At 40.5% G+C, this 60,948-nt stretch overlaps 1 protein-coding gene across 1 annotated transcript; it reads right to left on the bottom strand.

The window, feature by feature from the left end:
* Positions 1-867: 867 nt before the first annotated feature.
* Positions 868-46,712, bottom strand: ptchd4 (patched domain containing 4). Its single transcript, XM_058614395.1, has 3 exons — positions 45,596-46,712; positions 27,779-28,274; positions 868-6,140 (listed from the first exon to the last, which is right to left on the bottom strand). The coding sequence occupies exons 1-3, from the start codon at positions 46,193-46,195 to the stop codon at positions 4,459-4,461; spliced, it is 2,778 nt and encodes a 925-aa protein (XP_058470378.1). The 5' UTR covers positions 46,196-46,712; the 3' UTR covers positions 868-4,458.
* Between the last annotated feature and the right edge of the window lie 14,236 nt (positions 46,713-60,948).

The raw sequence follows: 60,948 nt of genomic DNA, 5'->3' as shown, positions 1-60,948 counted from the left end.
GTCCCCACGACGACAGCTTTGAAAGGATGAGTCAGTCCTGACAAGGTCAAAGATCTGCCCGTCAGAGGTCACTTTCAAATTTGTATTTGTTGGTCTGACTGACGTTGAATCTTTGTTATTTGACTGCGAATAACACTATTTACCAAATAGAGAAGCAACTTTTCGATGATGGACCATTAAACATTGGGTTTTTCAAACGAAGGAATGTAAATGGAGGTAAGTGAGAAAAAAAAAAAGGTTAACTGGAATTCTTATTTTTTAAATTCTGATATTGTGTGCCTCTGTGTGTGTGTGTGTGTGTGTGTGTGTGTGTGTTAAAACACTCAACAAGCACTGGAACACCTGTACACACATCTGTTATCTTTAGATCGTCTGGCATGTTTACACTGAAAATACACTAGGGCTGTCACCTTCTTCCTAAATATCAAGTTTGAATGACTATTACACAACTCTGGTGTTTGGATGTTTCTCTTGCCATTATACACACAAATGTGACATAATTATTGTTTTAGTTTTCTGCATCTCAATCTCATTTGAGATAGAATATGAGGCTGGTTAGGGTGTAGTCACCTCCCAATTCCAACAGACGTGATCAACGGACATAGATCAAAATGCCTTTGTGCACAAAAGATCTACAACCAATCAGACCCAACAGATGTGCTTGTTGTTGTTTTCTAGGAGTGATGGCGTGATACTAGTCACTAAAAAACAGGTCAGCCAAATCTGATGACAGCCACGTTGGGCGTGTACAAAAGCTGCTAGATGTCGCTTCTCTGTCGTCATTACTTTAAGCCCATCTCTAGTGCGCCAGAGTGCCAAACAACCCATTTGTGATTGGTTTGAATTGTTTAGGAGATTGTGTAGTTGACCAAAACGTCATGTTTGCAGAGGGCAATTGAATCGCTGGCATACTCGGCCGGGTTCACCAATGCCAACTCTTAATTTACTATTAATTTACGTGAGATTCAACACTTGTGTTTCTCGTCTATGATGCCTCCTTTGTCGCTTCACTCTGGTGGAGCTAACAGCTAAGCTAACAGGTGAGTCTACAGATTTGTTCGGTCCTTTGCCAACCCAAAACTTTTAGCTTTCACCAAGTTTGAAAGGATATCTGAATTTCGGATAAAAAGTGACAGCCCTAACACACTCATCAATCACTTTCATCCTTATTCTTGCAAATAGTCAATGATACGTCAGGAGCGTCAGATAATGTCAAACATCTTAATGGAGAAGTTCTTTATATTTTTTGATGGACTGGCTGGAGCTGACAGAATCTCTATGGTAACTCAGATAATGGACTCATTAGAAGTGTGGGGTGGAGATAGGTGGGCTTTAACAGCAACAAACGTCAACTCAAGTGTGATTCCTGTCAGCCAAGAACGACAATGTGAGGCAGACTCTTCAACACTGGACAACTGACGACTGAAAATCACAGCCTGTTCTGGTGAATCTGGATTTCTGCTGAGGGGACAGATGGTAGAGTCACAGTCTAGACTTAACCACACAAATCCATGTTTATCCCTCTTGTGGCCACAGTTTATTATCATCTAATGGAGACTTGAAACGCAATAATGCTCCATGTCTCAAAATAAAAATGGTCTAAATCGGGTTTTACAAGCATGGCAGCGAGGAAGCAAATACAAAATAAAAGGGATGGAGAAGTTAGGGTCAATAGAGTTGGGTACATGGGATGAAAGCGCTAGGGTTGAGGGATGGAGAAGTTAGAGATGAAAGATATAGACGTTAGGGTCAAAGGATGAAAGAGTTACAGTAGATGAAGGATTTAGGGTTGATGGATGAAGGATCCTGGAGTTAGGGTAGAGGGGTGAAGGTGCTCAGTGGTAAAGCGAGTCATCCCCCAACTGAAAGGCAGAGAGTTCGACTTCCTGCTCTGCCAGTTCACACCTAAATGTGCTGTATGATTGTGAGAGTGAATGAGTGATATGGACTAACTGGTACAAAGCACTTTGAGTGGTCATCAAGTATAAAAAGCAAGGGATGAAGGAGTTAGGTTTGAGGGATGAAGGGTAGAGGGCTAAGGTGGGTGAGACTGAGAAGGTTGACCAGGAATAAAAAGGCTTTGCTGGTGATTAGCGGTGTGACTGAGGCGTGGCCCTGCTCCTAAAGTGTAGTTAATCAATTCACTTAGGTTCAAATGAGGTTTTCTGTGAACCCTTCATGATTGTAACAAAATTAAATGATTCATTTGACAGCATTAACATAAAGTAATTCTTACACAGCAAGTACTCCATCCCTTAATAAGAGAAGAGCAGATGTTCAATAAAGCAGCATTGCTATTTCTAATCTTTTTGGCTATGCGTTGGCAGCAGAACTAAACAAAACAGTTTATTTGTGTGTTAGTGTAAAACACACACAACCTTCTTATGTCCACATTCAGCAGATACAGGGCTACGTTAGCATTCCTTCAAGTACAATACTCATTTTACTTAAAGCTCTGATTTGGTCTCCATAAAGGGAAAATGTCAAGCTCTTTTCACTTCTCTGCTTGTGGTTTCATTTGATTGCTTTAAGTGCAGGGTGGGTAAGATAGGAGTGCATTGATAAAGTGTTTTACTTCAACAAAAGCTGCTGCAAATGCTGTTGATGACAGTTGTTAGAATGAATTGAACCATTTAAAGCTGCTGTCAGTGTTGTACTTTGATTAAATGAATGTTAAAAAGGGCCTTTATTCTGACAGCTATCCCTGATTGAGTGTTTCCACTGTACTGTGGGTCTCTCAGTCTCTCTGCTACAAACAGGATGTTAGTCAAAGGTTATCTAAAGGTTGACATGACTGACAGCAGCTTTACATTGTGGGTGGAACAACAAAAAAAATGAGCTGAAAAGGCTAGAAAATTCTGCGCAGCCGGAAGAAACAGCATGAAATGTGGATGTTTCTCTTTGACCATGCATGATCAACCCCAATTTTACAATTGTTCCACTTGAAATATCCACATCAGTGTAGAGGCTGATAAAAGAAAACTATGTATATAAAAACAAAAAAAAAACAAAATATGCACTGCTTATTATAACACACAGTTTTAAACTGCCCTTACTTTAACGCAGGGCTGAACTTTAGGTAATTTGTTTAAATGTCAGTATAATCGGAAATGTAATTTGAATATATCTGGAGCGAAATCAACTTCAACTCGATCCAACTTTCTCTTTAGCTCTTTCAATTTCAGTTTGATCTCAAAACCTTTTACACAAGTGCCTCACTGCTTCATTTAAAATCTCTTACATAATTTGCTTCAAAAACCTGAACAACACTGAACAGCAATCACGGAAATGAGCTGGGACAAAGTTCAAATGTACTGGGATAGATTTTTTTTGTTTGTTTGTTTTTTTTTATACAAATCTGACGGACAAAAGGTTGTGTACACCATTTGGCACCATTTCTAGTATTGAATCACATTCAGACCCTCTCCAATTACCAGTGCCATGCCAGCGAGCTTTCGTGAGCCGATCACAGAGATATTTGTTCTCTCACAGAAATGTTCCAGTCTGCTAGACAGTCTGACATACTCACTCTTCACTTTCGGGTTTACTGGTCTGCAAGAACAATTTGGGATTAACTCTTATATGAGTACTCGTATGTACTCGGGTTTACTGCCTTTTAAATATGGCTGTACAACAGTTACTTATTACTCACTCCCCAAATGTTAGTTCATTTTGCCATTGTCTAAGACTGTACATGACTTCTGGAATGAAGAAGAAATATTTGCCTCCTGCTTACATGAACCTTGACATAAAGCAATGTGCAAGATAATTCTTCATAATAGACACAGTGTATGCCATCTGCCCAGTTCAGCTGTTCAGCTATTTTTCCTGTTGAGATTTAAGCATGCAGTGTGCTTCCAGGTCCGCAGTTTCGCTCTCTTTCCACAGAATTTGTTTTTTTGTTTACTTTTGCTGTTATCAGTGTGTGAGGAGGGAGGTGCGGTCACAGTTGTCATCTGCACAACCTTAATCTGTGCACTTTTGTGTTATAACTCTATCCACTTTTACCAACGTGTACACGCACACTTTGTTTAACAGACTGCTCTGATCCTCGCTTACTGTCTTTTGTGATAAGGGCTGCATGAGATGAACATAGAATCGCTAATATTGAAATGGACTAGCATACTGTACTTTTAGAATATACCTACAGATTTAGCAAGCATAGGTTCTGCCAACGTACTTGTTTTTTTTTAAAATTCCAAATAGTTGGGAAAGAGCTTTAGAACCGAGAGCATGTTACAGTTTGTGCAAATGAGATACACTGTCCAGACTGAAGGACTGACCAGTGGCGCTGCACTCTACTCTGGCCAGCTTAGCTGCTGTTGGTTGGGAGTGACAGGTGTCCACTCCACAGGGGATGCATCGACTTCCCCCTGCATTTCCAGAGGTTTCTCACAAGTGGAGAACACCTCACATTAACCAGTAACTGACCCACTGATATGCACGGTTAACATCTCTTCAAACATTTGTCACATGATCTGGATTCTCTCTGACCTCAATGCATTCTATCTCCTCCCTTTCTCTTTCCCTCTCCCTTTCCCGTTCCCGCTCTCTCTCACGCTCTTTCCGCTTGGCCCGTTTCTTTTTCTTGTGTCTCTTTTTGGATGGCGGGAAAAAGGTCAGGAAGACCGGCAGGATGACGAAGCAGTGCAGCACAGTACAACCTGCGGTGAGAAGGGAGCACTTGAACAGTGTGTAGGTCAGATTGGAAGGCACAAACACCAGGGGCATTATCCCAATCACAAAGCAGGATGTGTTCTGCAGGATGGCAGCCCCGTGCTCCTCCAGTGCCAACTTAATGCACTGCGTCCTAGTGTGCTCAGTGGCCAGCACAAAAGTGTACAAGTGTGGTGCACAGTGATCCATTGCAAAGTTGAGGGTATAAATAAGGCACAGGATTGAGATGCTGTCCATGCCAACGTTCCAAAGGGTCATCAAACCCAAGACACCCAGTTCCACAGATGTAACTGTGAGGATGAGCCAGAAGTTCCCTAAGGGATTGATGACCAGGAAGAAAGTGAGGATGAGGATGGTGAGTACACTGAAGCCTGAGGTCAGGATGGGGGAGATGACGGAGGAGCTGTAGCGGTCCATGAAAACAAACGTGGGATTGAAGGCAATGAACTTGATGCTGTTGATGAGCATCAATGGACGGAGCTTTTCCAGAAGCTCCACCACCTCCTCGCGCTTCTTCTCAGTTGTCCGTGCCACCAGGTACATCCGTGACGCGATTATGTCAAACTCATCGGTGTCGCGGTTTTTCGAAAAGATGATGTCCTCAGTGAAGTGCTGGTACTCTGGGCTACGCAGGAAGGAGCCTTTAAGGATGTTGATGAAGTCGCCCTTTGTTGACGCACTAACATTCACCACCCGCAGGTAGTGAAAGAAGTTGTCCATCCACGAAATCTTGTTGAAACCATGACTTAGAGTCTTCAGGTGCTCCTGCACCGTGGAGTTCCAGTACTCGATGGGCTCATAAATGTAAAATCCGATCACAGGACTGTAGTTGCTGAAGTATTTCTGCTGAGTCAGCGCATAAGAAACACTCGGAGAGTTACTAGCCAACAGGTTCACTATATTCGATCCATCACTGATTTGTAAACATCCCATAAACGAAAAAGAGGCATAGATGAGATAGAGAATTACCACAAAGGGCTTGACATAAGTGTTTGTTATCCACTCTGTGTAGTGTTCTCGCAGGAAGTGCTGGATGAAGTGATTCTGGTACGGAACACTGTCATGGTGCGTGGACAGGTCATGTCCATCGCTCATCATAGTTTTAAACCACGTGGGCTGGCGGTCCAGATACTCCACTGAGGGGATTTTACAACAGAAAACGCTGTGGTAGCGGTTCTGCTCCAGCTGTCCGGCAAACACCAGGCACGAGCCATAGAAAGAGAACACGTAAAAGTAGTTGACCAGTATAGCAACGCACATGCTCTGGCAGAAGATTTTCACCGACTCGATGTTCGTGAAAGGGCTAGCTCCCATACCGAAGGTGATGATGTAGAGTGAGCTGGTCATGGTGTAGCAGACCATCACGTCAGCAAAAGCATCTGCCACGCGCTCTTTGAAGGGTAGGTTTTCCCTCGTTCTCCTCCAGCCTGCGAGCAGCTCGAACACTCCTTTGGTTCCATGGCCTGGATGAAGTGAGTGAGTGAGAGAGAGAGAGAGAGAGAGAGAGAGGTGTTAACAATGTAATCTGTACATTACAAATGACACAGACTGTTAGGTGCTTGTTGAAGAAGTGACATGGTCCATGTCTCAGACAGATTTTTGATATATTTGTCATCCGTGGCCTAAAATGGAAGAATGAGTTTGTTACCATTTAATGAAGAATTATTTAAAACAACCATGTTTCTGACCATCCTCTATAATCAATCTCAAATGACCTGGGGGCCAAAGAGTGTCTAATCTGGTCAAGAGGGAGCCAGTCTAGAGAACAATAAGTGGGAAAAAAACAACTGTTCAGTAGCGCAAGCTTAAATTTAAAACACAATATTGCATCATGATATCCCAATTAAGATACTCATGATGATATTTCCCAGAATTTAAAAAGTAAAAGTGCTTGTTTTGATATGGAATGACATATACATATACAAGGACATATACTTCAAAATAAAAACATATTTCTGATGCAAATTGAATCTATTAATATCAAAAACAGAGACATGGAATTGAAATTACGTAAATAATAATGTGGTTCACTATAATTAAAAACCCTTACAGGCTTATTTATATACGTAGTTGAATGTGTGTGATAATTCTGACTGAATGTCTTATTATTACTGTTATAAAAACATATATTATATTTTGTCTATTTTCTATCACCTAACTGGCAGCTGTGCCTCAGCGACACACTATGTTTAAAAGAAGGTGAGGTCGTGGGCCATGTTTTCATTATAACATGATATCAAGTAGTGGGCCGCATGTAATCGATTGGAGGGCTGCATGCGGCCCGCGGGCCACTAGTTTGACACATCTGCTCTATATTATCTGTAGAATAATTCATCCTTTTACTTTTATGCCCAATTTCCACCAAGTGCTACAGTTCAGGTCAGTTTGGTGTAATATTCATATGTCCCACCTTTCCGTTGGGGATACGCAGCAGAGGGGTCTGGCACCTAAAGGGTGGAGCTAGACACACTGTTGATTGGTCACAAGGAAATCATCACTTACCTTTGTTAATATACCATGTGTTATGACAGACAAAGGATTCAATGTTGTTTTTTTTGCAGCTCTTTTAGGGACACAGCTCTTTTAACGATATATCTGCTGTATTTCTACCAATATCTGTTGTCGTATGTCACCTGTCAGGTTTGAAGACTGTCAAGCAAACCTTTCGACAGACATGTGATTAACAGCCCAATATCCGTTGGCACTGTGATAAGCACATAGCATTTACTTCAATTATTATCTTTCTGAATTAATGAGATACTCGATTTGAACCATTCCAGAACTACCACTTTGCAGAGACACCATTTTTTTGTGCATTTCAAAGTCTTTCAAAGACATTTCAAATGTGCATGAAATTATACCGGCTGAATTCAAAATATAATAATCATTTTTTTTCGTGTGGCACCTTAAAAAACACAAGTTTACAACGTGCTTTGACAAACAAAGCAAAAACAGAATTAATAATCAGGGAAAGGAACAAGATAAACACAAAGGCAAAGCCACAAAATTTCCGAACACCATATGTCAACATAAATAATAGCAAAAGACAAATAAAACCAAGATGTATAAACTGATATGGGAATATACATACAAAAAAGGGATTAATAATAAGATTTGAGGTAGAAGTAAATACTCATGGTATATAAGACATAGTTACCAATCAACTACTTGCTCACTCACTGACCCAGTCACCAATCAACCAACGCAACCCAATGTAGCAGTGATTTACTGTGGCATCATTATAGTGCAGCCCACATCGCTGGTTCATGTGATCACAGCAGAGCATGCAGTGTGTGATGTTGCATGAAGCTCAAGAAACTGGTAACTTTCAACTCTAAAAATACCTGCTGCTGTTTTTTTTTCTCTCCCTATCATTGAATATTACTTGCATAAATGATGGAGTTCTGCAACTATATAAATATATTTTTCTGTTACCTCACTTTGAAAATTTGTAAAATGATAAAAAAATAAAATAAAAAATAAAGACACAATGGAGGATGTCAGCCGTCAAACAATTTCACCAAGATTATTTTGATGGTACATGCACTTACAGCAGGGTGAATGGCACCTCTGTCAAAGCCTGGGCAGGTCTACATTGCCTGCGTTGGCACTATCCACTGCTGCAGCTTTTATTTATGCCTCTCACAGACTTAATCTGCAGCTACAGCAGCCAGGGCTCAGGATTTTAGCATGAAGAAGTAAATCACCATTTCACTGCCAGGGAGGGCCAACATCATGCAACTTCCAATTTACATAACATATTTTACATATGATTTTGTGGTCTGCTTGGTACATTTTGGTACTGGCAAAGTGACAATTGTAGTGACAAGACTGATCCACGTACATTTATAAAAGGAGGTTGGCGGTGCTGGTCAGGGAGATTGTCTTATAAATTTATGGACATGACAATTAATTTAATGTTGCTTCACTATGTAAATATTTCACTGACAGTGACAAATGGGTTTGGCCCCTGTGTGTATTTCTTTGCTACCATCAGCTTTAAATATTCCTTTCAGATACAGTACTGTAGGTGGAGAGGAGCGTAAGAAAGGTTTGCTTCTCTTGACAATATGATAAATTTTCCTTTGTTTGACACAGAAGGGAAAAAGTTAATTAACTATAAAGGATTAGGCCAATGTAATGAGTGGGCTAGATGACACTTCCTGCTTTTAGTTTTATTAAGATGTCCTGCAAGTCAATTAGTTAGTGTCAGTTGGTTTGGAGAGTGTGGATAGATGGTGGTGCGGGGTATTCACATTCCCGCAGTACTCCAGGGGCATCTGCATGCGTTTCCCTTCACTGGTTACCAGATAAGATGTTAAGTAGCATGTCATTTTCTAAACATGATTGGAAAAGCTTGGGGATTCATTACAGTGATTAATTGCTGGTGAAGGTGGATAAAAACAATGAGCAATCAGGGTGTGTTTGTGCGTGTGTTCCACCAGCCCTTTAATTTTGCCTGAGTGGTGCAGCAGCAAGTTGTCTTTCAACTCGGGGTTCAATTCGGGGCTACACTCGTCTACTTGCCGGTGTGTCCCCGGGCAATGCACTGTATGAATGTGTGGGGGAATGGGTGAATGGTGAAACTGCAGCTATGAACAGGCTTCAAGAATAGAAAAGCACTCTATATACACCGACCATTTACCATAACAAGCAAATTGTCATTTATTTATTAAATCTAATTGCCTTAATGCCAGTGGAGCTCCCGATTTGTCAAGTATGTTTCTTTTTATTTTTCATGAATAATTAGTTGTAGTATGAACAGGCAGAAAATGAGACTTTGCTATTCCTCCATATTCACTTCTTTCTGTTTTAGTAAGTATGAAGCCAAATAATCAAATAATGAAAATAATCAATAAATCAAAATAAACCTACAAAATGAACACCAATTCCTGCTTAATTTAGTGACTCAAACCATTTTTTTTTAACAGCTGATATAACCCAATGCTTCTATCAATATATTATATGAAGCTTATGTGCAGTTAGGTTAGGTTATTTTATTTGGGGTTAGATAAATATCTAAAAATGACAGAAATCCATAACTCTATTCAAAGTAATGGTCTCCTTTTAATGATGTAGTCCACTTTGTCCTCTACTATAACTTCCCAAGCAAACCCTCTACAAAGTGTGTCAGAGCGAGGAAGAACATATTTGGCACGACTAGTTAGCCAGTGTGTTGTTTTTCATTTCTTTCATTCTGGATCACGACTACTTCTCCATAAAAAAACACAGGATAATCGAACGTGACGACAATTCCCATGATCCCCCACTCTGTTTCCTGACTTCATTAAACAAGGTTTTTTGTTATTGTTTTGATTGAGAGATCCTCGCCCAGCAAACAAATTACATATTGTGCACTTAAAAAACATTTCACCCAAGAGACAAATGAAGCAAAAGTAGCACAGTTGGTGCAGAGAGTGCAGGAGCATTAATGAGTGAAAAAGTGAAAAGGCAGGAGGCAGAGAAGCACATGGCTGGGAGCATGACTGAAAAGCTCAATGCTAATCATCTTTGGAACAAATCCAAAGTCTGCTCAGTGAACGCTGATTAATGCAGAACTGAACATCTGGAAGGGTCACACGGTTGCGCAGTGGCGAGTGTTGATGTCTCACGGCAACAGCGGTTTGATCAAGGGCCTTGTGGAGTTTGCATGCTCTCCCCCATGTGTGGGGGTTCACTCCGGGTACTCAAGATACCTCCAAAAGTCCAAAAACATGCAGATTAGGTTAATTAGACACTAAATTGACCATAGGTGTGAATATGAGTGGATGGTTGTTCGTCCTGTAGGCCCTGCAGTGGACTGCCAACCTGTCCAGGGTGCACCCCGCCTTTCGCCCTATGTCAGCTTGGATTGGCTCCGGCCACCCCGTGACCCTCATGTGGAGGATAAAACAGCAGAAAATTAACGAATAAACATCCGGAAATTTACAATAGCCTTCCTACCACCATGGCTGAGGCTGACCAAGAGACTGCTGCATTCCCAACAGCCACTGTTATTGCCGTGGTAAAACTGAACCACTGAGCCAGTGATGTCCTCTGAACAGCGTAGCACACACACACTCATGCATGTGCACACCCACGCGCAGTATATGACTTCCATTTCGGAACATTATAGCTTCTACTATGAGCCTTCAGGGAAGACCAGACTCATTTACTGTCTCGCCCACACACTAACACACTCTGGAGGAAACTTTTGCATAGACTTTGCCTCCTTTTTCCTCCCTCCTCTCCTCTGAGACTGCAAGTTTTGACAGCTGCAGTGAACAACTTCAGCACTTCAGCCGTGTGCATATGTCTGGAAATAACAGCTTGTTACTAGTGATGTCAACCTGGAAAAGAAAAACATCATTAATATGCACTTTTAAAGCCCTCCAGTTTGGCCGCGTCTTGTTATTAACAACAATGAGTCTGCACTTTGGTATGTTCTTTTGTCCTTTTATCACACATTTATGTTGCAAAACCAAAACATAACCCCACCAATCAGTTGTTTTTGTGATTTCAGATTTCTCCCACAAAATCAGTTTTAATTGAAGCCTTGTCTAATGCAGCTCTTTCCTGTGGGGTCCCTCTGGGATCAGTCCTCGGGTCCCCAGTTATTCTCTACTTACTTACATGCTGTTGCTCTTCAAACTTGTCTATTCATAAACAATATACAGGATAAGTGAAAGTCAGAAAATGTTCCAATCACACTGATCATATCAATTTTTACATGCATTGCATGAATTTTGTTTGAAAAATACAATGTGATTATATCTAGAACATAAAAATAAACACTTACTCTTTCAATAAAATGTATTTCTACTATAAAGTAATATCACCATGTTAACATCTGTAAGCCAACTGTTTCATAATGTATGATAATAATTAGGCTAGAATGATTTTCTTTGGGCTGGTAGATATGGCCAAAAAGTAATCATGGTATTAGAAAAGTCTAAATTAGTCTATATTAAAAATGATCACAATAAAATTAGAAAAAATAATTATGGATAGATTTTGCTGCTGAGTGAAAGTTGATGAATTAGTTGTTAAATAGATAATCATTTCCAAAGCATGGGGCAAAATCATACATTGCGGACCTTTATTACATTGATGTTGAATCTAATTGTATTATTATTATTGATCTAATTCATTATTGTATGGCAAAGGCAGCTGCATAGCAATCCTTGCCAATCAAGAACTATATCTTAAAGGGTCAATCAGCCATTATTACAACTGTAAACATCACTTCTGCTGGAATGGAAAAGCTTGAGAGGCAAAGGAACAATAACTGAGAGGAACGAGGGATGAATGACATGAAACCAATGATCCTTATAATCAGTCCTTCCCCTCATACCAACATGTTTAATAGCTAATAGTCACATGGTTGCTTTATCTAAATGTGAATTATGTAATGTTGGTGTTGCTTTTAATTGTATTTGTTTAACTCTGAGTTGTAGTGTCATTGAAGTACTACAGTCTTGTTTAATTCAAATCTCAGAAATCAGGTTATGATCCTCCTAGTTTTCAAACCAACAAAACAACATCTATGCCTTTATTTCCACAAGGCTCTGTGTGCTGTACTTAAGTCTCAGCACGCAATTAGAGTAATGACCTCTGCCATTCCTTACCTCCTTACATGCACCAAGACAGCAGCTGCAAAGCACAACTCACATCCCCCTGCAACCTTTTACTGAATTACCTATTCCATTCCTTTTTGCTGGGATATAGCCTGTGTTGTGTGCCAGCCACTGCAGTAGTGTGTCAGAAAACAGGGATGGATGCGGAGAGGAAGAAAGACGTGAAGCTGTAGCTCAGACTGGAGGGACAGAGAGGCAAGAGGCTTTGTATCTGAGCACCTGCAAGATGCGCATACAAGCCTGAATGGATTTTAAGAGGGCAGTTTGTCACTGGCTGTCCTGTAGACTATTTTCTGCCTAAAAGAGAAGATGGGGTTGGGGTTGGGGTGGGGGGGGGGGGGGGGGCAGCCTTATCGTGTCACAGCCTGACCACAGTGATGCTATAATGGAGGCTCTGGCTGAACAAACCTTCCCCTTTTCCCCTGACCTGCATGAAAAGTCACTGAGTGATTAAACTACTGTTTGAAATTACATTTAGACCACAGAAATCCATCCATCGTTTGTCTGGATGACATGTCAGATGCTCCCGCCCGGAGCGGATTGTTCCAATCAGGATATTTGTCAAAGCATTCCAGCTAAGGCTGGGCAGGATACTGATTTTTCAAAATTATATCAATCTACTGCTGTAAAACTGTGTTTGCGTTTGCATCTCTTCAGAGGAGTGACGCCCTGATATTAACACTGACATCACCTAATATGTCATGGAGGAGGTCTCATTCCGAAAACTTAATAATATGATGAAACACAATTGGAGGCCAAATGCAATTTATACATGACATATAAACCCCATTCACTCTCGCTTTTTTTATTCTAACAGCTATGAATGAAATTTGGAAATAATTAATTAACCAGGTCACAGGCAAAGAATCAGAATGCAGTTTACGACAACAACAAGTTCAGGAATTCATCCTTTTCATGTAGTAGCTGTAAAATGTTCAATACCATACATTTTGCAAATATCTCCTCAAGAAGATCATCAAGATTTGTAGAAATGTTTACATTTAATGCTAACCTGTTGGCGCTGAGGTGCATATTCACATTAAATGGTCGCAAATTCTCTGGGCAATAGGATTACATTCAAAGTCAATACAAAGATGAATTTCACGTCACACATGAAGCAAGCCCACAATGTGAATCCCACTTCAGAATGAATTACTACATGGTCAATTCTGAAAGTATCTCCACATTAATTGACTCCAGCTGTTGCCCAGCCAGCATGTCCATGTGGTCCCCATATGGGTCCCAAGCGAGGTGCCTACTAAGTACTGGGTGCTAAGTGGGTATGGGCTTGAGAAAATTGGTTTTAATAATATAGGCTCCACATATGAAGCCCATGAAGGCCATGAAGGCAAACACGGGTATCACCACCATGGAAATTGCAGACAAACTTGCATGGAACCCATAATGTAAGCCTGAATATATCCATTGTGACTTTACAATCAACATATTTAGCTCTAGCATGCTAGCATTGTTAACTATTACTCACATAAATATTCTGAAATGAATTAATGACCAACCCAGTTGGAACAGGGGCCTTTCTGCATGGAGTTTGCATGTTCTCCCCATGTGTGCGTGGGTTTTCTTTGGGTTCTCTGGTTTCCTCCCACAGTTCAAAAACGTGCAGATTTTGGGATTAGGTAAATTGGACACTCTAATTTCACTTTAGCTGTGAGTGTGAGAATGGGTGGTTGTTTGTCTCTATGTGGTCCTGTGATGGACTGGCATACTGTCCCGGTTGTACCCCGCCTTTCGCCCTATGACAGCCGCGACCCTCATGTGGAGGATAAGGCAGTAGGCGATGGATGGATGGATTCAGCGACCACAAGCAAAAGTAACGGCGTGAAAGGTCACTTTGTGTTCAGTGTAAACACACATCCATCCTTTATTTCAAAATATTACATCGCTGATGGACCAACCGAAAACTGGTATAATGATGTACAGTATATGTGGGTTTGATTTACTGGGTTTCTTGTCATGGCATACATGAATGTAAAACCCTATCTCACTGAACTTTGTATCATGAAAAAAAAAAAAAGAAAAGAGTCTGCTCCATTGCTTTTAATATTCCACATACAGTGACACTGGCACACTCCCTCCTGCAGTTCAGTGGCATCATTAACTTGCATTTTGAGTAGGAGTCTGACAGAGTTTGAAACCGATCCTCTGCAATTACCTCCAAGTGAGAAACAGCAAATTTGGTCATTTGCATTTTTAAGTCCTTTTCTTCTGGAAACTTCAAAAGTTTTTAATAGTTGCTTCTTTGCAGTAAAGAGTTTGTACGTTTAACTTGTACTGTATCTTGTTTTTCTCATCCTGCTCTTGCAGCAGTTATTATTAACCCACATTCTAATGAAGTAGCTTCTCTGTCTCTGTTGAACAGGTGTAGTTGTAAGACTTGAAGCGAGTGCACTCCCGGCATTTGTCTTTATGCACATTGTTCATCTATTTTTCTGTTTGTGGACGCCCACACACACACGTTACACCACAAATTGGTCCCCATAATTCTTATTACACCAAACGTAAAATGCATTCTTCTAATAGCATTATCATTTGTTTGTAGTAAAAAGATACACACTACAGTTTCAGTATCAGAAAACTTTTTTTTCTATTCTGATAGATAAAATGTAAATGTAACATATAGTAATAGAATTAGAATGGTGTTACTTTGAGAGCTCAATATCTTCTCAGGTGGTACTTGGTATAAAAAGTATGAGAACCACTGCCCTAAGTTGAACTGTATTCTACTTTTTTTGTTAACACATTCAGGGTCAGCCGTTAATTAATCTAAATTAACACCTTAATGCTGACAGCACTTAATAGCTCCGGATATGAAGTGACTCAGTTTGCTCACACCGCCATGTTGGCAGGAAAAGCTCCGTCATCAAGGTCTCCCGTCCTTGGTATCTTTGGTTTACCGGTAAAATATTCTCCCATTACCCTGCCCCACGACAGCCATCCACCATCATGACTTTCAATGGCTGACATTTTGCCTGGTATAATCTGCCAGTTACATATGTACATATATACTTCTTGCCAAAATGGCATATCTTTGGTTGTGATGTAAAGGATGTGATGTGAAAGAATTCTGACTTATTGATGTATAAATAGATGAATAATTCAATGGATGTTGTTCTGCATTGAAGTGTCACTGTCACTGTGCAGATGTCAATCCAGCCCGATGCAGGCAACACAACACACAGCCACGAAACACATCAAAATGTCTCTCTGATTTGTTTTAAATTTTTTGCATAAAAGTCACAGAAAACCCAGAGTCACTCTCAAACATTGCTGTCACAGTCCCACCATTGATGTGACTAGACTTCATAAGAAATGAGTGACACTCAAGAATATCACAACAGAACCAAACTATGCAGCCAGCGAGGATGATGCACGTTTAATAAAAGTTTGCTCTTGAGCTATTAAAATTTCAAGACCCTTTGATGCCATACTTAGCTCTGTTAAGAGGCGTCCTCTCAGAACCCTGCACCTCCTGCTGAATGTTTCATTAAAAATGGATTAGCCTCCCAACACACCTGCTCACTGGCTCTCATCAGTAAAAGTGTCTGCAGTCCTGGTCGATATTCACACACTGACACAAATGCCAAATCTACAAAGAGGGTGGAACTGGAGGTATAGTGTTGCCTGTTGTAATTTATGATTCTGTTTCATAATCTTCAGTTTTAATCAAGTACGTGGGAACATACATAAGTAGACATGCTCTTATACCAACTGAATTCTGGGCTTTATGGCCTGGCTTAGGTTAAACCTTGAGAAAAGCAAAAACATACACAGAATGAAGACATAGAGTTTGACTCCTATTGTTTTTTCTTCGGCTGCCGATCTTTAGAAATAAGTGCAGACGATGGCAGATGTACAATATTCTAGTTATTGTGTCATTGAATAGATTTTTGAATACAAGCCAGCCATTTTCAGCTTTTTGTACATAAGCAATTGAAATCCTGTTTCCATACTCAAAATATATTGATTTTAAGATTCTTGGAAATTGCAAAAGCAAAGGTGCTTCTTTTCTTTCGGCTTCTCTGTCACCACAGAGGATGATCTGCATATTTGAGTTGGCAGAGATTTTTCTGTGGTCACATTAGAGCAGAGGCTTCAAACTCACTTGCTTCCCCCCCAATCAAATACATGTGACCCTTATACATGCGACACAATATCAAGTTAGAAAGGAGTAATGTCTTCGTCTGTTATTTTTATTTACAGACTTATTTTGCATCACAAATAATTGTATTGTGGACATTTATTGTTCCATACCGACACTTTTACTTTTAAATTCTATGAAATATTGTTACAAACATTTTTTTTTTGTAATTATGTAATGTTGTGATACAAATTTCCTTAAATGTTAAATGTAAACCTTTTTTCCAGTTCACTGGCCCCTCCTGACCACACAAGATGCTGAGTCGCCCCCAGGTCATTTGAGTTTGAAACCCCTGCATGAGAGTGTCCAATTATGGCCTATAATGTTAAGCAATATCAAAATAAAATTATATTTTGTTGGCACATACTGCACATCGTGTCTTCATCAACATGCATAATGATTTGATCCATAAGTTATTTCTAATATAGGCCAAAAATCAAATGTATTCATCAGTGCCGTAGATAAATAATCCACTGATGGGGCATGTTTCTCTTTGGTGCCCAAAATTTATGTATGAAATTGCTAATCACTTTGTATAATCAATTCTGGTCAATTTTAAAGACTAAACGCGAGAGTGTCGGGTCGATTGTGTTCGCTAATCATCGTCACACATGAGTGAAGAACTGCACAGTGCTCTGGTTAGTAATGCTCTGATGCTGTGACGCACTACTGCACACCGGTCAATCAATAGAACTGCACAATTAAAACAAAATATTTCATGCTAAATTGGTTACCAATAGGAGGAAAAGCTCAGAGCTGCATGCCTGTAAGTACTCAAGTCATTAACGCTACATGTGACGTGTTTCTCACCAATTTGGCGCAGCACCTACCTCCAAATTCAAGTTTGATCTCAGTTTGCCAGTTTTTAGGCTAAAGACACAAGGGCAATCAATTTACCCCTTTGATTAAAATCTGCCCTGACTATCGAGACATTTTAAATCCCCTTTAAAGAGTAAACCTCTTCTCCTGGCCTTCACTTCAGGATGAGAATTGATCCGCACACATATCTAACTAGATCTGGTTTTAACTTCAGTCATGTTATATTGTATTATGTCTTGTACCTCTCACTTTGTAAAGCACATGGCTCAAACCTGCTTGTTTTTAACTGTGTTTTAGAATCCATCACAGAACTGAACTGAGCAATGTCTCAATACAAGATCAATACACAGGAGCCACACATGACACGTACAGTATAAATGCACTCAGTCTCAAACACATGCGCACAAGCACACTCGTTTGTGGAAAAGCTAAATAAATCATTACATGATCCTGGGATTGGGGCCAGGAATATTTCTAGCTCAAGTATAAAAATCTGTCTTTCTCTTGTTGCCCACAGCAACATTCAATTTCTAATTTGGACACATCAGACAAAGTGTATTTTACAGTTTGGTACCATATAGTCATGGAGCTATGTTAATGAATGCATATAGTCCTGGCTTATTATTCCTCTCTGCAGTCCTCAAAAACGACCGTGAAGCTGTCATACCATCGTCAGCCCAGAGACACTCACTGCAATAATCTCCGGATCGATCATCAGTCTTCCTGCGTTGCTTATTGAAACAGGCAGGAATTCCCAGCGGACTTTTCACCATCTCCGGCTCTATTTTGTTATAAAAAACGAAATCAGTCTGCAAAAATATCACTGTCGATAATGATGTTACAATACTGAAAGCAGGGATATAATGACCCCTCCTTACGCTCCCAACCAAATCTTTACTGGAAATACAGCATTACATTTGTGTCCGTTATTTGGATAAATGCGCTATTCATTTTCCAAATGGATCGACACAATGGGGAAAAAGTGTCTTTACAGAAACATGTTCTCTCCTTTCATAAAATAGTGGAGTGCCATATATTATCACTAAGCACATGATACTTGCTAAATATTTGATGGACGCCCTCAAACCAAACCATTCCCAGGAACTGAGAAGATGAATGACCAATATCCACCATGTATCACTGTTTAAATGTAAAGCTGTTGAATAGTGCCAGTGCCAGAATCTCCTACTTAGTTTGAAATCATCACTGCTTGCTCTCTCAGCTGCCACATCATGAGTACGACCTTTTCATGCTTGCAGATGTGCGGAGCATATATTCATATTCATATATTTACACCTAACCCTCAAAATGTCTGTCAGGACTTTTTGTTGCTTAATTTAACCATAAAAGGACCAGAGAATGTTCTGTAACTAAGTGCTTTTGTCCATTTTTTCCAGAATAACTTCCAAAATCTGGTCGTTATTTACAATTTACTGCGTGTTAAAATACCGTTTTAACAAAAAATGAAGAAAAACAAAAAGGTTTACTTAGAAACACACTGCAGTTGTACATGAACAACAAATTTTGCATGTTAAATTTGAAATTGTAGTCACCTCCCACTTTCAAGAGGCGTGACCAACGGACATATCAAAATGGCTCTGCATGCATCATGGATAGACCTACAACCAATCAGACCTATGATCTGGATGACTTACTGTATGTAGAGCAACAAAAAATGTGTCAACAAACGCGCTTGTTGTTGTTTTCTAGGAGCGATGGCTGTAAAATAATGGTCTCTAGGGGTTTGTGATTGGTTGTGCTTTGCACCACATTACTCACTATACACTACACTATTTAAACCATATTTTAAATGCATTTGGGTTTTGCCCAAGTGCACTTTACATTCTGCCAAGTATCAACATTCTGGTTCCGAGATGACCCACTTTACCTCCTGATTCATACATCCCGTGACGATGTGAGCCCCTAAGGCTAAACGAAAAAACCCATCTGCACCTCACTATCATCGTCGGTGGTGGAACCACTTTGCGTCAACATCACATGACCTGAATATTGCTGTAATCACAAAGTCATGACATTGGGGGAAGCCATTTGTCGTGGGACTTTCTACTTAAAGTAAAACACCTACATATCTGCATGATGAAAGGAAAGGAACCTTGGCTTGTAACTAGAGGTTTGCCTGTTCGAATACTGACAGGTCAAAGGCTGGGGTACCTCTGATCAAGGTGTCCAATCCACATTGCTCCCCATTAATTGGGTTTTGCACACTCAGCGTGAGGTAACCATCTAAAAATATTTACTGTATTCTCTCATTCTGAATCAGATATGAAATTAAATTACAGCTTGGAATCCCAGAGTACCAACATGTCCCAGTAGCTACGTGGTGCGCTGCGTAAACAGAAGACCCTTTGGGAAGGTCAGTACACCTGAGTTGATTTGGACCTGACAACGACCGGCAGAGACTTCTTCTGTAAAGTCACAGCATGCATGTTTCATGAGTCCTCCTCTGCTTTCCTTCCCGCTCGTCCGCCACCCGCCTGTTTTCACACTTCTAACAGCCATCATAAATCCAGGGAGAGAACAAAGTGACAAGCTCAGCTCGGCAGTAATTGGCCAACTCGAAGATGACACGGCAGATAGACACGAGGGAGACGTGCAGGAGGAGAAGCTGCTCCATATTAAACAAAAGGTCCACCGACATGCGGTGGCACCTGCCCAGTGCCAGGTTTCCTCCTCTACACGATTCAAAGGCCAGAGATGACATTGGTTGGAATGTTCAGAGAGAATAATGGATTAGTTCTAGCCTACTGCAATCTGAGAGATAAAGGGAAATCATGACACATCTTCTTATTTGAAGCTGTTGTCAGTGAAATAAGTTAGTTAAAATACATGTTGAATATACAGCTGACAGCTGTCAGTGATCTAGTGTTTGCTCCATCAGTCTCCAAGTCTCATGACTCCAAAAGTAGGACACCATTCAGTCCTGGTATTAACTTCCATCCTGAGTCATCCTGAGTCAGTCAGCAGATGACATTAAGTACACGTCTAAAACACTCCCCGTCCTTCTTGAATGTGTCCTCAGACCCAATGACAAAAAACACATTAGGAGGTGGTTTGATGACACATTTGTCCACATTCCTGAGTGGCACTAACGAACGTCGGTCCCCAATCAGGACAAGCTACAGCTCCTCAGCTGACGTGCTCTTAACCGCTGTCGTCTTACACCATTATTCAACTGCTGCATTCATTTATAGCCACCTGCACGATATCAACATTGTTTGCCATATGTTTTTTTTTATTTCTAACGGTTAAAATTCATGTTACAGCAGTGTGAGCAGAGCTTCAATTCCCATCTATTTGTTTCTTCCACAGACACAAACACACTGACGACAGACACATCTGTACAGTTAGACTCATTAAAATCCTCATTTTGTGTATTTGAATTAAGGGTGAGGAGGCCATGTTCTGGCAAAAACCGCAGATGGGATTTTCCCTTTAGCCTCTTATTTTACTAAAATAAAATAATCCTGGGAAAAAGTTCAAACTTCAATGGAATAAACTTTTGGAGTGGGTGAACATGACGAGTTGAGAATAAGGCTGAGGCTGAGGTCAGTGATGGTATCAGCTGTAACCTGCCGTCTTCACCCCATATAATGGTTAGCGCCCTCTCCACCTATGGAGGTTGTACACGTAATGACACAAAGAAATTAAGGGCGATAAATGTTAAATGTGGCACGTGTAATCGAATCACTCGTGGATTGCATGGAGGATGGATGTTAATACCAGGTCTGAACAGGGGCTAAATCGAGGAGAAACTTTACTAGTATTCCATTAGTCTTTATACACAGAGACAGTCCTTTCAGCTCGTGGTTAGGCACTGAATGAACGTCTCCCGTCCCCACCAAGTGCATTCCTTCTGGGATGTACGGAGGAGGCTAATGGCAGCAACCGACAGGGAGATTAAAGTTAGCCAAAATATTGAACTGCTGACAGGAGCTTTAAAGGTCTAGTGTGTTAAATGTTACACACTGGTTTATTGGCAGGAATCAAATATAATACCCATTAGGTAGAAAGAAAAGCTTCCAAGCTGCGCGATACAGAGACTCATCACACATTATGTCAGCATTTCACTTTCATCCCATCAAACTGAATGGCTTCACCTGAACACTTTACCACACAGGCCTGATCGACGGACACCTTTAGGGGTGGATGGAGGTTTTGGTTGTTCTACACCCTTTTTTACTTCAGTAACAATGCAACCATTTTCCCCTGACCTCTACCTCTATGTGAACTATTTCTAGAGCATTTTAAGGAAATAAAGTCAAATAGAATAGAGCACTGTTGCAAGCACAATAAGTATATTTATTTAAAATGAATGCTGTCAGTCAAACACGCTATAAACGTTGTTAACGCAAACCCATTTTAACGCTGTCAATTTTTTTATTGCAAGATCAACGTTCTTTTTGGCCTAGCAAATTTTTTAGTTTTTTCACATGCTGTTGTAACAACTGGTAACGTTAGAAAAACTACAACACCACACCAGATCTAGCTAGACCGGAAACAAAACAACAGGCATGCTGCACACCCTTGTTTGGGCTTGCGAGAGAGTAGTAGGCTAACGTTACGTTTTGAGTGGATGGCGAGCGCTGTGCGCTTCTCCGTCTCCAAGTGGGCTTTCCGTATCCGACGCAGCCTGGATCATTTATCAAAATCCAAGTAATGATGTATGCAGTGTTACCAACCAAGCTGGCAGCTCTCACAATAAGAGGAATAACTCAAAATATGCACAAAGCAAGCCGAACCACTTTTCTATGTTGATAAGAGCATTAAATTGAGAAAAAATAATGGGACAAAAAGAAATCAAGGGACATTTAGAATAGATGAACATGTGCGATTAATTGCGAGTTAACTATATATTATTACTATATAACTTATATTTTTAATCGTTTGACAGCACTATTTAAAATATTTATTATATAAATAATGTTTTTTTTCTTTTATATAAATACACTCTCTCATTGTTTAGTGCCCAAATTTGTTATAATGGAGTCCAAGACCAGACCAATATTTCCCTTTTCTGGTTATGTCTTAGGACACATCACTGTCACATTCAAGCTGTCATTACCTGTTCAAAATGAATGCTGCCATCCCATAGAACATTTGAAGTTTTAACCCTTACGATTGCACAAAAATTCACATTGAACAAGCAAATTAATTAATTATCAAAATAGTTGATCATTCATTTGGTAATCAATTATGCAAGTAATTGTTTTGGCCCTACATGAGAGACACTCCTCTCTCTGCAGATAGCAAGCCACTGCTTTGGTGGAGAGACACAGGGTGCAAGTAACCGCAGCTCATAAATGTCTGTGTAGGATCAAGTGTAGCTTGAATAAAAAGAGAGCTGCACTTGATCCTGATCAGGTTGACGGGAAATAAAATGAGGAGTTGGGTCGTTTGCAGCAGATTAAAAAGGAAACTGTAAACAAAGTCATATCCACTTTAAAGCAGGGGTCTATGGCTCTTGAAAAGCTTGCAATAGTGTTGAATTTCACTTAAAACAAAACAACTCTACAATCCCCATTCCCTTCTTTCAGTCCTCTCATAGAAGCTGCCATTTGTCCATGACTCACTCACTACCACCTTCCCAGTGTCCTCTCTGTTTCAGCAGCACACGCCTCTCAGGCTTGTTGAGAAGATGCACGTGCTGCGAGAGTACAAGCAAGATACATAAATTAGGGCAGTCATTTTTTCCCAAAAATAAAGTTTGCCATTCCTTTGAAGATGTTCGGATATATCCCACCCTCCGCACGCACACACAAACATGATGTCACTATGTATTATTACACTTACTATTAGTCACACGAGGTGGATCACTACCCGTCTGGGATGTTTTTTTCTGCTGCTTCACACAAATAACTCGCTTTGTTCCCTACTTTTTAATCTCCAGTGTAGAACCCAAAAATACTTCCAACTGCCACTTTTCAGATGATCGGTCCTACAATAACACAGTTAGAGCCAGTGCATGACAACACATGGATGGTTTTAACATTTGCAATAAAGGAAACATTAAAGTGGTGTTCTTAAGCATTTTGCGGTATTATTAAAAATAAACAATGATGCACTGGTAATTTCCTTTCTACAAAGAAAAGCGGCAGAATGGTGACACAACAATGAGGATTCTAAATAGCACACTATGATCCCCGAGTGTTACTGTAGCCTCCACAGACGAGATAAAGGCGAGAGAAGTGAGAAACCACAGGACTATATTCAGACAAAAGATAATTAGGTCTATGGTGTATTTCACTGTCACATGAACGAATCATGGAAATGTGCAGAGGAGTACGAGCATCACAGCTTCAGCAAAGATGTTTGTTCGCATGTGGCTACGAGCCGCGGGCTAACTCATTAATGTATAATAACAAACGTAACAAAAGAAAGGAAAATGTTTTCTTAAAAAAAAAAACAACTTATTTTAACCCCCCCCCAACAAAAAGGAACTAAACGTTTAAAATATGCAGTTAAAATACAAATCACCTATGCTTTTATTATTTTTTTATCAATTTATTTTGTTTTTAAAGTTTCAGTCCTTGCCATATTTATTCATTCTAGTAATGCTCCATTGCTTTCTGCTATTTATTTTTAATTATGGTCCACTTTTTAAATGTAGGCCATCTGTGCTGCAGGTGCACCCATGGTCATTTGCCGTGGGAATAATACAAAACTCCTTATATGGACTTCCTGGGGGGCGTGTGTGTTTAAAGGTCACATATTCAGTCTTTAAAAATGTTTTTGTCGTCTTCTTATGTTGTTGAGTCAAAGTTATGGTTCATTTTATATCGCATTTTTTGTGGTGATATAAAGTAGCAATAATTGTGCAGAAGTCACAAAATGTTTCTTTTCTTTTTGTTCATGAAAACGAGACATAGTGAACTTTGAACTGTGACGTGTTTCCAAATGTCACAAATTCAACCTGATTTGAAACATTTTAGTACGTTTTGCTCAGGTGTGTTTAGAGAGTTGGTAAAAAGTCTATATTTTTATTGCACATTCTTATACCCTCTGTATATACTGTATGTTTAAACATAGTAATGGAAAAAAGCAGCTGATATGCTCTGTGTTCTAAAGGTTCATGAAGTCTGGAACACTTTTATCTCACTCCTTTTAGTACGCCTGTCGCCCTATGTCAGCTGAGATTGACACAGACCCCCCGCGACCCTCATGTGGAGGATAAAGTGGTAGAAAATGGGATGGATGGATGTTTGGGCTGTCTGTGAGATGTTCGTCAAAGGATGCCAATGTCTTGAAATTGGAGAACGGGCACAGATAAAGTGACTTGACTTGATTTGACATTGTGAAAGAGAAAAGCCAAAGACTGCACTGAAAGTCATGGGTTCTGTGAGGGTGTTTCAGAACATGTATGGTGTATGTGGTGACGGCCTATTGACAGGTGGAATTCCTCCTGGTGGTGTTGATGTGAGAGGGAGGGACAGGTGGAGGAGGGAGGTGAGCTCAGTGAGACCGAAGATGCACTGTGTAGATCTAATCCACACAGTGCTGCAAAGATGCATCCTAACATGATTGAGTTCCTCATTATTAGATAGTCGGCATGATTTTACACAGTTTTATTTAAACAAAAAAAAAAACATGTATTTTTTGGCCTTGATGGGGTCTTGTTTTTCCTATAATGGCAGAAACACCAATATTTTGGTTGTTTAATACAACAATGTCAAACAAAGCATTAAGGTCAATTTGGAAAAGTGAAGTTTAAGAGCTGACATTTGAAAACTGTTTTGTTTTGTCAGAAAATACACATTTAAGAAACAGCCTTCATGCTGGGTTAAGTTTACAAACGTAAGCAGTCGATTTATAAAAAAGAGAAACACGAGATATGAGAGATATGAGTTAAAATTCTTTTCTGAGCATGATTTGCATGCAATACATTTGAAACTCGGTCACACACGTTGCCATTTTGAATAATCAAAGGAACCTTTACTGATGACCTCTCAACAGGGGGCGCTTCACTGACAGATTGGGCATCAGTATCCGCTTCCCTTCTCTGCGTCTGCCCTGATTTGTCATTGATATAGTGATAGGGGTGTGTCTCAGTCAGAACCTCCCAAGAGGAGGGTGGACATCTGCTGCCTCTGAGGTCCTGTCACATGAAATCACAGACTTAATCAAGTCCTCTCCATCTCCTTGGCTCTTCTCCACCTCCTGCTTCCCGTCTTCCTCCCTCCTCTACCTCGTCACTCTCTCTCTCTCTGTCGGTCCCCTGCCTCTTTTCCTATACCCCACTTTTTTATATCTCACGTTTTCTCTTTGACATTGCTTTTCAGCCTCTCCTCTCCTCTAAGTCATGTGTTAATCCAGCCACCTGCTTCTGAGCATTACTTAAACTTCATTTGTGTCCTCGGGTCGGCAGCAGTGTGGTACCAAATCCCCAGGGATGCAGTGACCTTATGAATGCACAGGCAGGGAATGTGACATACAGTGAACCGAACACTATGTGTTCCGTATAACTGAAACTGCAGAGGAAGGACCAAAGTAGAACAGGTGGAGTCACTTTCTCAACATCTAGTTCATGAATGAACTGAAAAGGAAAGAAATATTGTTATGTATCAGTGCCATACACATCAATAGTGATGATGTACAGTATTTATGTTCTATGCGTTATTATGTGATTTATAGTAACTGACGATGTGATTATTTTAGAAGCTGTAATCACATAATTTGCTTTAATTAACTGATTGTCAAAATAGAGGTGGTGATTATAGTAAATTAGTTGATTATTTGTTTCAGCTGTAATGCAAACACAACAACACGCACACACACACACTGTCCCATTGACAATACGTGTTGTTTCTCGAGAAGACATTAAATTTCATTACATTTTGGTGCTTTTTATTGGTCATCTAATCCCTATCCTCACTTTATTTGTTGGTCAATTTATGTTATTTCTGAACATAAAATAATAAATAAAAACATTCATTTAAATCAAAATCATACATAGAATGTTTCAACATTCAGATTTCCATTAATTAACATTAAATACTAAATGGCAAAGTTGTTTCCGGTAATGAAAAATGAAATGTCATCGGTGCCTTGGCAGCACATTTGAGGACAGTGAGGTTATGCCTGTTTTACTTTTTAATAATTATGGGAAGTTGAAGATCCATTGAGGATAAAAGCTATGTTTTCACTTCACCCTTTAAATAAAAACCTTATTAAAAAAAAAAAAAAAAAAAGAAGACTTAATGACTTGTGTCTTTTATTTTAAGGGGACTTTGTGTCATATCTTATTACTTTGAAGTCTATAGCCCTGAAGGGTTTCAAAAATAATTACAGCCCGTCCCAACCTAGCTTTCGGTATCATGCTCCTCTTTTAATTTCCTTAACAACAAGGTTGAGAACATTGATGTCTCATAGGAATGAAGTACATGAGTTCATGAGAGTTTGTGTTATCGGCTGAAGTTTTGAAGAACTAGTGGCTCATCTAGTCTACATGCTGCTGTATCTTTGGGTAAAAACTTAACCCCATGTAGCTCCTGCATAGCACAGGCAGTGAGTGAATGGCTAAAGAAGATGAGTAATAGAAAGTGAGGTGCACAGAGACGTGCTGTGTGATAACTGAATATTAATTAAAACAAGTTTTCTGATTTTCAGCTTCTCAAATACAGATATTTTCTGGTTTCTTTGCTCCATTTGACAAAAAAAATTATTAAAAATGACTCATTTTGATTTGGACAAAACAAGACATTTGAGAACATCATCATTTCTAGGTTTGGTAAAACATCCATCAATATTTTTCAAGATTTTATGGACCAAACAAATACTCGATTAATTATGAAAATAATCGCTAGTTGCGGCCCTAGACCATTTAACGTAGATCTTTAAGGAGTGGCTAAAAATATGTCTCAGTGGCACACTGAAGCCATAGTTAGCCAATTTCATTTAAAATTACAAAAAGAACAAAAAGAACAGCATACAGAGTACTGGAGCTAAACCAGGGCTGTGTTTGTGTCTGGAGAAAATGTCGCTATTTATGTATGCATGCTCTTTAATAACCTAGAATTCTACAAGTCCATTTGCTGCTGATTAAAAGTTAATTCAATTAAATGTGGGGGGAAATATGACCAGAGACTATGCATTCATGTTGCCATCATGATGAATTCCATCAGTCTGCTTCTCTGGGACTCTGATGTATGAAAGTGTTGCCTCTCATTGTCTGAGAAGATTACATCACCTAAGAACTACCATACACACATACTGTACGCACAAACTCGAAAAACAGCCAGACAAAAGAATGTGCTGCACAAGTGCAACTGCAGACACACACACACACACATGGAAAACACACACATGCCAAGAACAACAATGAACTGCAGGGATTCCCTGTGAGGAGAAGCCCAACACAATTCTGTTAATCCTTTTCCCCAATCAACCCTCTGTGAGTGTTGAACCCAGATAAGCCCCTTAACTAACCCCCCACACACACACACACACAGACACACACACACAATCACTCATGAGCCCCACTCCCACTCACCCATGGCAAAGAACGGGATTCCCAGCAGCGTAGAGTTAAACTTCCCGTCCGATATAAAGAAGATCCCTGCGGCCGTCACGTTGGCGATGCAGATAGTCAGTACCCCGAGGAGGCCAAGGAACGGCTTCCCTCTCAGACAGTCCCGCATGGAGCTGGAGATGGTGGCAGCCAAGAGCACCAGCACCAGACTGACCAGCACTTCCCCCTTGGCCAGCACGCCTGTCTGGTGGAAATCCCGCCACAGGCTGAAGGAAGTGAGTGACTGGATGTGGAGCTGGTCAGGCGCATTAGGAGCCTCTGCCGTGGACAGCCGGCTGACCAGGGCGCAGAACTCGTTCTCCCAGCGCTCAGCGATGGCATCCTGCACCACGGGTCCATGATTGCGGAGGTAGTAGGTGATCTGAACTGCACGGGCGAACTTGACCTGCTGATCCCGGCTGTTGGGCGAATAGGACACACCGCCCAGCTGGTGGCCGATGAAGGACACACGACCATCCTGCAGAGGATTCAGAGACACATGATGATACGTTTGTAAAAAATTCATCATTCCAACATTTTTAACACTTTAAAGCTTGTAGGGCTGCAACGATTCATCGATTATTAACCAGCTACTGAATTAACCGGCAACTACTTTGCTTATGGGAAACATCAATCAGTATTTTCTGACATTTTATGGACCAAGGCAATTCAAATTTCAATACTAGCCTAAATCACCGGAATGGATATCAGAAAAAGAAAAAAAACAAACAAAGACAAGAATACGTTTTTACTTAAATGCTTCCTTAAGAACAGGCAACATGCTGCAAAGAGAGATGTCCACCAATGTCATGTGACCAGGATGTGAGTAAATGTCTCCCACATAGTTATAGCAGTATGTTTTTTAAATGGTTGGCATTTAAAATGGTCAGCATAAAAGTCTCATTAACAGCTAAGTTTTCTTTTAAAGACTGCATCAGACTCATAGTGGTATGTGTGTAAGACAGATTTCCATTGCGACAATTAAGTACATCTTCTCTTATCTCATTGGTAGATGCCTGAGGTTGTGATATTAGTGTTGTATTGGACACAAAAAGTGGCATGAAGCCATCCCTGATCATCCGGCAGTTCAGAGAGAGGGTGCTCTTTCAGTTTTTCTATGAAGCAGCTCTGTGTACACCATTTGATATAAAAATCATTGGCTTCATTGGAAACAAATGCCTTCTAAAAAACATCTAAGAAAAGGTAGGAGTGTTTCAGAGCTTGTCTTGTCCGCCAAATCTTGTTTTAGCCACTTAGCAAAAGGCTCAACTCAGAACATCTACTCCTGTGTAGTGTATATACTTGAAATAATGCTCACCTGCACCCAAACGTTTATAGACCACAGTCCATAATGAAAATCAGCAAAATAAGTTGTTGAAGCACTGCTCGGAATGACCTTACTGACACAAATGTATCAAACAAAGCAGCAGGTCTTGAATCTCCACGAGCATATTTTGATAAACTGATTTTTTTTATGGACTTTGGTGCAGGGAGAAGATGGTTCAATTACTTCACGTCCCAGATAGTAAAGGCTGTCAAATGGCAAAATATTGTATTGTTTTATTTGTGAAACCTTTAGTGAGGTGGCTAAAATGTGCATTTCCTTGTGCACACTTCCCAGTTACAGTAGCTTCTCGCTCTCTTGCTACAGCAGATGATTTGCAAACTTCATTTTTACATCGGATACCCATCCTGATGCAGCCCTCCCATGCATCTGGACTTGTGGCTCCCCCTATGGCTAGGATCAACTTAGAGTGCCTAATTAACAATGAGAAATTGGGATTGACCTAGTGGGAATTCTACCTGGCAACCCGCCGGGTACAAGCTCAATTCCCTTCTGCTGAACCATGGGCTGCCGCAAGTGTCAGTACCTCGTGAACTATCATTTTAATAACTGAACCTGAAGAGTTATGTAGTTTTCAGACAGCAAATATGTTCTTTGATGTCAGTGATTGGTAAACAACCAACTGTGGAACCTGCTAGAAACATCCAGCCCCAGAGACTGTTGCACAAGTATGAGCCTTACTGTTGATTTACAATTCAATCTCCTGATTGAGCTGTGGATAAAACAGGCAGATTGATGTGAAGCGGAGCTCCAGAGCAAGCTTTAAATTGATATAATTATACCGCAAAATAAAGAGGTCTTCACATTGTCTAAGCATTTGGTATAATAATGTAATTGTGCAATAACAACTGAGCAGAGCAGTGAGGAGTTCAGCGAGACAGTCAGGACAAAGAACGTGGGTAGCATTATTCTGTCAGGAAGAAATAGGAGTCGAATAAAGAAGTGGTTATTTCTGGCACAACCTTTGTCATGTTTAATATAAACATGTTATGTACAGCATTCACATGTTGCCGCGGTTGGTAATTCAACGCTGCCTGTAGCAGCAGGGAACAAGAGAACAGCTCTGATAATCCTCTCTCACAGAACAGTGGATACAAGACAGGGCTGCGATCTCTGAGATGATCATGACTCATCATTTACTATCAGTTTCCCTCTCACTATACTGCATGCACATTTTGATTATGTGCGCAAAATAATTGGGGATCAAACCTCAGACCTACCACTTGAGCCATTAAGTATTATGGTGAGGTACTTCTCATGGTACAATATAGAGCAGTGTTTCTCAAACCTTTTATAGCAAGTACCAAGTAACATTGAGATCTTGACGTAACACCATTATCACCAACGTTAAAATACCGTGGTGTCAAAAGGTCGAGCAAAATCAGCGACAAACATTTCACGGGAGGCAGATTTATTCCAAATAAGATCATTTACTCTCTCATCATCCTCCTCTTCCTCACATATACTTCAGACACTGGTATAGTGGGATTAGATTAAAGGAATACTTCACCAACGCATTTAGCTTTGTATTACTGGAATAGGGGTAGTATTTTTGAAAAATTGTGCTTCCTGAGAGCGAGAGATAAGGTGACTCTAATTATTATTTAATTTCTTATTTTGATATTTGCTTCATTTTCTACACACTCCGCTCACATACCCTGGTGTATAGAAGAGTATTTCAGATTTTCCTCCAAGTACCACCAGAGGAAGAAAACCGGTATCACAATTTGAGGTAAAACCCATCAGTTGCTTCAATGAGCAAGCACTTGGTGACCGCGTATTAAAAAAAAACCCCACACTTGCAGTGGGTGGCGCCATCTGCCCTGTCTGGTTGGGGTAGGAGTAATAAGACATTTGTCAGTTCATGTACAAAACATGTGCAGCATTAGGTTGTGACGGTAATTCATTTCCAAAATGACTTTGTCTGCAGAGACAACTTTGGCTCTGACAACAACTGACAACTTTAAATTGATTAATGTAATCATGCACGCAACGCTACATGTTTATCGCCCAGCTTTAACGGCACAATATGTTAATTATTATTATAAATCACGGCAATGCAATAAATATTTCCCAATCCCATTTGATTAGGAAAGACGCACACACAACACACGTTTGACGTGAACCACACCCGACATGACAGAGTGTTGTTGTTGTAACAATGTCAATGTCGGCTTATTGCCGATATGATCTTGTTATGAACAAACTAATCCACCACAGTTAAACAGCCACAATATGCTGTTTCACAACAGGGGGGTCTTGATATAAATCTCACAATTCTGGATAAACTCATCCCTGTGATTGGTTTCTTCAATTTCTCTAAGCCGTGTACTGCAGTGACACGGAAAAACAGATGTGTTAGTCTGCTCTGGCATTATGACTATTTTGATTTTATTTTAAGGTCCTTTTTGTAAGGTTTTATTGGCAGAAATTGACACCAAAGTATATTTGCATAAGTGTATAATTGCTTTAAAAATCAAAATAATTTAGTTTCCGTAGCCTTCGAATAAGCCTTCTATGGCCCTTTTCCACTATGTTCCCGCCTCGCCTCGCCACGGCACGGTTTAGGTTGCGCTTCCACTACAAAATAGTACCAACTCAACGTGGAGTTGGTACTACACGGAGTCATCTCTGCACGGCTGCATGAAACTGCCTTTGACTTTGTTTTACACGCAACACACAAACGAGTGACTAGTGACTTGTAAAGCAATTGTTTTCAGTGTAACTGAATCATTAGAATCAGTTCATTAAAACGATTTGTTCAGTACTTCCTCCGTGACTGAAGCACAGACTCCGTCTGACACAGCGGCAGGGTTTTTCTAGGGGAAATCTGGCAAAGCGCAGCAGCAACACAGTACTACATTTAAGACAGAAACATTAAAACAAAACAAAAGTCAACATTTTTCAATTTCTGCTTCATAGTCAGGTGAGTTTAAAAAAAAAAAAAAAAAAAAAGAGTGAGATTGTAAAGAATCTGCCTTTAGTTCTTTCATTTGTGGTAGCTTAATAAACCTGTCATGGAAGACGCTGCATCTTCAAATCCAATACAGTAAGTAACTCCATCCATTTTCACCACAATTATATTAATAAGCAAATCTAGTAATATATGCAGATTGTATTTGCGATATATTAGCACTCAGTGCTTCTAATTTGTCATTTCATGACAGGATATACAAGTGTGTTTATGTAATGTGATTCCTTAAGGGACTAAAGAACGCTTTAGCTCTCATTTCATTTCGTAATTGCACAAAAGCTTGAATTAATCTACAGCACTCACTCTCCTACTTCACTGCGGAATTTCAAATCAATCCCAATGCACTTTATCTATGAGCTTTTACCATCCCACGAGGACGCACATACAGTATCTCCTCATAAATACGCTCCTACACAACTAAACTGCATTAAAAATCAGAAGGGACATGAGGAGTAAAAAAAAAAAGGTGCAGCCAAGCAGTGATTTATTATCATTATATTTTAAACTCTATAAACCTCTCACACGGATGAACACGCTCCGTTGTTGCGTTTGTTAACAAATTTCTTGACCCAAAAGTACATTAACCTTAATTAATCTGAGAGCACACACAACATTCATGAGATCTCACAAAAGTACATTAACATAATGTTTTTTATGTCATATGCACAATCACAGACACACATATGGTGTTTTTGGTAAGATTAGGGGGTATAATAACCACTTTTTAGTTATAAATGTGGAAAAGTGAAGAGAGAAAACTTTGGTTAATTAAAAAAAAAAAAAAAAAAAAAACCTGGTTAAAAAAACAACATTTCCCTGTCTCATATGTCGAAATCCTCTCCATAAACCACACCAGAATATCCTCATAACACTGCAACAACGCCCCCTCATAATAACACAACAAGTCTTCATTAAAGTTTCTCCATAAAAACAGCGCTGCAACCATCTGCAACACGTCTTCAAAGGGAGCTGATGGTGACATTATGTGTCAAACTGTGGTTTGACACTGACCGCGCCTCCCTCCAGTGAGAGATTTGCCACTTACACTTGTGAACTATGTCACTATTGGTGAGAAAGTGTGTCACAAACAAATGGTAGAAAGTGTGTGCCTTATGAAACATGAACGGGAATGCTGTTAATGACAGCAGTGCTTCTCAAATGGGGGTCTGTGGCACATTGTCAGCAGCGGTTTGTGAAAAGTTTCCAGATGCATCCATTAAAATGTGTATAAAGTCAATATTTTTCATACTTTTTTCTTATTAAAAGCTTGAATATAATAGATAGAAAGTCAATTGATTTATTCTTTACCATTAATCCTTGTGCATGGAGGAAGCTGGAGCAAATCCCAGCTGACATTGGGCGTGAGGCGGGATATACCATGTAGAGGTCACCAGCCTATTACAGAGCCATTAACACACACACACATGCAAGCAGTATGTAATCTGAAATCGACCCAGTTGATAAATTGTTCATTAAGAATGAAATCTATTATTAAATTATTCCAAGGGAAACACGTGAGGGGGATCAGTGGAAAATTGTTTGAGATGTTCAGTGTCTGCAGAAGTTACCAAGAGCCTTTTGTGAAGAGCTATAGAAGCAGAGGCTGCGGCAGAGCCAACTACTAAAAGACAATGTTACCTTACAAAGTTTCTCCTTAGCAACAACTGATCAAAAGTTAAGGAGCTATCATATATTTTAGTTGTGGTTGTGTGATGCTCTGTGCATAGAATCAATTAATAAATAATCTGAGGGTTGGTTCTTCTTTTTGTTTGCTGCAGCTTCTAGGATACATCCAAACTAAACGAAATTGATTCCCTCCTCTGCAGTTGTTTGCTTAGTTCCTGAGAGTGTTACTGAAGAGAAACAACAGTGGTGAAACCGACAATGGAGTGAAACAGAGAGTGTTAAGGAAGCTTTTCATTTGCAGACGACAGTCAAGTTTCGGCTGAGAACCAATCAGGAGGTGAATGTTGGTGACTGCATCATTGTTTCCAAGGGTCGGTGATTTTGTCCGTCTCTGCTAAAAATGCAGCCAGGAAGTTTTCAAATGAATTTTTAATCCTCTCTGTTTTTTGGGACTCTATTACGTCAGGGAAATGGAGATGACAAGCATATCAGGGGCAGGATTCATGCATTTTTTTAAACGACGAAAACAGGACGCAGCCTCTGAAAGACAAAATGAAGTGTAGTGTTCAGTGCTGTTGTGCGTGAGAGAGAGAGTAGGTGGTGATGGGGCACCCGACAAAGACGTGTACAGTATGTGTGAGGAGCTGAGTGACGTGTGAAAAGGGATGATGTGACACCTCTCGAGGTTTCTAACAAAAGAATGGATGTGAATTGAAGGAGAAGTGTTTTCTAAGGCTTTCTAAATAAAAACAAAGAAATTCAATCAGTTCAGGAATGCTAATCAATTATTACAGGGTTTTTTTCTTCTTTTTTTTTTGAGTTAAGACCCAATCAGCTGGCAAATTACCAATTAGCATTGGGGGCTTCCATTGGGGATAGCAGATATTGGTGCAAATAGTGGGTTCATGTTTGTGAAGCCAATCTTCCTGGTTCACATAGTTAGCTTCAATTTAAAAAAAACAAAAAAATACAAAATTCATACTTTAGTTTGTCAATTTGGGCTGCTGTAGAAACATGGCAACCCAAGATGGTGGACTTCATTAAAGCCTTGGCTATACATTTAAAATACTTAATCTAACCTAAAAATATATATCTTAAAGCAATTATACTGCAAATTACTGCCAATAAACCCCCTAAAGGGCTAATGTGAGTGAACAAGTACATCATAGACAAAATGGCAGTGCCAACACATGCAAGCAGGGATGTTAATCATGATGAAATTAAATCTCATTGGTTGCGCAGGCGCTTAGTTTAATTTTGATGATGAGCTAGAAAAATTAGCCATCTTCATATCCTTACACAAATTTCAGTATCTATTTAAGCAGTTTAAACTCTAAAATGCTTAATTGGGGTTCTTAATCTAGTTTTAAGGAGACACCTGAGGACACTATCGACTGATTTTTTTATTGCCCAGTTCCCAAATGCACCCTGGGGCGAGTCATTTATTGACACACACATGTGTAACCTCATCAGCCAGTTGCTGTGCCGTGTCTCTTCTCCCCGTCCTCCAATCTCGTCAGCTCTCCTGCAGCCGGACTTTAAGTGCCACAGCCCTGCTCCAGCATATCAACTGTTTCCCCGCAGCCACACCGCTGTCGCTCTCACCTCCAGTTTTATGATTTATTAAATCCAACGGGGGTGTAAAACAAACATTGACCTTGGCTTGACATTGCCATGCTGCATATGACCCGGACTGCTCAATAACTTAATCCAATCCAGCACTCCATTTCACTGTCCTCTCATGAATGTATCAAGGTGCTTGGTCTTGCCTAACGCAATATTGTTGGTGTTAGGATGAATGTGATTCAGAAATGGCCTCACCTGTGTGTGTTTATATGAATTAGTTTTGAACACCAGAGCTCTGTGAGAGCCCAGAGAAGCCAATGCTGCATTTTTGGCCTTAGTATCCTGAAATAGAACACATTTATTTAGAGATATGTTACATCGTTTTAAATATAACATATCTCTCTTCAGGAGAAATCCAATTTTGTGAGTGGAAAAAGTCAACATTTTGCTGTATTCTGACCCTGTATTTCTGAGATGTGAATTTGATTTCTTCTAACCAGAACTGCGTGGCTGCTCCTCTGACAGAAAAAGTGCCTTTTTGAATCAACATCATTATATAATTAGCATAAATAACTGTTAGTGATTCAAGCCAGTGCTACCGCAAACTGATTTTTTCACTGACTGATAATGACATCGACTGGCACGGGTCTTCTCTTCTGACCTGTAGGAGTAAAACGCCAACCCCACAGGCGTATAATGCCAATTAAGGAGACCACTATAATTAGACTGACTAAAGAGGTGAAGCAAAATGGCAATTTAGTCTGACTGACGGGCTAGCTCTTGGAACGTCAAATTAACTTTGCTCTGTGTACACAGACGAGACAATCACAATGGATCAGGTGAAGCAGACTTCAGTCTAAAGGAATAATACATGACAGTGCATTTCTTCATTTTCGATGTGACTTAATATAATAAATAAAGGAGAAACAAAAGATTACAAATAGTCCAATATGGGTATCTTAATGGGTGATGCCAATCTAAAGAAATAAGCTGATGTTTGATATAGAGTATCCATATAGATAGATAGATAGATACAACATTTTGGATGACATGTTTGGCATGTTTTCTTTTTTTCATCAATGTGATAAAATACAATAGTTTAATCTAATCTAATCTATCTGTGCCCATTACTCACATCTAACAGGTCACTTGACAGGCTTCAAAACTTGGCAGGTGACTTATTACGGACACCGGTGTGTGCAGTGCCAATTTTGAAATGGTTTGGCTATAAAATGCAAGATACTGTATATTGGTCACATTGAACGGGTACTGCACTACTGATAACTAATGACACACAAAATTGGGAAAGATAAAATTTACTGAACAACACTCAAGCATAATCTGCATTGTGTGTCTCCACTGAAGAACATTTAAGTTTTCATGCATTTAGCAGCATTCATTTTCAACAATCAACATAAATACGTAAGCTCGCAATCACATTTTCATAGAATGACAGTCACCCAATGCCAATTATTAAAAACTCCGCCAACAAATCAATGCCTACCTGGAGAAAATAGAACAAGTCCTCCTACCTAGATGAACAAAATGCCACTGGCTTCCAAAACAACCCAGCATTTTGCAAACTATCACCACTTCAAGATGCACATCACACTAAATGAGTGCCTTCACCTCCATGTGGAGGAGTTTAGATGAGAGCACTACTACTTAGAGATAATAAGAAAACAACATGGTCCTGATGCAAAAAATGATAACCGTGGTTTTACATCACAGTCAGATTTGTATCCCCAACCTCCCGTTCCCCATGCACTTGTCTCTTCACAGCACTGTAATAACATTACACCCAACCTTGTTTGATGATGAATCAATATCTCCATTACACAGAGGCACAGTTTTTTTAAACTGTAAATGTCAAGCCCATGGTATTTCTTAACTGAAAACTCTAAAAAAAACATGTGCGTATGCACAGTATTTACTCAGTTTGTAGAATCTACTTACTATGTGAGTGAATGAATATGAATAGAAATCTACAATAATATCGTACCAAATACATTATAATTTTATCATGTTTTTTTTTTCATTTGCTGTAAGAAGCAGTAGTGGTTATCAAAATTGTACATGGTGTATCTGAAATTATCAAAATAAAATAATATTATAATGTCACAAAATACAGTATCTGTTTAATTGCATCACTCATGCATGCACCGTTGAGGATGCATATGTAAATAGCCTACAGAATAGAAACCCCATTCTCAGAAAAGTTGGGACATGTTCTCAAAATGCAATAAAAGCTAATATCTGTAATTTGTTCAATCACTTGAACCTTTACTTTTGAGTAGATATAAAACCTGTTGGGACAGTTTGCAAGACTGAAAAAGTTACACAAGTAACGCTGTTTTGAAAGGTTCCACAATTAGATTAACTGGTCCCAGGATAAAACATGGGATAAAAGTAGCATCCACCAAAGGTCTATGCAGGCAAGGATGGGTCAGGGCTCACCATTTTGTGACAAGCTTCCTGAGATAATTCACAGTTAGTTCAAAAACTTTTAGGTCCTTCATCATCTGTAGCTCATAATATTGTGGAAAGATTCAGGGCGTCGGGGGAAATCTCAGTGTATAATGACCAAGGGCAGTAACTGCTGTTGAATATGTGGGAACATCGAACCCCCAGGACAAACTGTATGAGAAACCGTCATGCTGCCATGATGGACAATGCCACATGAGCTCAGGAGTGCCTCGGATAATCATTGTCACTTCACACAGTCTGCTGCTGCATCAAGAAATGCAACCCAAAATGAAAAGAAATAAAACTTTGCTGAATTCTTTGGGCCCAAACTTGTCTGGGACGAACTGAAAGTCAGTGGGAACATGTTCTGTGGTCAAACGAGTCCAGGTTTTAGCTTGTCTTTGGGAAGAATGGACGCAACTCTACTTGCCAAAGATAAAAAAGGAAAAATATCCAAACTGCAATAAACAAAACGTGCAAAAACCAAGATGCATGATGGTATGGTGTGGAGGGGGGCAGGGGTGATCTTATGGCTTATATTGAAATTTTATCGACACACATCAAGACAACGTCTTTTACAAGGAACTCTACGACTGCCTTATTCTGCATGAGTTACAGTAACAGCGTGGTTTCATAGATAGAGAGAGAGAGAGAGAGAGTGTTTGCCAGTCCAGATCGGCCTCCTATTGAAAATGTATGGTGCATCGTGAAGAGGAGAATCAGACAACAGACTGTTGAGCAGCTCAAATCTTGTTGACAGCAATAATTAGGCAAATACACCCCACGTAAAACTGCAACAATATGTATCTTCAATGCCAAAAGGTGATTTAAACCATGTGGTAATCGTTCTACACGCGTGTATGTTCTGGCTGTGTTTACCCACAATGGCCTGCGTTGTAGTCCGCTTCCGGCATTTGGTTCACTTGAAGCGAACGGAGAATTATGTTTTTAAACACAGCAATTATATAAGTTAGGAAACGCACACCATTTGATATTTGGGGCATTTCTTACATCATACTTCTTCTATGATAGTATTTCTCCCAGATTTGTTTGTAGTGTTAGTTTCCATTAATGCATTTTAGTCTTGCGATACATAAGAGATTAATCGACTGGAAACCCAGCAAAGGGGGCAAAGCGTATACTATATATTTTAAGCAGTTTCTCCTGGGAAAATAACTAAACTTCAGTGCACCAAAAAGTAGGACTTTTTTTTTTACAAAGACTGCGTCTGTACAACAAGCACAGAAATAAACCCCTAGTTGTGTCTTCAAAGAGCAGGATGAGATATAAGAAGTCAGGCAAATGGAATAAGCCCAGACAGCCTGTCAGACAGGCAGGCAGTCGGAGAGAAAAAAGGATTCAGGGACACGGAGAGAACAGAAAGCCTGATGCAGAGTGAGGAGAGCTGCAGAAGAAAGAGGTCACACATCAGCCTCCGAGAGTGAATTCCTGTCCTTCATGTTGCACAGAGGCTGCAATTAATGTGCATATGTGACTTGGTCCATACTTGTAGAAAAACAGGCACAATTTGTGCATCACTGGAAAAGGCAATAAAAGTTAATTCTTTAATTAAATAAGACGTTTTTTGTGGACTGTAGAGAAAGTATCCACTGATCCAGTCTTGAACAGTGTTTGCCCATCAAGATGAGTTTTTTGTTGAATAAGATAAAAAAAAGAACTGTGTTGTTCCTGATCCAAACACAGCGGCAAACAGAATTCACTGCATACACATGGGTTTTATTGCTGCGTCTTTTCAACAGCAACTAAACAGGACTACTAGCTGGGACACACACGTTGTTGGTTTCTTCCAGAGCTACAGTGTAAGGTTGGAACTACTTCCTGCTGAAGAATGTACGTTTAGTTTTAAATGAAATGTTTTCTGACGCTCAATATAGCTGCTTCCTTCAAGAAAAAACACGCATTTAATTATACTTAATTTTGCTATGAGTATTTAGACAGGGTATTGCAATGAGGATTACAGTAAAACCAATTTGCACATAGATACTGATTCACTGTTTGTTTAGGATATTGAATGAGAAGGGCACAACAGAGGTTTTAAAGCTTTCAAAGTGTCCCGGCATTTCTACAAATGGAGTTTGAAAGTGTGCCTTGGGTTTGCTGCTAACATAAACCCAGACAGTGGGTGGCTTTTGCAGACACTGAAAAAAATCCATTCAAACGAGATAGTTTTATTAAAAAGAAAAAAAAAAGAAGAACATATTCTCCAATGTTTATGTTACTCTAAACAAGAACACCGCTTACGGCCTGGAAAAAACTATCTCAACACAAATTACATTTCAAAAATATGAAAACAGAATTTAATTACAACTGCAAATCTTTTATTGCAAAAGCCTGACCAGTCCTTTGCTCATTTATCTGCCAATTTCTAAGCAAACTTTGCAAGGCTGCCATACTGGGAGAACATTTTATAACTATCTTTATGTTAAAAGAAAGCACTTTGCATTTTGTGTGTGTGTATTGCAGATGTTGATGTGATGTTGAAGTGTTTGATATATTGTGCAGCTTAACTCTTAATTGTCTGCCAGATGATTAAGGTTCATATTCAGGATACAGGTTTGTACTTTGCCAATATCCTCTGTGGTCCCTTGAGTACAGACTGGTCATACACAAGTTGGAGGCACTGTTCTTCTCCAGCCTGGGTGAATTCAGCCGAGTCTGCCAGTGATTTAGTTTTGCTCCGCAGATACCTCTGAATCTCCAACGAAAAGGAACCAATCACAAACCTCTGGTGTGTTAGAGGCGGGTTTAACATGATGTTGACAGAGAAGTGACATCTAGCAGGTACTGTATACTGTATATCAAACATGGCGGCAACTGAAGAGGAGCTGTCTTTCGAATGGCCTGTATCTTCCATTATGGGTTAGCTCCATGAAGCTCCCTGGGCAAAAGTCAGTAGACACCACAACCAGATCGCCATCACTCCCATCTGGAGCATTGGTCTGATTGGTTGTAGGTCTATCCAATTGTGTACAGAGGCGCCTCTTAAAAATAGGAGGTGGCTACACCCTTCCCAGACTTGAAATGCAGTCTGGCAGTAGCCAGGCTACTTCTTCTTTGTTCTGAATGATTTTTATGCTTAGTTACATGGTTCCCACACCTTGTATCAAGGGCTTTTCAAGGAGGACCAATTCTCTCAAATTCAAGAACAGAATGTGCCGACACCACTTAAGATGGGAGGGCAACTTATGAGAGCTACTTCGCCCATGGCGTCCATTTTTGCAGCAAGCTCTCTCTTGGTTAAGGTTACTCGCTCTTTGTTCTGCATGGAATCTCTTCAACGGCGGAGAGAGACAGTGTACACAACACCGCTAGTAATTACGACTCGATTTTTGTTCTGCATAGGCCTAGTCTACGTACATCAATCGATGCAGGGCATGAAACAGTAGGTGGGGTATTAACAAGCAAGGGAGAAATGTACTTAAATATCAACTTAACACTTTTAATGACCCATTTCTGTTTAGGGCGACTTGAAATTTACAAATTCACAAACCCTAAAGAATTTCAAGGACCCCGTGGGAAACGGGTTTGTAGTTGGAAGTAGAGGTCGCCATCACAGGCCTGTATTCCATGCTTCTCTACAACAGCCTGATGGAACAGAAGCATGAATCTCTTGGCGACACTACACAGCCTAAGCCTTCTTAGATAATATGCTCTCTGCTGAGTTATGATTTCGAGCGCAGGTTATCAATGTGAATTTGCCAACTAAGCATATTGCCTATGCGGATGCCAAAACACTTGTACGAACGGACTTGTTGGATTTCAGCACACACTGGCCTCATTTTGCTCGAGGAGCTGCAACACCAGAAGATTGTATAACCACTCTAATTGCCTGATTCTCCAGTAGTAAAGCCTCACGTCTGCATGAGCATGAGCATGAACTGCAGCTTTCTGCGTATTATGACACACAGCCAGCTAAAGACATAAATTGTCATCAAAGCCTCTGTGAAAACTGTATCTCGTAAATATTAACTTTCGGTAGTAAAAAAAAAAAAAAGAAGAAGAAGCAGGATCATGATGAATGGTCTCACTGCTCCACTCGGACACTGATACAGCATGAATAGGCCGCGCTTATGTGGCAGCATTCAGAGGAAGTTACAGCCTGCCATGCTGGAGACCAGGCTTGTCACACAATGAATATGTGATTGTGACACTTTGAGCCCATGTTGCAGAAGCTGCAGTTGCATTCACCTCACAAGCTATTTGCATTTGATGAATAAGCTAATCGCTACAGTGGCTGTGTTCGTTTTCTGCCAGACCTGTAGAGTAGGTTTGCACGATACATCAAAAATGTAGCACAAAAGAGCAACATGTGCAACATGTTACAAAAGATAATATAGGTACAAATGCAGTTTTCCTATGTTATCCAATTATGTTTCTTTAGCTAATTTAAATTAAAGGTACAATGTGTAAGATTAAGTTACATTAATGGGTGAAGTCCCAATGTCGCAGCTGAATATCCCTCACCTCATCCTTGGACCAAAATGGTCTGATGCACTTCAGGCTGTATGTTTTGAATTTTTTTGAATTTTTTTTAGGTTTCCGAGTTCCCCCGAGAACATTTCAATATGCTGCATGCAGACATATTTTGGCGGTCCAAAATGGCAGCCTCACACACCTGCTTACGGAAATATAAAAGGCTCAATCTGGGGTATAATGCCAAACAGCAATTCATACAATCAGGTGAATGTACACTTATATAAAAAAACAATAAGTTTATCTTCAATTTCTGCCAAATGAAAATAATATTGACTATATTTTACACACTGAACCTTTAAACCCTCCCCTTAGACTGCAACAGCCTCATACGGAGGGGAGGGGACTGTATTTTATTTAGATATGCAACACTAATAATGCATCGCACGCTTTTACAACCACTGATAGTGGTTAGTTATGGCAACAAGTTTGCTGCGTTTCAGACTAACAGCCACCTAAAAAATAATTATTTTCTTTAGATTACAGTAAATGACTATTGAATGGCTCAATTCTTTTCAATAAAATTCATGTTATTGGATTGGAAATCCACTTTTTTTTCAGTGTTTGCATGGGCCACTCACCATCTGAGTCTATGTTGGCAGCAAACTCAAAGCAGAAAGACATTTACACCTTATCATTCAGCTTTTGTTCATTTTATTGCAGTCATTTGATCGCAATTTTCAACAATTTTATTGCATATTGCATGTTTCCGAATATCCCTTGGTGTCCCTTTGTTTTTAATTGCATTGATCCCAAAGCATCATGGAGCTGAAGAAAATTAACAGGTACTTTTTTTTTTTGTGTAGTGCTGTGCCGTAAAAAACACCCCAGTCACAAAGGAGGAAAATACAGATACCGGGTGAATATACTATACTCTTCATTGTTTCAAGTGCTGTAAAATGCAGCTCCCTTGTGCTTTAAATTGAGTCATTTTTTCAACAAATAATGCATTTTCTCATCCTAAAGAATAAAACAGCTTTAGACAGTTTTGCCATCCACCCATTCATACACATGCTGCCCACACACACACACAGACACACACACAATGACAAGTTAAAGTCAAAATGTCAGCTCTTTCTTTTGCTTTAAACTTACAACTTTTATGTGAAATGCTGATTGAATCATTTAATGGCTAATAAATAACACCATTGGGTCTGCCATGTGAATGGGGGATCGATTTATGGCACAAAGGAAACGTCTATGCTATTGTGCAAGGACAGTTTTCTCATATTATCATCTGGAAGTGAATGTGGCAGACGTTTCAGCAATAAAAATCAAATGTATTTAGGCCAGTCACGTGTCCAGTCCCAGTGACAGTCACACAGACAACCAGCATGGTGTCTCAGGGTGTGAGAAAACATTGATACCCTGAAAGCTTGTGATATTTCATGGTATTGATACAGTAGAAATTTGGACATTTTCTTGACCGTGGTTTTGCCTTCATGGTTCATGCACCTTTCCCAAGGTCAAGTTTATTCTTAATGCTTTACCAGCGCTGTGCAGCTGTGGTAAATTAAAATAACGTATACATACATGGTTATTTCATGTTATATTAATAAAGATGGTATATATTTATTCCCCCATCTGAAAAGCAAACTGTTCAGCCAATAAGCTATTTTTGGGAAATAAATACAGTCAGCATTTTTAAGCACTTTATCCAAAATCAAGCCCTCCTAAACCTTTAAAAGTCAAGCATTTTCAAAGATTTTCAAGCACCCGTTGATGTCTATTCATTATATTTGAGCGCCTGGCTGCTACTTGGCCGTACTCTCAACCTCTTTCCTATTCTCAAACCAAAAAAGTTTGGCGTCCCCCTATGTTTCCCTAGTTAGCCTAAAAAAACACAAAATGGGAACTCTGACTGGTTTGTCTGTACTGGCAGCTGTAGACACATGGTGGCGCAAGACGGCAGCCTTCACAAGGCAAGGCCCTTGTCTAAGGTAAATTTAAGAGGCTTAATGTAAGGCTACAGAGACCAAACAATGTTTTATTCTAAAGCGATTATACACTTGAACAAACATATGCATGCCATGGGTATGTTATATTACATTTCTGCAAATAAACCTTCTTTAATTTAACACATTGGACCTTCACATCACACCACGCAGAAGCTCACAAGCACCTTATCGGACAAATAGCGCCGGCTAAATTTGCACCTGATGTGTTTGTGGGTCTACTGAACGAGAACCTGCATGTCTGCATGCAGCATATTGAAATGTTCTCGGGGGAACTTGGAAACCTAAAAAAAAAAAAAAAAAAAAGTTCAAAACATACAGCCTGAAGTGCATCAGACCATTTTGGTCCAGCAGAGGATGCTGTGAGCATGGCTTGGCCTACAATTTCACATGAATGTCCTCGTGGGACCATAAGACTGATGTTGGCTTGCTGTGAAAATGGACACCATGAGGCTACATCATCCTGCTATGCAGACAATTGGGCCCACCGAAGCATCTGAGAAGTGGTGTGTCGTCGTATTTCAGATTCTTTGTCACAGAGGAACTAATCTGTGGACCCACATGTTAGCGAAGCTGTAAGTGCTGCAGTGGCAGAGTGTTCAACCTTGCGTGACTAATATTCAGAGTGATAGCAAATCACGTTTGTGTATGTGCTGGAGGAGGAAATATCGTCCAAGGAACGGCGTGCCACAGAACATTCACTCCGGCTTGATTTTAGGAAAATCGCTAGCCCCTACTACATGCAGCATATTGACATTTGAACAGTTTTGTGTGCAACTAATACAGCTGCGATGAGTGCACCGTGATTCCCAGTGAGCAACAGAGAGGAAGACGTGAGGCGAGTGTAGCCACAGTAGCCTTCTCATTGCAAAGCATGTGCAGGCAGGAAAAAGCCAGAGGGAGACACTGCATCAAAAAAAAAGAGAGGATATCCCCATACATGTGTGTGTGTAAGAGAGAGAGCGGGGAGAGTGTGTTGCATGTGTGTGGTGTAGCAGAGCACAGCAGTCAGGGGGGCTGTGTGCAGGCAGCCAATCAATTCACCTGCACCAACAAGGGAGGTGGAAAACTGCAAACCGGCCGTCTGTGTGTTATGAGGAGGGTTTCCCTCTCTGGCTGCTGCTGCTGCATGTAGCAATCTGCAGCCCTCCCTCCCCTCCCCTCCCCCCAGCACAAGCCCGCTGTGTTCATTCAGAAATTATGGCAAGCTCCAATAAGGGCCAGCTATATTCACATGCTGACTGATGCTGCACTGTCACCGTCAGTGTGTGTGGGGTGGGATGTGCACGCATGCTTTGGTTGTTGTGCATGTGAAGAGGAGCTGCAGTGTCAAAAAGAAAACGAAAGGGGGGGGGGGGGGGAGAACTCCTCACCTTTAATGTGGTGTTGGGGTAGCTCACTGGCACCTTATGGAAAGTGCTGTTGGACAGCACCGCCTGCCTGATGTCCTCGAAGATGGTGATGATATCATCCAGCAGGCAGCGCTTGTCCCTGTAGCTCAGGACGCAGAGGTGCGCGAACGTGTAATTGAACCCTTTGTAATTGACGCGTAAATCCAGCACCTGCTTGTGGACCTGCAGGACCTGGTCGGCCAGCTCCAGGATGTTCCCCCCGGACTTGGCGAGCAGGATGAGCCTGCCATATCTGCCCGGCGTGTGCAAATCCGAGTACAGCTTGTGCTTCGACTGGTCGATGGAGAACAGGCTGTTGGCGAGACTCCGCTCGATCTTGGCCAGGCTGTGCGTCGGGGCGACCAGCACCTCCAGGTCCGTCTCCGGCTTGAAGCGGCTCAGGACGGTAGATCCGAAAATGATGGTGAGGACCGCGGGGACAGTGAGGAAGAAAACGGGGTGCCTGCTAACGAATAAGCCCAGCCAGTAGAACGAAGCCTTGAGCCCTCTGTGGATCACTTGCCGCAGCATCCTCCACAAAATCCTGCTTGCAGATGCCCCGTTTCCTCCGATGAAGCACATGTGACATCAGACTCTGTTCCCCGGCTTATAGTCCAATTCGTAAGAGAATAACACCAGGCAACAACATCAGCACCATGCACACACACACGCACACACTCTCTCTCACTCACTCACACACTCACACGCACGCACACACACATACACTCACATGCGCACGCACGCACCACAACACCTGGAAAAACAGCACTGCAGCAATCCGCGAGCCACACACACGCAGGGGGACAGTCACTGGATCATCATCGAGCATCGGCCGATGGAGACGCGTCCTCCGCCGTGTGCCTCATCCTGTCACGCCATTCCGCCTCCATGTGTGTGTGAAATTCATAAAAAAATAAAAATAAATAAATAGCAACAGCCGCGCGCCCCCCTTCCTTCGCTGCACCGGCTGCAGCCGCAGCGACGATGAGCCGCGGCGGCGTGATGTGCATGTGTGCGCTCCGACTCCTGTCTGCCTCTGCACAGCTCCTCTCACGGCGGCGGCGGTGGCGCCTGATTTATGTACTTAACTGTAACCATGTGTGCTGCAGGGAGGTCTGCGAGGAAGGGAGGAAGGATGGAAGGAAGGATGACTGGAGGAGGAGGAGTGGGAGGTGTGTGTGTGTGTGTGTGTGAGAGAGAGAGAGAGAGAAAGAGAGAGGTTGGGGGGGGGGTGACTGGTTATTTTAGGAACAGTGGAGGCAACAGGCAAAGATGAGAGTTGTAAAAATGTTCCTGCAGGTGGCTGGAGGAGCAGAAGCACTTGCAGGGATGAGTCAGTGTTGGCTTCATGAATGGGGAAAACCCAGTGCTGAGTGTTTTATGCAGGCCAGACAGGGTGATGTGGCTCAACTATCCTCTCTCTTTCACACATGTGCACACGCATGCACACATGGACATTTCACACAGCACTGACTTCTATTCATTTATGTAGCCTTAAGCCCAGGTAACGTTTTCCATGTCCGAGTGTAGGCAGAGGTCTGTGTGACGTACAGTATATTTCAACATCTGCCCATTTGTGCTCTAGCGCACACATGGGTAAAATACGGCTCCTGGGCCAGATCAGGTCCGCAAAACTTTTTTTCTGGCCCACAACTTCCTCACGGACTACTCCAAGTTGACTCTTGCTCAGCAAAAAGCTGCATGGGTTGCCAGACCACCAGTGCAATTACCTACAAAAAGACAACATTTATTAAGGAAAATTATGGACTTTTATTTGCAAAAACAAATAGCTTCAGTCCAAAAACAATGTTGTTAAATATGCTTGCACATTTTTAAGTGATTACATGGACATCGTTCCATAAAAGTTAGACATAATACTGCGCCTTCATATCACACCGACTACACCATTGCATGTACTTCTCAGTGCTCAAAGAAAACAATCTAACTGGGGGTGAAATCCTGGTTGAAAAACCAGCACTGCTGGAACAGAGATTGTGTGATTAAGTCTGCAGGAACTGTAGTCTGATCCTCCAATGCAATTTAACTGCGCATGCACAGACACTGGACTCATACTTTAGCAGATCAGTGTCTGTCAAGGCGAACTACGCAAGAAGAGTTTCTAATGTTGCTAAGGTGATGGTGATGTGACGTCCACCAATTGCTAGGTGCACTTTGTCTGAGAAAAAAAAAAACATTGGCAACAAGAAGAACAACCTTGTCCAAAAGCTTCATTTAAGCCTTGTAGTGTTTTAGCTGAACTGTAAAACATGATTTCATTGGCTGACTTTCTATAGCATTTATTGAGGAGGCATCCAACGCTCCATAGATTTACCTTTACTAAATAGTTGTGTTCTATAAAGCACATTGTAAGTGTCAAGAAAGTAACAATACACCAGGAGTGTCGTAAATATTATCCCTCTGGTGCTCTTCAGTTTGGAGATCCAAAAAAATCTGAGACATCTTGAGAAATCCAAGGCAATAGAGGGTGATAGTTAAACGCCTTTAATAATTCATGGATATTGAATCGTATAAACGGTAAAGACACCAACACGCTTCAGCCATCAAGGACTTCATCAGGGCAAACATGCTGAACATGAACTATCGTCCTCTGGAGTCCCTCACATTTCTCAAGTCGTTTCACATTGCAAGTGTGTATTTCGTGAGAGAACTGATCCTTGAAAGAATGAACCGAATCAAAGACCGAGATGCTACAGTATCCTGACTGACCTCACTGAATTGAAACCCTTTGAATAATGGGCACTGACATCATTAGGTGTCAGTACTCTCCTTTTAGGCAACCAGCCGCTCATTGACTAGTCACATGGACAAGGATTGAACGTGGTCCTGGCTTAAAATCTTTGAGTAAACATCTCATTACTGAAAAATCCATTATGGTCAAGGATTAGGATTATCTCTTGGTTGTTACATGGTAAATACCATTTGTATAGTCTTGGATTTAGGGTCAATAGGGATACCATACAAAGTAAGGGCTATAGAAAAATCCCTTTATTTGTAGGTTTATCACTGTGTGTTGCAGAGTAAATGTCATTGTTGTCGTCAACACTTTATCAGAGCCTGATTTTGCAAGCAGCACCTCTTAAAGAGAGAGTGGTGAGGCGGCATAAAAAGTAGGACACGCACAGTCACTAACTCTGCACCTGAGTAACATCTTGGCAGGAGTAAAGTCTGCTAACAAAGCCTCCTGAGAAAAAGATGCAACAGCAGAGCCACTTGTTATATTTGTTCCTTGTAATAGATTGAAACAGTTTCAGTGGACCTTATGTTTTAAATGGCTGGGATATGTTATGCATTTGTTTATTCAATACAAAATTAATAGTGTCAGTGTTCCATTTTGGCCAATGACCCAGAGATACCTAAACTCCTTCACTTGAGGCAGGACCTCTCCGCTGGCCCGGAGTGGGCAATCCACCCTTTTCCGGCTGAGAACCATAACCGCTGTACACTCGGCTGTAAATCATATAAAGGCAACATACAGTGTGATCCTGGCAACTGAGGTTCATTTATAATTACTTTATGTTACTATACCGGTTTTCCAAAATCTCATTCTTCAGCCTTCAATGCCGAGGACCTGACCCCAGATAAACAACCATTGGTAACCAGTGCAAAAAAAATATTCAGTGAAGGCAAAAATGGGGGGCAAGTTATTTCAGATCTGCTTTTATATGTAATATCTAATGTTTTACCCTTTAAGTGATAATCACTTCAAATCCAGCCAATCATTGCCAAGCCATTATGCACTAACATGCATTGCTTCAGCATGAATCCTCATCTATACGCATAGTTTGAGGTACCATGAATGATTTATGGATTACTGGCTTTACTCAGTGAGCAAATATTACAGTATGTAGTCATTATTTTCTCTTTCCAGAACTGTAAATCCTCCTGTCTGGGTGGACTTAATTAAAGGCCACACAATGGCCACATTCCATTTAGCCTCTGATTGGATGCCAAGTACTTCCCTTTAGAAACCAAAATCTATGCGTCAGTAAGGTTAGGGTTGCCAGTGGCAACCAGAGTAAACCAATGTAAAATAATGTACATTACAATGTGTGCATTATATATATATATAAAGAAATGTACACACTGTTTTATATACAACATTTAAAGGGACAGTTTTGGTAATCCAGACGTAACCAAAATCTGAAGAGAGTCTGCATATTCACCTGCAACCATTTGACAGGATTTACTGTAGATCCCATAATGTACAAAATGGAAATCATGCTGCAAACAGTTGTGTCGCCCTATGATGTTCATTCAAGAGAATACAGGTATTAGCAACACACACACTTCTCAGACACTTTATATTGGTCCATATTGGAGCTCAGGGCTCATGGTTTCATTGTTTCCGTTGAACAGAACAGATTAACCTGATGGTTAAACACTCGCTCAGTGTTTCACCATCTCACTGAAGTCAACCGAGATGTGAGCCGACTCGTCATTAGTTTGACCCGCTGCATAAACAGAAATCTCTGTTTGTGGCAATTAACAGGCCAGTGTAGGACAACTGCAATAACAGACAGTGAAGATGAGAATTAAAAAAAAAAAAAAGGGAAAATGACCCCAGGCTGTGCTGTAGGAGCAAACAAATGATGGCATATCATAGAAAAAATGCAGTTGCACTTTTATGCTAACTATTTTTTTTATAATTATTTCCAACATTGTCTTATTGGACGTCAGTACACATTGTAAAGTTGCCAACGTGTCCTATTTAATTTAACAAAAACAACATCAGCATTTGATTCTGGAATGAAAAGCAAACATCGACTGCTTAAAATAGCTCGCAGTCAGCTCAAGGAACGTCAGCAGTGTCACTTGTATCCCAAAATACCTGTGCATAATGAGGCCATGTGTTGCTATTTCTGTCTCTGCCTCGTCAATAACATTTTTGAACACTGACAGGTGATGACTGTGCCCTTCTTCCTGCGTGGCAGCATGTCTGAATCTGCTTGGTGCATGGTGTACATAAGCAGGCGATGCTTTATTGGCTGATTGACTCAGTTATTAACTTCTATATATTAAAATGCACAATGACACAGGTGCTGCTGAATTATGTCCAGACCTTAAACACAGGCATTCTGTTTCAGTTACTATGCTCTTATTCACTCAAGCTCATCCTCTAATGAGCTCAAAGGGTTTTTTAAGCAGAGCTATTTTTAGCAGCCTGTATTTTTTTTCCTCATCTTTCTATTTATCTGACTTATATTTGCCGGGTGTTTGCTAAATGAGCATTGGGGAGCGAATGCCACTGATTGATTCGGTTTGTACTGCACTGTTCCCCACAGACCAGGCTCTAATGAGTCCTCACTGTTCATACTAAGCCCATTTAACCCAGATTGGCTGTCATTAAATGACCATCATGCTGAGCTCTCACAGACTAAAGTAATTACCTGTAGCTTCTTGTTTTTGATAAAAAAAAAGAAAAACATATATTGCAGGGTTTTGTAGCTCATTTCTGACTTATTTTACATGAATAATCATTCAATATCTTTTACTCCGGGCCCTCATTGAAAACCGTTGGTACAGTTTTTATTTTTTTTCAATTTTAAGTCTGAAAAAATTGAAGCAAGATGAAATACAATATTTTGAGCACTGACAATACTTATAGAAGGTCAGATCCACCTAAAACATGCATGGCTAACAGCTGTACTAACAGCAAGAGAATGATTGTACATCTTAGTGTAAGTGCGGTGAAAGAAGGAGATGAAGGGGAATTAGCAAATTCACCTGGTTATTGCGTTTTCATTAATGCAGATTGGAGCTGAAGCCATTGAAAACGCATGTACCTTGCAGAGTCATTTGACTTGGAAGTAAATGCCGATTACACTCTGTGAAAAAGGTTTTAAACAAATGTTTGACCAATGAGAATGTATTATTGACATTTAATTAAGCACTTTGGAGAATTATGGTGGTCTTTGTATACTCGAAATTATACCAATTCCCTATAAGCTCCTTTTCAAATGCACACTTAAGCAGTTTTGTCTCTTCAGGCTGCTGTAAAAACATGGCACAAGATAGTGGCCTCTCTTGCCTAATAAAAGGCTTATTCTAAGGCTACAAAACAAAAGAAGGAAGCAATACATTTAACAAAGGGGTTGTGATTCGGCTCACAATCGTCGCTTTCAACAGTGCTGTCAAAAGTGCTGTCGCTGAGCCGATCAGTTCCACATAGTCCGTTTGATTCCTGTGTTGGACTTAACACAGGAATAAGATCCCACTCCTTTTAACTTTTAAGTGCCTCTTGTATTATTTGTATCAATTTGTGTACCTGCTAACTTGCTAAATAGTTATCTTGGACTGTGGCATTAAAGCCTCAGTGCTTGCACTGATTACAGCTTTCTAGCCCAATTCAACCCATGGCTACATGAGTCATTGTTGTTGAGCGAGGTGGAAATTAGGAGCCTGACATTGCAAGGCTAAAAATGATTCCTTTTGAATGCAATGTTTATATTTGTGTTTGCTGGATATCAGGTTTTATGTACCGATGCAAGAAGGTGGATTTTTCTTTAATTGTTGTCTTTGAATGTAACACAAGTTTATTTAAATTCACAATATTGCCCCTCTCTCTTGCTAGAAACCACTTTTCTTATTTCCGCCCGGGAAAAAAATGTGAAACTGCAAATGCACGTTGTTAATAATTAAAGGGAGGATGCATATAAACACGCAGTAGTACGAAGCATGTTTTATGGATTTTCAGCAGCAGTGCGTAACAATCATCTGCAAGAGTAAAGTTGCGTATGGGAAAGTGCAAGAGAGAGATAGAGAGAGAGCCCTCTGGTTTTCTTCCCCCTCTCACCTACATGAAAAGGACTTTTATTCCACAGAGACAGAGCAGTAAGAGTAAGGGGGGAAAAAACCTGGGCAGTAGATGATAGAAGTCGAGCACTGCTTTGTGGGGGATGGAGAGCACCCTGTGCAGAGTTAGCATCTTTATGGCCTCTGAGCATCAGCAGCGCCCTCACACATCACTTTGCCTGTAGGGAGATTAGAAAGCATTGAGCAATGTCCTTAAAAGAATAGGATAATGAAGGTAGAAGACATAAGAGAATCCTCAACTTGATTAAAAAAAAAACCTAACACTCCCCAAGAGCTGACTGTCCTCACCATCTGTTCTTCAGCGGTTACGAGCAGTTGCACTGGTGGATGCGTGAATGGAAGGCGCGTCACCTCTTTCCTCTCGCAGATGTGCTGACACAAACAGACGCACGCATCATGAATCACGTCCGTCTGTCAGTGCGTCCACCCATTTTATTGTACACTCCAGTCGGCCAGTATGTCTTTTCTTATTGATGACAAGCCTCTTGAATGGCCACTTCGTTCACCGCAGAAACGACAGGAAAGAGAAAATATCCAGCAAGGACAAATCCTCAGCCTTAATTCTATGAAGTAAACGATGAACACATGCAAAATATCTTGTAAATTTGCTCTTCAATATCCAAGCACAGAGCAGCTATGGCTGATTACAGCAGCTTAGTCCCTCTACATTGGTATTATCCTTTCCTGCATACATGGGAAATGTTGCATATGTATGACCTCCCTCCCTCCCTCACATTACATGTTAACATTTCTGGAGTCATGCTACGTTTTGGCAAATGGTTTAAACATTTCTCAGTATTTTAAGGCAAGATTCCATACAAATATGGATGAAGTCTTCCAGTTGGAAAACAAACTCACGTTTTGAAGCTTCTAGATTTGTGATTGTAAGTGTAGCTGTCCAAGTAGATAGATGCATTATCGTCTATTTTCCTCTTTAAAACGTTGAAAACCTGCCACGATTAAGACCATTGATTCCTCAAGAAAAGGTTTGCTGATGATCGTAATCAATAGAGCGTTTCTCAGGTTGCATACACGGCCATATTGGCAGGGAAACCTTCCGAAAACGTGAACGGCACCGGTACTGGAGTACATTTGATCCTTTTCATGAGTATAGAAACAGTCAGAGCAGATATTAAACTACATTTAGAAGTTCCAATGTGTTATCAAAGAGAGACTGTTTTGATGCTATGAGCCTTAACCAGGTGTCACATAACTACAGGTTGCTCAATGAATCATTATTTCTTTCCTGACAATCATTTCTAAAATGTATAATTTATGTTGTCTCAAATGGTTAAAACACGATAACATTGTTGTGCACCTCCGAATAAGTAATGTATTTTTTGGCTCACAAATATGAGCTCACACTGATCTGTGGTTTGCAGCAATTAACACTCATCAGTTACAGTTACAGACTTGTGTCTGCAAACAGGGAAAATAAGCAATCACCAAGGTAACAGGTGTGTGTCAGACAGGGTAAAACTCAGTACAGCTGCAAAGGGGCTCGGATCAGAAATAATAGAATGTCTGGCAGCTTCAGGTCAAGTTCGAAAAGAACCCTATATGATTATACTGAATGTGTTAGCCTTGCTGTATTGGTAAGATCATAAGATCCCGATTTTGTAGAAGACCCGATGTGGGAGTTAGTGTTTAAGTCTGACTACATAATGACACTGAGATTTCTGACTTGGGTTTCATGTTGAGTGTTCAGCGGCTTTGTAAGAAGCCTTGTAAGTGGTCCAGAGGGAGTAATGCTCACACACCACTGACCCACAGTTCCCTAGTCAGTGAAGGGGGTTCAACTACAGCCATAATTCATAATCTTTATCCTCCTGGCAACTGCACAAGTTTAGCTCTGCTGCTTCTATATCATGTGACTATTAGAGATGCACAACACAGTTTTACATGTGTGGAAAGGGAGTTTACAGTAATTGGAAGACTGTAAAATTTTAATTCTTATCTGAAGCTGAACATATGTTAATGGTAAAATTGTAGCTTTGAGACTTATCCACTGTCCAAAGTGCTAAGACTGCCCTCACTAGAAAACCACTCATTACAATCAGGTAAAAAAAAAAAAAAAACAGTATTTTTTCCATGCACAATAAAGCCGAGCTACGTTTGTATTAACTATGTCATTTAATTAAAAATATTTTTTTAACTGGCACAGTATACATGTGATCTCCTTGTCTACTAAAATCACTGTGTACATGTAAGGCTCCCAATCACATTAGTAGTTTTGTAATAATTCAATTTTGTCCAACATTGTGTCAACATTCAGACTGAGATGATGTACAAACACTGCAGTTTACTCTCTCTACAAATTATGTGTGATACAAAATGGAAATAATCCACAGTGGCTCAGTGGTATCGTGAGCGGGGTTTGATTTCCAGCTCCGCTAGGAATGGGTTTGAAAGATTTGAAAGAAGACTTTGAAGACTAGGAAACTGCCATAAGGGAGCATCAGTCAAAACAGCAACGTTCCCTTCCGAATGTTCTTGGATAAACCAATCAGCAGTTTATAACAACATCTACTGAGAGAGAAGATTTGAATTGTAAAGGTCAAGACTGAAGTTTGAATCCTAACTGGGATGGATGTCATTTTACTGGTAGGTCACAGCACAGCTACTCTGTGGAGACCAAACCATGCACTTCCCTTTGGTCATAATGACTTGATTTTCAGTTGATTTTCACCATGCTCCGTTTTTGTTAAAGGTCCAGTTTTGAAAACAGAAGCTTACTACACAAACAGCATCTTTTCTAATTTGTGAAGGCCGCCATAGAACACTGGACCTTTAAAGTGACACAGGATTTCAACCATTAAATGATGTTTCCAAGATTATTTTGATGGGTTAGTCTGCATTGCCTGCATTGGCTTTATGTTACTTCTGGTTTTGGGTCAATACCACAAAAAGAACTACAACACTGTATGCCAAGGCATACGTCACAGAGAGAGCAAATCTTATGTAGTGTTACTTTAAATGTTGAGTATATGACACTTGACTTTAACATTAATTCAAATACAAACACTTGGTCAAAAGCCAATTAACAGAGTGAGCTGACATCAGGAAAAACAACAGCATAGAGATGTCATGGTGGTGGCACTGAGCATTTGGAAATGAATTTCTTCTGCCACCAGCTGCTACAGTATCTGTGGTTACCATAGATCTGCTGAATGAAAGATGGTCCACTGCATCACCAGCAAATATGATGATCATAGCCATATAAAACAGGCAAATCCAATCAAAATAAAACACAAATTAATTATGTAAAAGCTTGTCTGCTGAGATGTTTAGTGTGAAGGGACGTCAATGATCGTTCTGAATTTGCTGCCCTAAGCTTCTTAGGCATCGAGTAAAAACCTAAGAGCATGGATGGCAAAGTCCCAATTATCCCTGCACTCTTTTTTCTTTTCTTCTTTTTTTTTTTTCACAAGACTTTGAACTTGCCAGAATCAGGATGTAGAGCTGCTTCATTAAGAGTCACCAGTTGTGAAAGCTAAGCCTGCATAACATGCACATTTTTACTTGACCAATATTATTCCCATATTGTATAAATGGCCCTGGTGATGTTACAGTATGAACAGTATGTACACTACTCTGTACAAGAGAGGCAGAACAGCTACACTGGTAAAGCAAGACCGACTCAAAATATGAATATGGATCTTAAAGGCCCTTATACTTTCGCACACATGCTGTGCACGTGGCGTTGCTTATCGCAGACTCTGGTATACGCGCGTGTCAGGGTCCCGTCGTATCTGATTTCCCCATCAGGTGGCGGTACAGTCTGGATGCTAAAGGACGCATTTGTACCAAAGAAGAAGATCACAATGCTACAGCTCCCTCGGACATGTCTGGTTAGAACGCTCATCAGCTGAGTCGGGGTGCCAGTTCGAGGGACGCCAGGGCGAGGCTCGGAGGACTATCCTTGGCGACTACTTCTTCTGTTGTCAAAATGTTTTTTCTGCTTTGGAAGTGAGGTTTAATAATCCACCTAATGGTGAGGCGGAAATTCTCACTGCACGCGCAGCTTGCACGTTGCATGTCGATGACGCAAATCGCGCCATGCGCATGATACCAGGGCCTTAAGTTGTCCTTTCAGAAAGCTCTGGATGGTCACTGCTAGCAGAGTTGAGGCTACAAAGCCTCCTTTATAAAAAAAGTATGAAAACCATCCAAATGTATCGCAATTATTTAAAAATGTCTTTTCCAAGTACTGTCTGTCAAAAATATTAATAATAATAAAAAAAATGTCTTTTCCATGATATTTTACATTACTGTTGGGTTTGTCTTCTCACTATAATATTGTTTGGTGTCTGCACCTCTATGTAAAGTGCCTTGGGGTAACATATGTCGCGACTTGCTTCCTATACAAATACAATTTGATGGGATTTGATACTGTACACCTTCTCCCTGTGCCCTGGATGTCCATTACAAACAGACTAACTTGGCCTCCCAGTCGCTGGACTTATCCCATTAATTGGCCATTGCCTTTTTGGCACAGTTTCTACTACATCATCATCGAGACAATGTTGCCAACTTAGCACCTTTCTCATTAGATTTACAGACTTATCAGACACTTTTACTGCCTTTTATTTAAGACACAAGAAGTGACAATTCTAGAGAGGTTTTGGATGTAGAAATCAGCAGCTGTATAGAGAGCTCTCTCTGTATATTCTATATATATATATATATATATATATATATATATATATATATATATGTATAGTATATACACAGAGACATATACATATATATGCTTGTGGTCCACCACACATTACTATGATGATAATGATGATATAGTTTATGCTGCACTTTTTCGAGATAAAGCACAAATAACTCCAAATGTGAAAACATGGCAAAGTAACTCAGATACTATATATATATTTAAAACAAAATATCCCAAAAAAAAATTGGTACTTGAACAAGTCCAAGAATAACAATGAAATAAGAGTACAATTCTGCAATTGGTAACACAAGAGAACACAATTATCTAGACGTGGCATTTCATTTCCACCCTCTTATACATTTTCAGGAGGTGTTTAAAATCTGCAGTAAAGTCAGGTGACCTCACACTGAAGGGGAGCCATGCAAGAGGGCATAAATAACGCATGTTGCAGGATTTCCTGTGTTAGCCCGACATACAAGGTGCCAGTGTCTGCACACGGGGTTTCTTATTGCCTATGAAATGCACTGTAAAGCAGTCGGCGTCAGAAAATATAGCCGCGTTAAATGATGTCGGAGCAGTCATTCATAACCTCATTAATCACTGGCACTCAACACAAATGCTTTTGCCACCATGCTGACATAGCATCTCTGGGAATATACAGCCCTCCAGGCTATACAGGGATGCGTCTCTGCAGGCATCCTCAATCTTCTATGCATGTCTTCCATCAGTCTATTTTTTTTTTTCAGCCGTTCACCTGCTCTAACCCCTGCTCGCATGTTTATCTCGTCCTCCCTCTCTCGCTCTTCCTCGAGTTTCCACATTTAGCTCTCTTTTCTCTCCCTCTGAAAGCTTTCATTCACTGAAACACAATCTCTGTTCATCCATCAGCATCAAGCACTGCCATCAGCCAAAAAACAAGCGGGGAATATCTCTTCTTAAACACATAAAAATCTCCTCTGCTGCTGCTGCTGCTGCTGCTGCTGCTGCTGCTGCACCATGTTTACGGTAATTTCAAAAATGTTCACTGGTAGCGCATGAAGCAGAGGTTGGTTCAATCAAGCCTTTCTGTGTAGGTTTTTTACTGTGTGTGTGTGTGTGAGAGAGTACTTGTCAGGGAACAGTAGACCTCATAGAGACCAAAAACCTCCTAATGAGGAGGAATCACATTTCTGAAGAACTGGTTAAGTACAGGTCTTGCAGACAGGTTAATTGGACAACACAGCCAAACTCTGGCCTATCATGCTGACACCTCAGCTTGAGATGATTATACATGCTTTTCTCTCGCTTCACCTTGACTGTTCCAAGTCTCTTTATATCTTTTTCACTAAATCATCTACAATTCCTCACAAATAGTTCCCATGTTACCCCCATTCTTAAATCTGCACACTGGCTTCCTGTCCAATGTGGAGCGCAATATCATATCGTTAGACACCGTATGGCTACATTCAAACCTGATATTAACATTCATTCTCTATGATCTCATTGTATGTGCACACCCTCAAGTAGGACTGTTCACACCTGGCATTAACATGTGTCCTGGATGCAGCTGCTATGATCACATATGCTGTAGATCCGGCATCCACACCCTTTTTTAAAATACACAGTGATGTCATGTGATGTCATGTCATGCAAGAACACAATGAGTCTAATAATACAGATGTGTCTTGTGTGAGCAAGTGACAAAACACTCATGCTGCTGTAACATGAATGATCAATGTTGAGAGTGGCAGTGGCTGCAAATAAATTAAATCTGATGAGTGCTATAGCTTGTGTTAGAAAAAAACAACCTGAAACTGCCACGGATCAGAGGACATCATGTAACGAGACAGTCTCTCATCCATCCCGAGGACAGATAGCGTTAATGCAGTTTAGGAACGTGGCCACGTGTGTCGTCAAACCACCTCTGAATGTGATATCGGCGATCTGTTCTGAGGATGCAGACCTGTCCTTAGCACAATCTGCCCATGATCAGGTCACTCAGGATGGACGATAAAGGGCCCGGTGTGTAAGAATTTATAAAATCTATTAGTGAGACTGCAGATTGTGGTCACTCCTACCCTATCAGGAACTCTGGTGTTCCACATACCAACAAGGATGTAAACACTCTTTCACAACTCTCTCCACTCTGACATTTCCTGGTTGGTTTGTACGTTGGGTTCATGCAGGCAGAACAGTTCTTCCGTTTGTGTAGAAAGTTTCTGCCTTAAAATGTGAAACATTCATCCGTGCCAGCTGCTGTAGAAATGTGCAGAAACAAGGCCTTTGCCTAGCTGACATAAAAATCTTGTTCTAAGGCGTTCATACACGACACAAAAACACATACTTTTAGGTAGTATGTTAAATTACTGTCAATAAATTCTCTAAATGCTACACACTGGACCTTTAATACCAGGAAGTGTATGCTACAAAACTGTGTGTGTGTGTCTGTGTGTTGAAAACCTGGGTCACCTTGGCTAAATATGCTGACATTTGGTTTATCTTATCAGTCAGCCACCAAATGTCCTCGCCTCTGACCTTGTCTAACTTACTTGTTCTATACCACACAGTTCCCTCCTTTTTGAGTGTATATGTGAGATGTTATGTGTCATATACAGTATGAGATATGAGATATGAGATTAACTCAAAACTGTAATGTGATATTAATGACAAAAACAAAACAATGTTGTTTCCCACAGTCCAAGAACATGCAGAGTTGGGGATAAGGCACATTGCACACTCTAAATTGACCATAGTGAATGGCTGATTGTCTCCATGTGGCTCTGTGATGGACTGGTGACCTTTCGCCCTACGTCAGCTGGGATTGGACACTAGTTTGTGTCACGTATAGATGTCACGGTAGTTTCATGCAGCTGATGATGACCCCGCCCACATTGAGGAGGTACTATAAAGTAATGGAAAATAACATGCCCGATACCAAACCGAGTAGGGCAGAGCCGAGTAGTGCTAAAACTGTACAATGAAAGAGCGCCATTAGAAACGTAAGACCTAAAGATCTTCTGACCAAGGCTTGCTCACCGTTTTATGGACACTGCTGATTTTTTTTTAATAAACATATTTAAAAAGCACTAAAAAACAATTGTTTGAGTATGTCTATGTTTAAGTGCGTTGCTTTTGTTTTGTTGATTTCAGGGTTAGGGTCAGGTTGTTGTACATTATGCTAAACTAGGCTAATCTCGTTCTCAATTTCCATTCAACGAACCTTCAAGAGCAGTTTGTAGGATTTAATGAGACAAATTTCCTCAGCCAAGAAATCTGCATTTTCTCGTTTAGTTTTTTTCTTTCTCTTTTTCATTTTGCTTCATGGTCCCAGTGCTCTCTTCAGTGTTAACCCTCCACCTCTGCTGGTATCCCTCCTCCCCTTCAACACCCCGCCCCCCATCATCACGATGCAGGAAGCTGCTAATTAATTGACTCAGGGGTTTCCTGGGAGGATTTTCCCCTTCTGTCCAACGTTGAATCGTGCAATAGCATTAATGGAAAGGGGGGATGATTTTTTTTTCTATCCCTTCTTTCCTAATGTACCAATCTTCCTATCGTTGTACTGCATCTCCCGCACTTGCTCTTCTCTTTTTCTCCCCAGTGTCGTTAAACAACCCCGCGGCCTCTGCCTCGTCTCTCTGGTGGAGGTGAATGTTTGTGGCTGGTGTTGATCATAGAGCTGAGACAATCTGTCAGGGTGAAGGTCATTTCATTGTCTCCGGAGGAGTCACGGCAAGGAAGAGGAGGGGAGGGGGAGAAAAGAGGAGGACCGAGTGATCATAGAGTGGATAACCTTTGCTGGGGCTCACAGCATCGTAAATCCGTGGCTAAGCCGGGAGCAAGACACTTAATAAAGAAT

The sequence above is a fragment of the Solea solea genome, chromosome 17 (genome assembly GCF_958295425.1).
Source record: "Solea solea chromosome 17, fSolSol10.1, whole genome shotgun sequence".
NCBI classification, from domain to species: Eukaryota; Metazoa; Chordata; class Actinopteri; order Pleuronectiformes; family Soleidae; genus Solea; species Solea solea.
Note: the sequence above shows the minus strand (reverse complement) of the source record. Positions and strands in the feature narration are given on the sequence as shown.

Coding starts and splice junctions, on each gene's coding strand:
- ptchd4 (XM_058614395.1), bottom strand. CDS start 46,195: ATGTGCTTCATCGGAGGAAACGGGGCATCTGCAAGCAGGATTTTGTGG. Junction 28,275..45,595: donor ACCCCAACACCACATTAAAG/GTGAGGAGTTCT, acceptor AATCCTCTGCAG/GATGGTCGTGTGTCCTTCAT. Junction 6,141..27,778: donor AATCCCGTTCTTTGCCATGG/GTGAGTGGGAGT, acceptor CACTTCATCCAG/GCCATGGAACCAAAGGAGTG.